A 72,089-nucleotide genomic window follows, 5' to 3' on the forward strand; every position below is an offset into this window, starting at 1 on the left:
GAACATGTTATTGGTAAACGAGACAATGTTAGCGTACGGGAGGACTTGCGGGTCTCACAGGACGTATGCGTCAAGCTTGGCCACCACGAGAGGAGGGTGGGCACATTCTGCACCATGGATTATATCAAAGAAAGAGGAGAAGCAGGTAAAGCAGGCCATCACCACTTTGCGTACTCCCACTGGATGCATGAGATCATTGAAGGGAGCCTTTACAACCACTAAGAAAAGAGGCGTTGAGTAACTATATGGGTTGAAGTCCCACGATTGGCATAAGATGCTCCAAGTAAGTGTTTTCCAAGTCTTGTACATTGAAATTAAATTTTGTAATGCCATAAACCATACATACATGTGCTCTTATGTGCGCAGTTCATACTACCTACTAGCATCGACCATTGTGCAAATAAGAGTTTAAAAAAATATATTTATAAGATGGGCGAGCTTGTGAGGTATGTAAAACCCATGTCAAATCACCCTTCATTATACCTTGCAAAATGAACGTGCATGAGGTATAACGTACTATTCATTTATTTATCACATATGTTAGTTCCAAAGCAATTGATCCAGCCACGTTGGATGATGCGCGTGTTATGGCAGTGGAGATGGTTTGTTTGGTAGAGGTGACTTTTTCGCGAACCATTCTCACAAGTCAACTACATCTCATTGTGCATTTAAGGGACGAAATTGCTTTATGTGGCACTGTGCATGCACGTTGGATGTTCTTCCTAGAGCGCTTCATGAAGACCTTAAAAGACTTTGTGAGGCAAAGTGCAAGGCCCGAAGGAAGCATGGCCAAGGGTTGGTTGATACAAGAGTCTCTTGTATATATTTCAGAATTTCCTGGTCAGGTGGACAGCTCTTTGCCGCGACTATGGAGCAATGACGAGGAATTGAGGATGACCTCTATTGTGCCTGAAGGAAAAGGACAGAGTAAAGTAATTGACAGAACATTGATTGATGATCTCAATTTCACTTGCATCCTTAATAGTGATGTGATGAGCAGATGGGTTACAAGATATGAGGATGCAAAGACAAAAAGGCAAGCTGAAAGAGCTCTCTTTCGGAGGCAACATGGCTCTCGTAAGGCGTACCCTAAGCATCTAGCAACACTTCCGAATGATATCCATGTTGATTGGTTGCATGAGGAAATGGAGAGAGCAGAGAGCGGCGAGGGGCTGCATATCACGGCGGAAGAATGGGAGTATGCACGAGGATGCATGTTAAAGGTACATAGAACTAATGTTTTGCATTAGTTGTAAGTGATTTGCTTTTAATATTTATTCACATTGCTTACACAAATATTGCTTCTATTTTGGTCCAGTGCACTATGTTCAATGCTATATGATGTGAAGGCAAGCATTTTTGAACACAAAGAATTGATGAAAAGAGGAATACACAAGATTGCGGTGTCATTAGTAGCTTTGAGGGAGCCAATGGAAAAATGGATGATTATTGTGGCACAATCCAAGACATATTTAGGCTTGACTTTTGTCGCTTCTTTGTGTATGTTTTGGATGTCAAATGGCAAATGAACGTGGTGGAAAAAGGGCCTATTGCAACGACAAAACGCCATGCAAGTGGCTATGTAACTATTGACTCTACAAAGTTTTGGCAAACAAAGAAAGATAGGCTCGTATTGCCACAACAATGTGAGCAGGTATGCATTTTTTTACTAATGTGTTTCATGTACATATATATCTAAGCTCGCGTACCCCTTGAATTTTGATATGCTAATTAATTACTGTAGTATGTGTATTTGAGTAGGTTATCTATTTGCCAATGGTGCATGACATTAAATGGTGGTACGTCATCCCTATTGCACCACGTTCCAAAGTGATGTATAATACATTCACGGATATGGAGCATATGGAGGATGTAGCAAGCTGCAATGAAGATGATGTCGAACATTGAAGATGTTGTGATCGATGTGATCAAGAAATAAGAGATGATCATGATAATGAGGATGAGCATGCTATTTCTCATGATCATGAGGATGACCATACCATTGAGGATGATGGTGATGTTGATGAGGATGATCAGGGCATCGGTACCATTATCAATGGACAGAATATCGATAGTGGAATAAATTTAATCGTAGCCTTACAAATTGATCAAATGAATATTGATGTTGATCGTTTGGCAAGGATGGATCTTATTGAAGATGAGATCGAACCCTAACCAATCCATCACTGTATCGTTCTAAATTGATGACATTTCTATTGTGTATGTTATCTTTTAATTATCATCTCATGATTTATTTTTGAATATATTACATTGTTGTAAATGTATGTAGTGGGATTGTGTAACGATATATACTATAATGTACTATGAGATGGTTTAAAGAAAATGGTTTTTAATTTTGTAAAGGAATGGAGTTTTTCTTGATAAAGTTCTCTGTTATCGCGTGTAATTACGCGTCTATAATTGCATCTATAAAACAGTTTTTACGCGTATGTACACGCTCTTTTACACGTGTTTCTGAACTCAATATACACGCGTGTATAATTATGCGTATATACACACACTGGCACACGCTTTTCTGAAACCAGTATACACACAAATGTAGATGCCAATATACACGCGCCCGATACTACTCATATACATGCGCGACCATACACGCGCCCGTAACTTATCGCGTGTATCGAACACGTGTATGGCAGTAGTGTCTTGTAGTGTATGGAGCATTCTTATATACCATCTAGAATGCTGCTTATGTCAAGTTAGGAGTGGTTGTCTGTGATGAGTAGATGGTTATAGTGGAGGGAGATGCCTCAATCTTCTCACTATCCTTCTCTTGTAAAAGAGGAGTTTCCTTTGGCTTTGATAGTAGGGAGCGTGTGGAAAGTCCTCAAAAACTATTATCCGAAAGGGGCACTATCCACCCTACTTGTCGAAGCAGTATTGTAGGAGGTCTTAATAATGTTCTAATATCACATGTTGTATTTTTTGTCTAAGCTTTAAGCATGGATTTTGTTAGAGAAATTGTGTTTTGTTCCCTCATGCATGTATGTATAGGCAATGTCTATCGACCCCTCTCACACAAGACCTTGATGTGGCAAATTTGCTATCTATTGTAAATGAACAATATGGGTAGCAAGCTTGTTACTCAGAAACATGTATGGCTCCACCAAACCTTCTCACATACACAAAGTTAATCTTTTATGCATTCTATAAGTCTTATATGCAAGAGGGCTTACAATTGGGCCAGTCGACACCATGGGGGCAATCTACCCCACTTGGCTATTCGGGGCCGACCACGCCTTTGATAGGCATGGGGCCGAGTGGTACAGGCCTATCACGATAAGGTTGTGATGAGACTACACCACATTCCTTGACTAGACCCACCTTGGTCCCTCACATCTATCTTCACAAAATGACGACAACATAGTAGGGAGTCTGAGGGCATAGTAGACATGCTAGCGGGGCGGTGCAGGGTGCTTTTACTTTGGCAAAAAGCAGTAGAAGGTCTCCCGATGTGTCTCCCCAATAGGGAGGCTCTTCATCTATGCATTATGAGCCAGCCCCCAAGAGACCCATTCCACCATTCAATCCACGCACCCTACCATACAACGTGGATGCGGATGGTGCCCTCTTAAATGGAGTTGCTGAGTGGAAAAATAAGAACATTGCAGAGATAGCACAAGCATTGATGGTGGCAGAGAAGAATATGCCACATAGCTATTGGGTTGAGGCTATGTCTATAGTAGTTTATATCATGAACATGACTCTTGATGCAGCCATACATGATGTAATACCAGAGGAGAAGTTTACTGGCAAGAAACTTGATTTGTCTCACTTGAAAGCTTTTGGATGTATTGCATATATGCATGTGCCAGATGAGTTGCATAATAAGATAGATCCAAAAGTAGAAAAATGTGTGTTTATTGGATATTCCCTTGACCAAAAGGAATATAGATATTATAATCCTACTACACATGAATTGAGGGTAAGCAAGGATGATGTATTTGATGAGATCAGTAGCTGGGATGCTGCTAGAAAAGATGTTGTTGGGGTTGATGTAAGTGGAAATGTGGTTGCACAGAATGTGAGTCAGCAATCACAGTCATTGAGTGGACTAGGAGAGTCCTCATGTAGCGGTTCCGTTGATAGAACATGGAGTGCTTATAATACTGTCAGGTGAAAATCTGAAAGGTGTTTTGGGTGTGTGTACATATGGGATGCATGGTTTGTGAATAAGCCTTGCCCTTAATGCCCTGGCAAATGTACAGAGCGGGTGGTTTTGCAGTGAGCTGGTATATGCACGTTTTTTTTTTTTGGGAGTAGATGCTGGAGATTTGGAAGTTTTTTATTGTAGTAGTGTGGTGTGCGGGTGGTTGCCAAATGCAGGGCACCGACTGATTGAGAAAAAGTGGCAACTGGTGTGAAGGTGACCGCCTCTGAGAAAGAATGGATGCTTCTTTTGTTAGCGGCGCCGGATAGCTGAAAAGTTGCTTTGGGGGTCTCTGTTTAAGTGACCATCTTCTAGGCTTTAAAGGAAAAAAATAAAAAAATTAATATAAGTGTGGCCAGCTTGGGAATAGCCATGTGGAAGCCTTTGTTTGCTGCCAGCACATCGTCTAGAAGGTGGTGGCGAAGACGCAAAAGCGAGTGCCTTGTAGAAATGGGCCTCCTGGTAAGAGATCGCCTTGCTGAGGGCTGCAGCGACAGAGGCGAGTTGAGGTCGCAGGAAAAGGAGCCGCCTTTGTGCTAAGAGCTGCAGGCCTGTGGGTGCGCAGGTGTGGCTAGCGAGAGAGAAGAAGGCCTCGTTGATAGGCTGCTGGCACCTGCTTTATGTGACAGGTGAGAAGTGGCCGGTTTTTGTGTCGAGGGCTGATGGCAGTGAAGCAGAGAAGAGGGGACAAGTTGGAAGTGAAGGAGGGTTGCTAGTGGGGCGCCCTCTGAAGAGAAGTAGAGACCGGGAGACAGAGGCTTGGTTGTCAGACGCAAGGGTGAATTCCCTTGGTAGTAAATCCTGGCCAGAGTCCTGGTTTTTGGTGTAATTACTGAGTTTGTTTGAAGTGTGATGAAGATGGGACTGGATTTCCCAAAGTGTTGTGTGGATGGTGCTGTGTATGTTTTTGCTAAATGATCAATTTTCTATCGTGGTTTTGAGCTGTCTTTCTGGTGTGGGTGGGTGGTGAATTGTGAGAAGTGTTCCAGCTGGTGGTGAATTGTGAGAAGTGTTCCAGCTGGTGGTTGGTGGTGCCCCCGTTCGTGGTGTTTTATCAAAGTTTGGGAGGTGAAGGGCTATAGAGGTGTGGTCTTTTTTTCTTTTTTTCACCTCACAAATACCAATCCTAAAAATGTAGTTGGTACATCACATAAAGGCAAAGAGAAAGTGGTTGAGTCCTGAAAGATCCCTGCCCCCTCCGCACGCAATGAATTCCAGGGTGCTAGCAGCGGAAGTAGCACTTCTTGCGTAGAATAGAGCCTCTCACTCGGGGCCTCACCCATGGATATCCAGACAAGAGACTAATCCCTCGATTTTTCCAAAACCGAACCCGAAAAAACTTCCCTCATCCAGCAGACAGGCGATTCCTCCAAGATATTTTATTTTAACATAGTCAAGGTCTTAACTAACCAAACTAATCCAACGATCAAACCCGTAAGTCACGTGGTCAGATCAAGAAAGAGACTCGCACTTGGATCATAGAGACCAACATGTTTTTCCTCATCAAGAGGTATATCCGTTGATTCTTTTCCATAGAACAAGGGTTATCCGGGATTTACTTCATTTATTGTAACTTAACAGAATTGAGTCTCATTTTTGGGATCCATGAGTCCAGCCTAACCCTATCCAATCCCATGGGTTAGCCGACTGCCCAATCACTGTAGTGATAGGATCCATTTGAAATTTGGTTATTTTTGGCCCTGGGTACAAGGGAAAAGAGCTCCCAGCCCCCTAGCCAGCACTTCAAGCAAACTTCAAGATAGTCACACCACTTACAGACCCAATATGAAATTGCCTGTTTCACAGATTCAGTTGTCTTTAAAACAATCTTCTAAATGAAACAATAGTATCACTGATCATAATCCTCCAAAATATCTAGCTTGAATTCTAATTTCCAATCATTCCTTCATCAGCGTACTTATGGCATCATTGGCAACCAGAACGCTCACCACCTGTTCACTCAAGGGACTTTTCAATAGTTCTTAGCTCATAATACCCGAAAATAAAATCACATAAGAAAAATCTAGATGGACTCTCCGTTGAAGATCAGCAAGATCAACCAACAGATCCATATAAAGAGTCATGGACTCAGCCGTTGAGGACCAGCAAGGCCAATCAACTAGATCCATACCTGAGTTCAGAAAACAACTCTAACTCCTTATTCCATTTTCTTCCTCGACACACGCGTGGGTATCTTTGACAACCCAAAGCCCAAGCACCGTATGGTCACCACCCTCTAGGTTGGCAGGTCACCTAGCACTTCACTTATAGGCCGCTTCCTTGGTCTCTCATCCACCGTACCGGAAGCTCACCATTTAAATTGAACCGAGGCTGGTCAAGACCTCGACCGACCTTGCTATACGCGAGATGTCCTCCATTGACTCTCCATCAGCTATTGCAACTTTATCACTTAGGTCTCCACGATCTCATTCCCAAGATGGTCAAAATGCTTCCCCAGCATTCTTGACATAAAACAATAATTTAAAAACAGGGTACATAAATACAGTTTCTAACGAACTCTCATCTTTCCACATTGTTCCACATCATTTCTTATTATTCCACATTATTCTACATCAATTCACATTACTTATTCCACATCCACTCATGTATTCCCATCGTCCTCCTTCATCCATTCTCATCCAATCACATCATATTACATCTCATCACATCACATCACAACATATCCACATCACATCCATATATCATTACATCACGTTCACATCTATTTACATCACTTCACATCCATTCACATCTACCCAAGTCCACATCACATCACATCTCATCTATCCATATCATATCTCACCCATTCAATCCACATTACATCACATCCACATCTATCCATATCACACCACATCCATTCATAGCTCATCACATTCATCCACATCCATTCATTCATTCACATTCACATCTATCCACATCCATTCATTCATTCACATGCATATCTATCACAACACATCTCATCCTCATCCATTTACATAACATCACATCCTTTCACATATCATCACATCTCATTCTCATCCATTTCTATCACATCACATCCTTTCACATCTCATTCTCATCCATTTACATCACATCACTTCCTTTGACATATCATCACATATCATTCTCATCCATTTACATCACATCACATCCTTGAACATATCATCACATCTCATCACATTCACATCCAGGACCTAATGAGGGAAATGGAAGCTTTTCAAGTCTTCCATAGTCTTTACACCTAGAGGGAACTATGTAAGAGTGTATGAAAAAGAATATTCTACTGCCAAGAAGTGTCCTAGGGTTCTTCTTGGGAAATAAAACCTCACTAGATGGTGGAATGGAAAGCATTGAAGGTCCCTGTTATGCTCTTCAATGGTTGTTCCTCTATGTAACTTGATGGGAATATGTTTACATACACAAAACCACAAAAAAGTGAACAACGGTATAGCAAAATGTTTTTAATAGAACCACATTAGTAACAAAATACTTACAAGTACAAGGAAACTCGGTTTTTTCCATTTGAGGAGGAAGATAAATGCCTGAAGCCATGTAGACATGTTGAACCATTTCTACCATGCCATCATTTTGAGTTTTCTTGAAAGCTAGCAATCTTCCCTTCCAATGATGTTCCAAAACACCACAAGCTCTGGCGCTCTTGAGCTTGGCTATAAGTAAACCCAATCATTAACCCTGAATCTCTCTGCAACCCACATACTTTCCTCATTCCTAGAGTTGTTAATAACATACTCAGAGATGGAATCACTAGGTCTCCTATTCGATGTTTCCATGGCTGAGAACTTACTTACAAGAGGATAAAGTGACTTAAGTGATATTAGAGGAGGAATAGTGAGATTAGAAGGCTACTAGAGGATTAGACAAGAGCTTACAGAGCCATTAAACCTTCCAGCTAGATTTACAAGTAGTTAGAGAGGGATTAAAGAGGTTATAGCAAGATTAGTAGAGATATGGAAGCTTGCAAGAGGGTTAGAAACTTGCTGTAAGATTAGAGAGAGATTAAAGACACACAAGAGGATTAGAGAGAGATTACAAGCTCACAACAAATATTAGAAAGAGATTAGAAGGTTAGAGGCAAGATTAGAGAGGGATTAGAGAGGTTATAGCAAGATTAGTAGATATATGGAAGCTTTCAAGAGGGTTTGAAACTTGTTGCAAGACACACAAGAGGATTGAAGAGAGATTACAAGCTTACAACAATGATTAGAAGGTTTGAGGCAAGTTCGAGAGGGATTAGAGAGCTCTAGGACTAATGGTTTACAAGTGTATTTAGTTAAAGAGCATAGAAATGGGCTAGGAATCTTAGAGAATCCTTTTTTCACTATAGAATAATATGGAATAACTTTTTTGGGGATAAATTCACATTTTTAGAGGGAAAAAAATAAAATTTAGGGTTACTTTTTGGCTGTGCAGATCTAGTGGGGTCCAAGGGAGGTGAAGTGATACTAGTGGGGCTACTAGATGAAAAAGGTGATGTGATTGGGGGTACTAGGGAGAAAAGCCTGAAGTATATCAATAAATACTCCTACTTTAGGTCCTAAAGCTGGCTGGATCACAAGGCCGTACCAATGCCTAGCGCCATAGAAGATGGTGAAAACATAAGAGGTATATTACTCGATGAAATGCCCTCTTACAAAGTAAACCCACGGATGCCCAATGGTGGCTAAGATACCTCGAATCCACTAAGGTGTACGAAGAGTTTTCTAAGAATTGTCGTTAAGAGTTAAGTAAGATATCCCTGGAAGGAAAATATAAGGAGGAGGTCATCCCTCCAGAGCTGAAAATGTAAAGCTCACAAAGGTAGGGTGCCGAAAACAAAACAACGGTATAGCAAAATGTTTTTAATAGAACCACATTAGTAACAAAATACTTACAAGTACAAGGAAACTCGGTTTTTTCCATTTGAGGAGGAAGATAAATGCCTGAAGCCATGTAGACATGTTGAACCATTTCTACCATGCCTTCATTTTGAGTTTTCTTGAAAGCTAGCAATCTTCCCTTCCGATGATGTTCCAAAACACTACAAGCTCTGGCGCTCTTGAGCTTGGCTATAAGTAAACCCAATCATTAACCCTGAATCTCTCTGCAACCCACATACTTTCCTCATTCCTAGAGTTGTTAATAACATACTCAGAGATGGAATCACTAGGTCTCCTATTCGATGTTTCCATGGCTGAGAACTTACTTACAAGAGGATAAAGTGACTTAAGTGATATTAGAGGAGGAATAGTGAGATTAGAAGGCTACTAGAGGATTAGACAAGAGCTTACAGAGCCATTAAACCTTCCAGCTAGATTTACAAGTAGTTAGAGAGGGATTAAAGAGGTTATAGCAAGATTAGTAGAGATATGGAAGCTTGCAAGAGGGTTAGAAACTTGCTGTAAGATTAGAGAGAGATTAAAGACACACAAGAGGATTAGAGAGAGATTACAAGCTCACAACAAATATTAGAAAGAGATTAGAAGGTTAGAGGCAAGATTAGAGAGGGATTAGAGAGGTTATAGCAAGATTAGTAGATATATGGAAGCTTTCAAGAGGGTTTGAAACTTGTTGCAAGACACACAAGAGGATTGAAGAGAGATTACAAGCTTACAACAATGATTAGAAGGTTTGAGGCAAGTTAGAGAGCGATTAGAGAGCTCTAGGACTAATGGTTTACAAGTGTATTTAGTTAAAGAGCATAGAAATGGGCTAGGAATCTTAGAGAATCCTTTTTTCACTATAGAATAATATGGAATAACTTTTTTGGGGATAAATTCACATTTTTAGAGGGAAAAAAATAAAATTTAGGGTTACTTTTTGGCTGTGCCGATCTGGTGGGGTCCAAGGGAGGTGAAGTGATACTAGTGGGGCTACTAGATGAAAAAGGTGATGTGATTGGGGGTACTAGGGAGAAAAGCCTGAAGTATATCAATAAATACTCCTACTTTAGGTCCTAAAGCTGACTGGATCACAAGGCCGTACCAATGCCTAGCGCCATAGAAGATGGTGAAAACATTAGAGGTATATTACTCGATGAAATGCCCTCTTACAAAGTAAACCCACGGACGCCCAATGGTGGCTAAGATACCTCGAATCCACTAAGGTGTACGAAGAGTTTTCTAAGAATTGTCGTTAAGAGTTAAGTAAGATATCCCTGGAAGGAAAACATAAGGAGGAGGTCATCCCTCCAGAGCTGAAAATGTAAAGCTCACAAAGGTAGGGTGCCGAAAACAAAACAAGGCTCTGGGTAAAGCTAAGTGCGAAGCCAAGAGGTTGATGGCTCAAACAAAAAGAGAGGTTGAAGATAAACAAGACCTACTCTCACTACCGGACCATTTCAAGACATACACAATTGACAAACAAAAGGTGGTGCAATTGACAACCAAAAGAGTAAAGGAAGATGGTCTGTCCACATCATACGATGGTCCACCTGAGGTCAAAGAAATTGATATAGCAAAGCCAAGGGAGGAAACCAAACCTGTCTATATCATTAAGGACTTGACTCCGACTGAGGAAAAGGAACTCATCACTCTCCTTAAAGAATTTAGGGATTTCTTTGTTGTTCATGTGATTGATGCATCAAACTTTGCAATAGGATGTGTATTCGCACAACTTGGTGAGTTCAAATTGGATTACCCAGTCTGCTTTGCTAGTCGTCTCGACAGTTGAATGATGCAAACAAAAATTACACCACTACGGAATGAGAAGGGTTGTCCATGGTTTATGCTATCAAGAAGTATTGACATTATCTATTGGCCAACACATTTGTATTTTTTGTGGACCATCAGGCATTCTTATACTTGGTGAATAAATCAGAGATGCTACAAATCCTAGAATTGCAGATTTTGGTATACAGCTAGCATGGCGGAGGGAGTACTTGATCATACCCGAATATAGTCAATAGTACAGGTTTGCATAGCCCACACAAAGAGTGGATCTGCTGTTTATGCCACTCAAGCAGAGGATGACGCCACTTGAGTTCCATGATGCAAAGTAACGGGATTCACATGTGTGCTACAACTTTACATTATTTGTCCCAGGAACTTTTTCAGATATAGCACAACAAAGACAACAAATGGTGACCTGGGTACGTGAGTGGCACCGTATTCCAAATCCAGCTATGGTGGCTAGTGTTCAGATTCTTGAAGCTGATCGTTGTGCTTATTGAACAACCAAAAGAAAGATACGATGGCTTTGACGCAGATCACCTCCTCTTCAACATGAACCAAGGCCCAAGTGAGCGAGGCATGATGTTGTACTACCATTGCCTCAGGTGTCTACCAGCTTATATGCATGTTACATTTCAAGACATGGTAGACATCAGGTTCTGGACTTCCCACTCTCTGCATTCCGAAGAACCCTAAGACAGCTTCAATCCTATCGAAACTTTTATCAACATGAGTTCAGCGGGACCTTGGTAATAGGTTCTGAGCACATAACCTACATCAGTAGGGGGGATGTTAATCCCATTTTGAATTAACAATTATGCTCCTCCATTTGAGGACATTAATAAGTTTCATGATGCAACGGCACTAAAAAGGTTGTAACATTATGAGATACTGGGCACCCAAGGCCTTAGTTTGTAAGTTTTGGCCAAGATCTTGAATAGAAAATCACATGTTGCTTTACAATATGAAGACGTGAAAAAATATTTATAAAAAATAGTTAAATAGCCAAAAAATTGCATGCAATGTGTTACATTCATGTACAAATTGGGATGATCATTGGACTTGGGATGCAGAAGTACTAAGCATTGTATGTGTGACATAAAGAAAGCTGGAAAATGCAAGTGCCAAAACTTTCGTGCAATGAAACAATCTCTAAAATAAGTACTAGGCATTGTATGTGTGACATATACTATAATAAAGAAAGTTGGAAAATGCAAATGCCAAAACTTCTAAGTTCTGTGCAATGAAACAATCACTAAAATAAATTGGATTTTCAATCAGGGGGTGCCATTTGAACACCCATTATATGTATAATGTGCCCCAAACACCATGCAACTAAATTCCATACATAACTACGAGAGATTGGAACTTTAAGTTGTGAAGATGCCTATTTTCAGGCGACTTTCAGGGCGCCCAATTGTCAAAAGCTTAGCCCCTTATCTTGCAACCACCCAGCTATGGTACCTATAGAGCTAGGTTGGCTTCCTACGCAATAGAGTGAAGGTGTACGATGTATCTCTAATGTATCCTGACTACAATGAGGCAAAACAAGGCTGCTAAGATAGAGCCGTGAGAGGCAATGGAGTGCGGTGACGTTTGAAAGTACTTTTTTGCATGTTTGGTGAGTTTACACCTAAATATGATTGTGTTATTTCCCCATCCTTTCAACCATGCAATTGAAACTTGGAGTTCCTTCCTTCCTTTTACAACTAATTCACTTGAAGTAAATCTTTTCCCTCCACAAGAAGTCCACCCACAAAAACCACATGAGAAAACCCAAAAAATGGAGAATAGTGGTACCACCAATCCATGCTTTCACTTGGTGATGATGGCATTCATTTATATGCTTTTGCATCAAAGAAAGATCACATGCATGATAATGCATGGAGTAAGGCACCTAAAGGTACAGTATGTAATGAATCTATATGCATGAAAAATGATAGTGTATGGCATGGCGAGTAAATTTATGATGATGGTCGCTATGACGACCCAGTTTGGCTTGATGATGATCCAAGTAATAATGGTGATACACATGGATATTTGGCATGGGATGATGCACCCACATTGACCAAGGAACAAGCTTTGGAGATTCCCCTTCGACTGCTCAAAAAGTTGAAGGAAAATGGCATGCAAATTGATTGGGAGATCACCGAGGATGGTGAAATAAAAATCATTAAGGGCTTTGAAATTTTATATGATACAAATGTGATGCAAGATGGTGCATGTGATATTATGGTTTGCAATGATGTATGATGTATGTGTTGTGATTCTTTGGATAAGCAAGAGAGTTTGATGTATGATGTATGTGATGATAATGGATCGTGGATGGCAAGAAGCATTGCATATATAGCATTCATAAGATGGAGTATGAACTTATCTTGAAGCTCATTGATTGGATCGAGCACAAGCATGTGTACTCAGTAGGCTCTAGGTTTGACACCCCAGTAGCATTTCATGGTGGAGGCAGAATGGTATGTTAATGGTGTACCTTAATTACAGGATGTCTCGGGGCAACAGCAGCTGGTGAAGTTGCACAAGATGAGATTGATCTATTTCTCGCTCGATGATGATGAAGGCAATTTAAAGCTGCAATTTCAATTGTGGCTCTGAATCCCGATCCCGACGAAAATAAAAATTTCTGGAGTGGCTTATGCAGGAGCTTACAAAAAATTTACATAAAAAGATGGGTGGGAGCATACAACTAAGACCTACTGATCGAGAGGGCTTTGTAAATTTTAAAGAGGATTATATATCACTAATCATATTTTGTTTGAAGGCATCTACACTCCATTTGTCTAGGATTGGCCACTCTCAATATGGCCTAATGAGGGAAATGGAAGCTTTTCAAGTCTTCCATAGTCTTTACGCCTAGAGGGAACTATGTAAGAGTGTATGAAAAAGAATATTCTACTGCCAAGAAGTGTCCTAGGGTTCTTGTTGGGAAATAAAACCTCACTAGATGGTGGAATGGAAAGCATTGAAGGTCCCTCTTATGCTCTTCAATGGTTGTTCCTCTATGTAACTTGATGGGAATATGTTTACATACACAAAACCACAAAAAAAGTGAACAACAAGGGTATAGCAAAATGTTTTTAATAGAACCACATTAGTAACAAAATACTTACCAGTACAAGGAAACTTGGTTTTTTCCATTTGAGGAGGAAGATGAATGCCTTAAGCCATGTAGACATGTTGAACCATTTCTACCATGATTCGACCGCTCAAAAAGTTGAAGGAAAATAGCATGCAAATTGATTGGGAGATCACCGAGGATGGTGAAATAAAAATCATTAAGGGCTTTGAAATTTTATATGATACAAATGTGATGCAAGATGGTGCATGTGATAGTATGGTTTGCAATGATGTATGATGTATGTGTTGTGATTCTTTGGATAAGCAAGAGAGTTTGATGTCTGATGTATGTGATGATAATGGATCATGTGATGGCAAGAAGCATTGCATATATAGCATTCATAAGATGGAGTATGAACTTATCTTGAAGCTCATTGATTGGATCGAGCACAAGCATGTGTACTCAGTAGGTTCTAGGTTTGACACCCCAGTAGCATTTCATGGTGGAGGCAGAATAACACCCTATTAGTGAATTTGGGAATTTCCCAGTTCCCATTTTTGAATACTTAAAAAAGGGGACATGGATAACATGTTTGTAAGTTTCTCAAAACCCTATCATATGACCTATCATTGGAAAGCGCTTGAAAAATGGAATCTAAAGAGCTATAAAGCGCTCATTTTGGATTAGTGGTGTTCAAGTTATGGTTAATCCAAACTTTTGACCACGTGTCCCAAACTTGTGGGAAATTCCCATATTCCCCAATATGGTGTTGAATGGTATGTTAATGATGTACCTTAATTACTGGATGTCTCGGGGCAACAGCAGCTGGTGAAGTTGCACAAGATGAGATTGATCTATTTCTGGCTCGATGATGATGATGATGATGAAGGCAATTTATAGCTGCAATTTCAATTGTGATCCCGACGAAAATATTAGTGCGATCCGAGTTGGTGGTACAATTTGAATATAAACTGCCTATACTAACTTTATAAAGTAGCCTCGAGTAACAAACTCGTTTTAAACAATGCCTCCTAAGTGCGTTGAATGATGGTAGAAGGTCCACTTATTAGAGAAGAATTGGAATCCTCAACGCTCAAGCTATAATAAATAGGTTAGGGTCCAAGGACAAAAGTTAAAATTACTTCAGGTGGTCAGGTGAATTTATAGTCCAGACGACCTAAAAGGTGGTCAGGTAGCTCAAGGTTGATTTGCGACGCGCAGGTGGTGCCAGGGTCCTTTTTAAAATAGCCTGATTGCACAAAACTTCTAAAACGTTTTTTGTGGGTTTAAATGTGATGTTTGATGACCCAACAATCCATCCATCGTGTACTACTTAATTACCTTAGTTTTGGTACTTTTACCTTGAGATTTTTTTTTTAAGTTAAAACGGTGGAATATATTAAAAAAATATGGTTACAAGATCCCATGTGGAAGGTCCATGGGGAGACACTACGACCTGATGAAACCTTCAGCAAAAGAGGGTAAAAACCCTGAAACAAAATCAGAAACTGTACTAAATCATATCATGAACTGTTCGGCCAGCCAGCAGTAGTAAAGGTAAAGATCTTCAGAAAAGGAACAACAGAGACACTGCACAGCAGAAAATCCTGATGTACCAGTTCTCGGCGGCCAGCCCCTCTTCTAATCCGTGAGAGAGGATGATGAAACATAATGAGCATAACAATTCTGATGCACCAGTTTGACAGACCAATCCTGAAGCACAGACTGAGGCACTAGGCAGTGGCCAGCCAGCCCCAGTGGAGCTTGACTGAGAGGTTGGTAGAATATCATGAGCAAAAAATTGAGGCCATGAGGGCTTAAAGAACCCCACAGAAGCTCTCTGAAGCCTGGACGTAGAACTCAGAATTCTGCAGCCTTCTTTGACATTCCAGATGGAGCCCTTGTAACATAACTTCCTTTGTTTGGCAATGAGAGGAGACATGGAATCTCTTCCATTTCCTCCAAGGTAGGTCTTGCCACCGGCCCACCTCCATGGAAACACCACTCGGCTGGAGTTGAGATGGATAAGCTTGAGTACACTGTCAAGAAAAAGATAAAAGTGGTGATTAGTTGTAATTTCATATAGCGCTTCATTACGTTGCTTCCATACATGCCAAAGAAACAGAATTCTGACGAACTGCCACGTTAAGGGGTCCATAGAGTGGCATTCTCCTAGGAGGATTTCTTTCCAACTCAAAGGGATTTTCCTAATTTTCTTAAAGGCCTTGTTCAGAACATCCAAGAATTGTCTAGTGTCTGGGCAAGAGAAGAAGAGATGGGGGACAGTTTCTAGCTTGGTATTACAGCGGGGACAAAGGCCGTTCCCATGTCCAAACTTTAGGGCCTTCTCAAGGGTCCAGGTCGCTTTGTGCATGACCAGCCAGGCCAAAATGAGTGTTTCCTTTCATGAGTGAAGGCCCAAATAAGCTTAAATCGGAAGGCCCATTGATGTTTGTTCCAGGCCAAGGACCATCTCTTATTGATCTTAAGAATCAGATTCTTTGCATGAAAAGTGTTAGGTAACTTGACAAGATTACTGGAGTCGCCCCACCGGATGGCTTTAGAAAAGGTAATCACAAATCAGCCCCGGGGGAATGGAGACCTTAAGAGCATTACACCTCTGAATGACCAACTCAACTCCACCACGGGATAAGATGAATTTAGCCTGCCCTACTATGCTAGTTATTTTGCTAATGTAGACTATTAACTCGAGGATTCATTCTATAGAAGAGTTGAATATATAAAGTGTGTTTAAGGGTTATATTGAAAATCCCTTAAAATGATTCCTTTTTCTATCCAAAATTACACCATTTTTTTTCTATACGAACATAACTTTTTAAAATACATTAAAAAAGCCCTAACATAAGTACACTATTTTTTCTATACAAACATAATTTTTAAAAATACATTAAAACACCCTTATGTAAGTACATTAAAATACACCATTTTCTAAAAAAATCCATTTAAAAATCCCTTATGTAAGTACAATTTTATAAATTTATCTCCAAAATGTGAATTTAAAAAATACTTGCAGTAAACTCACGTGATACATTAAAATATTTTTTAGTGAAACCCTTGAGATTGTGAGAGTGGATGGCAGCAAACTACTCTAACCTTTGTTGGAAAAAATCCAATTGGCAGCAAACTACTCTAACCTTTGTTGGAAAAAATCCAATTGTATTTGCACATATGTGTGAAATTGAGAAATGATGTGGATGCAACAACTCAATGTTGAACATAGGTACAACAAAAAGAGATAATGCCATGTCCTTGTTTTAAGGTCTCTACACTTGCTACCCAATGAGAGCTCTATTCAATCTTTAGCATCTACACACATAGCTTACTACTTTGCTAGTTTTGCTCACAAAGTTCATTGAGATGAAACTCCCCCCTTCCTTTGTCTCTATGTGTGTGTGTGTGTTGTGTATTTAAAAATATGCCGAGATAAAGTGTACTGAACGATGCTCAAAACTCCTCCTTTTATTACAAGAGTACTAAGGGGATGATGATGCTTCTCTCTCTCTCTCTCTCTCTCTCTCTCTCTCTCTCTCTCTCTTCTCACAAAATAAATATTCTCTCCATTTCTATAAGAAGAAAAGCATTATTCCCTAATTAGGCATGTGGAAGACAAAAAAAAGATGGAGGAAATATAAGGAATTCTATTTAAAGCCTTGTCATTAACTCTTAACTTCTAATTCGGAGCCTTTCTGTGACATCGAGACATATTTTGGATCTAAGGAGAATGATAATTATGCAAGGAACTAAACAAGAACTAAAATTATTACAATTAACCCTCCACTTTAGTTACCTCAAGCTCATACATTTGAAAGCTTATCTATCCTAGTCACCACCTACACAAGTGGCCTACCCGTTTGGTTCATGAGCTCCCCTACAACACCTCATCCACAACATAATTTGGGATTTACACTTTCAACTACTCCATTTACAATTAACACGAAATGTAACCTTGGAATAATACAACTTAAAATGCAACTTGGCATTACACCCATGGTCCTAAAAATCAATATAGGGGCAGTATAACTCAAAATGCAATGCAACTTGCCATTTCAACCATGCTCCTAAAAATAAGTAGGTTGATGCTAGAAGATCATTCTCTAATAGTGTTGTTTTATGGTTGTGTATGAACCTTTGATACATTCTTGAGATGTAAAGACCCTTGGCACCCAGCAAGATAGAGTAGGTTGAGGTCAACATAGAACTATATACAAATTAGAGTTTGAACACTAGAAACTGATTGGTCACAAAGGAAATAACATTGCCTTGTTAAAATAGTATGTGAGTTCCTACTCATGGAATTATATTATGGCATTGTCATATGCAAGAATCTTCTTGAAAGAATCATTTGCAAGTGAGGAAAGTTCAAAGCGCCTTTGTGTCACAAAGATTGGGTTAGTTGTTTGGAAGTTGTTGGAATAGCCTTAGAGTTGTTGACTAACCAACCGCCCTAGGAATGAAAGGATGTAGATCTGTTTCAACGGAGGATGCTTAAGGATGTAGATCTGTTTCAACGGAGGATGATTAGTTATAAATCCATTGGCTTTTTGTTGGAGTCACTTTTGTGTAAATCCATTGTTGGAGTCACTGTTGTGTAAAAGGGGATCTGGGACGTTCCAATGAACTAAAAGTTGCGGCTAGTCTTGGCTCTCCTTGTTGGGGGCATGGGCGTCAACGGCTCATGATTACTACACGCAGAGTCTGGTAGAAAGCCTAATTTGAATAAAGTAGTTACGCGTGTTTGAGGAGTTTCAAGCCGAGACAAACCGCACTCGCCGACCCCCCTTCGATCACAAACACGTGCGCATGTGACAGCCACCATTGCCATTGCCTACTATGACCATAAATATTGAGCCATTGCCATGGCCGTGAACTGAGCTCACTGGGCCTGCTATTCTCTCTCACAAATTTGTGTAGATTGAAGTGATAAACTAGGGCTCATAGTCTGTCTGTCTCTCTCTCTCTCTCTCTCTCTCTCTCTCTCACACACACACACACACAGAGTGTCAATCGCAGCCCACAATGAAGCGCGCCGTTCTAATCGCAGCTTTTCTAGTAGTTATGTACTGCAACTTGCTCCCTGCTGCTACAAGTGCAACCAACACTTCTGTTGTGTCAGCAGCTTGCGACAAGCTTGGCATCCCGCAGGGCAGTGCCTTCTGGAGCCACCTGGGCTTTCTATTTACCCGGCTGGTGGAGAACACCCCCTACACGGAGGGCTACTCCTTCAAGACCCGCACGGGCGGTGGCGACGATCCCGCCTTCGGCGAGGCCTGCTGCAAAGCTTCCTGCTCGCCTTCGCAATGCGACGAATGCCTTCGGCAGCTCTCTAGCGACATATGGCGAATCTGCAACAGTGCTCTCGGAGCCCGCGTTGAGTACCCTGATTGCTGGATCCACTATGAATGCTACAACTTCTAAGGGACCCTTAGAGATCAGGTCGCTGCTCTATAGTATTAGAAAGTTCGCCATGATATTCTCTCTCGCACACACATTTATTATCGTCATAATCCACCACTGTTGGTGTTCTAGCTTAATGCATACGAGATATTGTTGTTCTATAGATATGTCACCTTGGGTCTTGAACCTCAAGGTCCTATACTTTATGGAATAAACACTTGGAATTGAACACACAAAATGTGATGGCATGGGAAAATGTTTATTTCCTACTTGGCTTTGTTCTTTTGGTAATTCGAAAGCTTGAAACTAGTGCATTAAGAGAATTGTTTGTTGTCCTCACAAGAAAGGAGCAACACCCTCGGAAAAGCAGAAACTCAGCATGCAAAATGATAGCCTACCAAATTACTTTAATTCGCAAACTTGGCAAGGTCATCTCTAGATGCGAATAATGTTTTGTTCTTTTCATTGAATTGCCTTATAATACTTGATTTAAACCGAAAGGATTTCTAATGATGTGTTTAAGAAGCTCCATAGCATTAAACATTCCAAAATCGTGCGTGGGGCACAAAATGCATGAAGTTTTATAGATAAATATTACGATGCTTTTGAGTAATATCGAGTCAATGAACATATCAAAAGCATACAAAGGATGAAAGCTTAATGAAAACGAGAATGACCTCATTTTTCCACGTCTATAGTCGATTAAATGACAAATATGAAAAGTTTTTATGGGAGCTTAATTCTTCTTCTAATATCATAACACGAGAGAGAGAGAGAGAGAGAGAGAGAGAGAGAGAGAGAGAGAGAGAGAGAGAACACAAAATGAGTAATGCATGTACCTTCACAAATAAAGACTTATCTGGCACTTGCACATAGTGCTTCACAACATTGAACCTTACATGTGTATGTTTTACACCTACTAAAGTTACTTCTTGAAATGCCATTGAAGAGTTTGATATTTATACTCTTAATGGCATACATATGTACAGTGGTCCTAGATATCCAAGAAAACAATATACAAAAGTTTTAAATGTGTGAGTCCATACTTTTAGTGTTTCATGCATGGCAATACCACATAAGTGTTTTTTTAATGAATACATCAAATGAATGATATCGTCTATTAATGAAAAACATATGGCATTTTTTTGAGAATATATATTGCAAATTTTAGAGCATTTTTTTCTAAGGAAATCTTTTAGGAAATGCCAAATTAAAATATTCGGTATTTCCAAAAGTTTTTTTTTCTAGTAGGGATATTTAAAGAGAATTTGGAAAACTCTTTACTCAAGAGGAAAGGTTTTTCCAAAATGACAGAAAAATGTGGCTTTAAAAAAAAGAGAACATTAACAGCCTAAGAGGTGGGATATGAATACTCATAGTCTTCTCATAAAACAAAATAAAATGCATACTTTCAGAATTCTAAATACGATCAGAGATTCAAATTGTCAAATGATCATGTTTATAAAATAAAAAAATCTATGCTAGAGAAAAAGGTCTATAGCTAAGTCATGGATAAAAATTGTACTATCATAATTGAATTTAAGTACTCTACATCCATGTTTACACCATCACTATCTTGAACATGATGCATCACTTGCATCCTAGGATGATTTAGATCTATAAAGCATATTTCTTTGATCTATCCATAAGATCACATTGAGTCTATCACATTGTATGTACTTTTGGTTACACCACCAGAAAATTATATTTTAAACTATAACACATCGAGGGAATAACAACGTTTATTTTGTCAGGATGTCGGGGATTCTATTCGTTGCACCGCAGCAAAATTTCACTGCTCAGGAGTGCTTCTAGCAACAAAATTTCGCTGCTCCACAATGCTTATAGTAGCAAAATTTCACTACTATGGGCCGCGCCTATATCAGTGAAATTTCACTGTTGTATAGTGAAATTACGCTGCTATTTTTTCACTGCATGAAATTCTAAAGAGTTGTTGGATGCTGAATTTTAGAAACACGTTACATTTAAAAAATATCCATTAGAACCCTTGGCGCCACGTTTCGAGCAAAAATAAAAGATAATTGAAAACTTTTGAGAAGCGAAACAATGTCAAGATCATGAATCTATCCCATCTTGTAATAAATCCATATGTGTTGCTTCATCAATGTCTATATCTAATGGAAGCTCAATAAATCCATATGTGTTGCTTCATCAATGTCTATATCTAATGGAAGCTCAATGAAAAGATGGGGTTCCATATCAATATCAATATCACTATCATGATCCAATGAAGCACTATCAACGATTGATAGGTGACTCATCATCTTCATCGGATTGATGTTCCTCATGCTCTTGATCGGCTCCCTCCAAAATGTTTTCTTCATTGTCTTCTTCCAATGAGCCGATTTGAGGTAGTACTTGCACCTCATCCAGAGATTCGGCGTCCATATCTTAATCTTGAAAGATATGTTTTGATCAAGGGGAAACTTGTATAACATATCACCACTTTGGATCGATTCGATCCGCGTGAAACACAACCTAATATCACAAAGCAAAGGGGTTACACTTTTATTATACTACATCAAGATTTAATTTGGGATTGGTTGGATTACTAACTCGTTGACATTCAGTGAAGTAGTACGAAAGTATCTTTCTCATCATTCCAAAACTTGGTGGAATCAATTTGAAAGAACCAATTGGATCGGCGTGAAACACAACCTAATATCACAAAGCAAAGGGGTTACACTTTTATTATACTACATCAAGATTTAATTTGGGATTGGTTGGGTTACTAGCATGTTGACAGTCAGTAAGGTAGTACGAAAGTATCTTTCTCATCATTCCAAAACTTGGTGAAATCAGTTTGAAAGAACCGATTTGGATGTTTCTTCACGATTGCTTGAGCACCTCTATATATCACCTTGAACCATTTGACATCAAAGATGAATAGAACAAATGCTCTAAATCCAACCTCAAGAATATCGTGAATAGTTCCACAATACTTAAGATTGTCCTCTATAACATTGGTATCATGTCTACTAGCTCGACTGTCTTGCTCATCAAAAGTTGCCACATCACACTACATCAAATGTGTTTCTTTTAAAATCCGCACACTCCGTGCGAAAGTGCCTTCCCTCTGACCATATTGCATTATATAGTTTGTACTAATATTGAACAAAACATGACATTTAGTATAGTGCATTAAACAAGGCATATACGTGAGAATTTGATAGAGATGAAGAATGTACTTACTTGAGGTTCACATCCTCTTGGATACTCATGCTCTTCTCTTTTGATCATCTCTCCATTTTTCCATGCCATCGTTATTGCCATACAAAGCCATTCTATATTGATCACATTTGGTAGAGGTTCCAAGTTAGGCGGGAATGGCAAGCATCTATTTGCTCTTCTAAAAGCTATTCTCTCGTCCATTCATCTATTGATTGCATCGTTATATCTCCCAATCCACTTCTCCATGATGGGGCTGTTTAGAATGTAGAATGTATTCACCTTGTGGCATAATGCTTCATCGAGTTTTCCTTGCTTCACAATCGTGGAAGGATCTATACGAGGTAGATGTTTTGAGATTTACACAAGAGACTCTTTAAGTCCTTTAAGGTTTTCATGAACCTTTCAAGGAAAAAGATCCATCGAACATGAACAACACCACACAATGCCACTTCATTAACCAAATGGACCACAAGATGCAATTGGCTAGTGAGAATTGTTCTACTGAGAAAAGTTATCCTCAATCATACACACTCCCTCAATAGCATTGAGATGATCCATATCAATGGATGTAGGATCCATCTCCTTTAAGGATATGTACCTACATACATAGCAATCGTGTGTGCTATTTACCAATACATAACTTGTGAGTGAATGAGAATACCAAATAAGCAATATAACTTAGGGAATTGAAGAGAATCATTTTGTGTAATCCATACCTAGCATAGAGAGCGCATAGAAATAATATGTCAAAATATTAGTAAGGAGAGTATATAGAACATGAAACATTTTCTATTTGAGAGAATAGAATGAGGTAGTCTTACCAAAGAAGATTTGTGACACTTGCATCACTCCATCCATAAGCTGTTTGCAAGTTCAATAGCTCCAAGTTTGCTCGCAATGTGGAGTATGAACATCCCTCATACAAAGGGGTGCTTATGCATAGCCTATACATACCCTATGCATAGTTGTTATGCATAGGGTATGCATACCCTATGTATAGTTCTTATGCATAGTCTATGCATAGTGCTAATGAACTAATATTTTAATTTATTATGATCATTTTTTGTAGGTATATTCAAGAAAACGTGCCAAGGGTTCCGCTACGCAATGGTTCATACGGATTCGGCTAGAAGAGGTAAGCCCTCTTTTTCCATTCTTTATTTATGCTTCTTCTCTTTTGTGTTTTTGTACCCTTGGCTACCAAGGATTAGGTTTAGGTCAAAAGCCTATGGCCCCTATGCATAGGCTATGCATGGACTATGCATAAGCTATGCATAGGCTATGCATAAGGGTATGCATAAGCTATGTATAAGGGTGTGCATGGGCTATGCATAAGCTATGCATAGGGTATCCATAGACTATGCACATGCTTATGCATAGAGATATGGGGCATTGTTATATGCCATCTAGAATGCGACATTTTAAGTTAGGAGTGGTTATCCGCGAGTAGGTAGTTATAGTGGAGGGGGAGACAATCTTCTCACTATCCTTCTCTTGTAAAAGAGGAGTTTCCTTTGGCTTTAATAGTGGGGAGCATGTAGAAATCCCTCAGAAGCTATCATCCGAAAGTGGCACTTCCACCCTACTTGTCTGAGTAGTATTGTAGGAGGTCTTAACAATTTTCTAATATTACATGTTGCCTTTATTGTCTAAGCTTTGTGTTTTTGTTTTTTCTTGGTTGGCTTGACATTGTTGAGGTAAGCTCTCTTATTCATTCAACCTCATGTTTATTTCACCCTTGGGTGCCGGGTTTAGGGTTTAGACTTATGCATAGAGATATCACTACAAGGGATCGGGCTCATACCTGCGCTCCTAGTCACGAAAAATGACTTGTGGAAAAAAAGTAGTGGGCCCGTGTATCATCGCGGCCAGAGACATGCGTGTAAAAGCGCATGTATAGACGCAGTCAGACGCGCTGATACGAGGGCTTATACACGCATTTTGTCAGTTTAGCTGCGATTATACACGCGCATGTCACAGAGTATCCGCGTATATACACGCGACTTTTACAAAGTTGATGCGTCTATACACGCGAACAAAGAGCAAAAAAAAAATCCAGAGAGTGCGATTTGGTACCTAAATGCTGTTCCAGCATTCCAGCACCTAATAGCACTCTCTGGATTTTTTTTTGGTGCATTGCACCATCCACGAGGAAGATTTAGTGCATTGTCAATACACGATTCAAGAACGACATGAATGCATACATTGTCAATACACGATTCAAGACAGACATGAATGCAATACTATCAATTCACGATTCAATATTACTATCAAAATTTTATGTGTACACATATATACAAGGGATCCACATATCGAAGTAGCCCATGGCTTTAATTATAAACAAATATATACAAAATCAAATTGGTTTGTCTAAAAAAGCCCATGGCTTCAGTTACAAAAATATATATACAACCAAATCCTCAATATGGAATGTGATACTATAAGTCCGAGTACTACTCAGACCCAGATGATGACCCGCTGCTCCCTCCATGATTAGATGAGCTCACATCGGTATACATGTCTGATGAGTAGTGCTCATGTCTAGCAGGAGCAGTGGAGGTGAGTGGATCATCAGTGCAGGAGCATCAGTAGGCAGGTGCAGTAACAGCTTGTGCCTGTTCAAGTAATATATCGTATATAAGTATATATATATATAATTCAAAAAACCAAAATCATTCGTTTAGAGTTTTCAAGTATCTGTCGATCGTATGGTCTCATGGCCATCTCAAACTGCACGTCCATAATACGTCCCTCGGTTCTGAAGAGGGCCCACATGTCACGTCTGCTATGCCAGCGAGCATACCCAGTATTGTGGGCTATGGGCTTCCTCCCCATAACCCGTCTCGCTGTAACATAATCAACACAATTTGTAAGATTAAAACAATCATAGAATCAATGAATTAAGTAAACAATCAAATAAAGTGGCAAGATACTTACGAACTCTACCTCCCATGACTTGATGCCGCCAAATCCGAAATGCGAAGATCCAATGGTCTCCATATAGATCCATCGTGCCTCCACATGCTGCCTGCTCTTCACACCACCCTCTACTCGTTTCTTTGCCTCCTTCCACTCACATTTGTGCGCAGTGCTAGGTTTCTCGGTAGGATAGCCACCCGCAGCTACATTTAGCCCATCATCGTATGCGAGTTTCTTTAGGTGAGATCTTTTATTACTTAAGATCTCCCTTATTCGTGTCCTTCCCCATACATCCGAGAATGTCTCATGTGGGGGATTAGGGTACCAACTATGTACAGCATCTATCACCTCCCTAACTAATCGGCTATTTTGATCTTTAAGTTTAATAAAACAATTTCTGTACAAGTTTGAAACTACCCCATGCATGTACTCCATTACCTCTTTCCCCCTCGCATCCATCACTACCCCGCCCCTATCCATCACATCATAGTAAATCACTCCCTCCACCTCTCTGACCTCCTCATCATCCTCACTGTCTCCTCTAACTCTTCTCCCTCTATCTCCTCTCTCACCGCGTGCCCTACTACCTCCCCCACCAAAGCACCCGCCGCATCCTCCACTCCCACTCTTTTTACTATGGCGTTTGCTCTACTCTGTACTGTGGGTGGAGTCACGACTGGGGGATTGTGTACGTGACTGTGTACGTGACTATGGCTGTGAGGGAGTACGTGATGGTAGTTGTGAGCCTTGATGTGACGGTGCTTGGGAGGGTGTGCGTGAGTGTGTCTGGGACGGGGTATGTCTCCTCGGTGGGCGTGGAAGAGGAGAAGTTGCATGCCGTCTCGCCGAACTCGCAGGCATAGACGGCAGTGGAGTGACATGGATACTCGGGGGCGGGGTGACCATACCAGGGAATCCAGGAGGGGGATGGGCATACATGTACTCTGTAAGCTCAATTGGACCAGGATGGCGCCTAAAATGATTTAGCATCTCCATCATCCAAGTGCCGTACGCAAATGGATCAGATGAAGAACCTGGATCCATGAAGAATTTGCAAAAATAAAAGTATATACATGAAGAATCTGCTTTGGATGACCAAACATGCAAGCTGGACAAGAGGACAAGCAAGACACGCAAGCATGGGTGAACTTTAAGGACTGTTGAAGCTGTGGCTTCAACAAGATTTCCACAAACACACACAAGAGACTCTCATTGGAGCATTCCTCAGAGAGACGAGAAAGAGAGAGAGAGACAAAATTGAAAACTGAAACTGATAACTGATTCTTGATTTCTCACACCCACACTTGCTTGCTTGCTTCCAGGATTACAATTAGGCTATGCCTTTTAAAAAGACTCCTAGGTGACTCTTCATATTCAAAATGACTCTTGACCTTTCGATTCCTAAGTAACTATTCAAATCCTAACAGACTCTTCAAATCCCAACCTAAATGACACTTCTGATGATAACTTGAATGACACTTTTGATGACAACTCAAATGACAATTCTGATGACAGTTTTATGACACTTTTCTACACCCTTATACACTGGCACGCACGAGGGAATATTTGCGTGGCACGCACGAGGGAACATTTGCGTAGCAATTGAGAACCCACAAATTCCCTTAAGAGAGGTCAAATGCCTTTTCCCAGGGTTTACATTGAATTTTGAGACAATAATTGAAAATCTCTCTTGGCATTGATTCACCAAAAGACTCCTCCATCAGCTTTTCGAAGATTCGTGCTTCTTGCCGGCTTCGCGTTGCTAGGTAGTACATCCAATCTTCTCTTTATCGGTATGCCTCCTTTGGAACACTCCATCCTTGCAAAAAGTCATCTTCTTGAATCCGCTTCAAAAAGCTTCTCTTGATGTCAACACTTTGAAAGACTCCATCTTCATCAACTCCTCACACTGATTTTCTTTGCACGACTCCCTTGAATGCATTAAAACTCTCCTTAACCGATTGCAATAGGTCCTCATCTGTAACTTCACCATTACCGCACATGAACAGCCTCCTGAATTGCTACCATAAAAACAGCCATACGAAATTAGAAAAGAAAACGCGCCTCTGATGATTCACCCTTCTGCAACATCTGTATCTCCTCCATTTTGAAATCTAGCAACGTGAACCCGCTCCGGTGTAACCATAGCATATGGCATGAAAAGAAATGAAGCTTCTGCTGCATATACAGTCGAACCATTGACAAAAAATAATGTGCATATGAAATTATCGATGGTGGCCTTTATTAAGACAAAAAATATTGATTACTTCTGGCATCCGCCCTTTTGCAAAATATTCTCACATTCGGCTGCACCAGTGCTCCTCTCTTGACGCCTGATGCAACCCCTTTGAGCCGTGTATTCTGAACCGCCGCCATGAGCGCCAAACTGCCCACCTTGAATGAACTTTGAACAGCAAAAGAAATCGCTTCCTCCTTGGAATTAGCCAAATTGCTCACAGAAAATAGTACGATGATTGAGCCTTGCAATTGCCATCTCCACACAGCAACGCTATCTGCATAGGTGCTGAAATCAGCTAGCCAAACTGCTTCCCTGGTTAATGGATTCGCCCTGGTGTCGCTGAATAAAGAATTCCTGATTGAATTGCAGCATTCAAGAACCTCCTGACTACTATGATTTGCGCCTTTGGCTTGGCGCCATCCACACCAACCTTCCTGACGCCTTCTGCAATCAGCCATGTGTATGCTTCACTGCTTCTGCTTGCTAACCTCCGCCAGCAAGAGACAGGATACCCACCGTGTTGATCGCCAACTGTTGAAGCTGTGGCTTCAACAAGATTTCCACAAACACACACAAGAGACTCTCATTGGAGCATTCCTCAGAGAGATGAGAAAGAGAGAGAGACGAAATTGAAAACTGAAACTGATAAACTGATTCTTGATTTCTCACACCCACACTTACTTGCTTGCTTCCACGTGCTTTCTTCCACGATTACAAGAAGGCTATGTCTTTTAAAAAGACTCCTAGGTGACTCTTCATATTCAAAATGACTCTTTACCTTTCGATTCCTAAGTAACTATTCAAATCCTAACCGACTCTTCAAATCCCAACCTAAATGACACTTCTGATGACAACTTGAATGACACTTTTGATGACAACTCAGATGACAATTCTGATGACAATTTTATGACTCTATAAATGACACTTTTCTACACCCTTATACAAGGACAAACACAGTCGCGTGTAAAAACCTGTCCAAAAATGCGTGTATCTGCACGTGAACAATCTGTGCAAACAGGGTACACATAGACATACACGAGCTCGTACACGCGGCCTGCGCAAAAACGTTTTCAAACACGACAGACCACCAACAAGTCTTTCTTAAAAAGAAAGCCCAGACTATCACTATCGTTCACAAAAATACTGAAGCAGGCACGACGAGAGAAGGACGGAGACAATCGCATAAGGAAAAGAGACAATCCCATAAACAAATGGAAGGAAAGAAAGGACAAACTGACTCACCTCTGGAAAAGTGAGTCTTCTTTTTGGCTGGTTTCCTTCACCCGTGTCTGCTCCTTGCACTTGGCTTTAGTTCTCTGTGTTGCAGAGGGAAGATTTGGCGATGACGAAGGAGAGGAAAGATGGAGTTTGAAAATTGTTTTTGGAGAAGGCGGCAGGTTATGTGTTAGGTATAGACAGGTGGTCGCGTGTAGGAGCACGTGTATATGCGCATGTATAATAAACAGCCGCGTTCATACATGCAATTTTACACAGCTAGACGCGCTGTTACACGCGATTTAAAACAGTGAGACGCGCTATTACACGCGATCAACACAGGATATAGAGACTTTTTATACTTTCATTAAAAACTAATTATGATTATGTGTTTGCTCTTTTGTACATGGATGTCATCAACCTCTTCAAGCAATTCTGGTGAGGATGAGACAATGCATCATCGTAATCGCTTTGTGTGGTTGGGACAAAGTATCAAGTGTATGTGTAATCGATGTCAAGGATGCATTGTACGAGTGCGTCGAATTACCTTGAATCACATCTCCATGTATGGAGAATGGAATCAAACAGGTTTAGAGGTGAGTAGATATAAATTGATAGTATTCAAATGACTCATGGTGTCCAAGTTAATGGAGTTGTAATATATATGCTCTAATTGAAGCAGGATGCAGTACCACACCCTAACATGGTGCCCTACGCACGGCGAGAGCACGTAAAGCGTCGACGAGATGATGCTGGAGCTTCGGGATCTATTATCACAGATGAGTGGGAAAGGGATGACAATAGCCCTGCACCCCACAAAGTTGTGGAAGAGGGAGTGTTTGATGATATGGTGTGGTATCTTTTTAGGGATGATCCCAAAGGTATGGATGACGATGATATGGAACAAGAGCATCTTTACAAGGCTTCATCGACACCGATTTTTGAAGGGTGCACATTCTCTATTTTACGTGCTTCACTTGAACTACTCAATATACAAACAGTTTATGGATGGAGCAATGCAAGTCTTGACGCATTATTGAAGTAAGCATTCTAACTTGTAAATTTGAATTAGTGGTTAAGGGTTAAGGGTTTAGGATTTAGGGTTTAGGGCTAATTGATGATATTGGATGCAAGCTATTATCAAACATACTTCCAAAGGGGAATAGACTACCCACCTCAAGAGACATAGCGAGGCGTTATGTGACATCTCTTGGAGGATTGGATTATTCAACCTTCCACCATCAATGGTGGCGATCAAGAAGGGACATCTTATGTTATCCCTTCTAATTCCAGGGAAACATAAAGTCAAGCATATGGATGTTTATCTCGAACCGTTGATTGATGAGTTGGAGGAACTATGGAGAGGTGTTCTGGTGGTGGACATTAGTAGGCCTCCCTCCTCTCGACACTTCGACTTAAAAGCAGTGTTGATGTGGACAATGCGTGACTTTGTAGGACACAACGATTGTTCTGGTAAGAATTCTAATTACCTCCCTACTCTAATACTATTGGCTATATTAATTATAACTATTGACTTTATTATTCTAACTTTTATTTATATTTTAACAGGTTTGAAAACATCGGGTAAACATGCATGTCCTGTTTGTGGCCCTTCGTTTTTAGTACATGAGTATGCTGACGGTTTGTGTAAGACCATATTCGATAATCATCATCGTTTTATTCCGTCAGATCATCGTAAATATATTGCTAGTAAGACTAACATTCAATCAAAAAAATTCGTGCAAAAGATTAGAAGCGTATTTCGGAGTCTACAAATGTTCTTCCTCCAAATGGCATGAACAGGTATAGTAATGTTTTTTAATCTTGTTTTGTGTAGTCTCTAATTGGATTAAAGATCACATAGAGCAATCCCTTGTGTCGGCTACCATATTGGATCCATCTTAAGATCAACCATCTTCTTGATCCCATGCACATCTTCAAGAATGTGGGATCTGGTATGGAACATGTTATTGGTAAACGAGACAATGTTAGCATACGGGAGGACTTGCGGGTCGCAGGACGTATGCGTCAAGCTTGGCCCCACGAGAGGAGGGTGGGCACGTTCGTCTTCTGCTTGCACCATGGATTATATCAAAGAAAGAGGAGAAGCAAGTAAAGCAGGTCATCACCATTTTGCGTACTCCCACTGGATGCATGAGATCATTGAAGGGAGCCTTTACAACCACTAAGAAAAGAGGCGTTGAGCAACTATATGGGTTAAAGTCCCACGATTGGCACAAGATTCTCCAAGTAAGTGTTTTCCAAGTCTTGTACATTGAAATTAAATTTTGTAATGCCCTAAACCATATATACATGTGCTCTTATGTGCGCAATTCATACTACCTACTAGCATCGACCATTGTGCAAACAAGAGTTTGAAAAAATGTATTTATAAGATGGGCGAGCTTGTGAGGTATGTAAAACCCATGTCAGATGGGCAAGCTTGTGAGGTATGTAAAACCCTTGTCAGATCACCCTTCATTATACCTTGCAAAATGAACGTGCATGAGATCTAACGTACTATTCATTTATTTTTCAGATATGTTAATTCCAAAGCAATTGATCCAGCCACATTGGATGATGCGCGTGTTATGGCAGTGGAGGTGGTTTGTTTGGTAGAGGAGACTTTTTCGCGAACCATTCTCACAAGTCAACTATATCTCATTGTGCATTTAGTGGACGAAATTGCTTTATGTGGCACTGTGCATGCACGTTGGATGTTCTTCCTAGAGCGCTTCATGAAGACCTTAAAAGACTTTGTGAGGCAAAGTGCAAGGCCCGAAGGAAGCATGGCCGAGGGTTGGTTGATACAAGAGTCTCTTGTATATATTTTAGAATTTCTTGGTCAGGTAGACAACTCTTTGCCGCGACTATGGAGCAATGAAGAGGACTTGAGGATGACCTCTATTGTGCCTCAAGGAAAAGGACAGAGTAAAGTAATTGACAGAACATTGATTGATGATCTCAATTTCACGTGCATCCTTAATAGTGATGTGATGAGCAGATGGGTTACAAGATATGAGGATGCAAAGACAAAAAGGCAAGGAGAAAGAGCTCTCTTTTGAAGGCAACATGGCTCTCGTAAGGCATACCCTAAGCATCTAGCAACACTTCCGAATGATATCCATGTTGATTGGTTGCATGAGGAAATGGAGAGAGCAGAGAGAGGCGAGGGGCTGCATATGACAGTGGAAGAATGGGAGTTTGCACGAGGATGCATGTTAAAGGTACATAGAACTAATGTTAAAGGTACATAGAACTAATGTTTTGCATTAGTTGTAAGTGATTTGCTTTTAATATTTATTCACATTGCTTACACAAATATTGCTTCTATTTTGGTCCAGTGCACTATGTTCAATGCTATATGGTGTGAAAGCAAGCATTTTTGAACACAAAGAACTGATGAAAAGAGGAATACACAAGATTGCAGTGTCATTAGTAGCTTTGAGGGAGCCAATGGAAAAATGGATGATTATTGTGGCACAATCCAAGACATATTTAGGCTTGGCTTTCGTCGCTTCTTTGTGTATGTTTTGGATGTCAAATGGCAAATGAACATGGTGGAAAAAGGGCCTAATGCAACGATAAAACGCCATGCAAGTGGCTATCTAACTATTGACTCTACAAAGTTTTGGCAAACAAAGAAAGATAGGCTCGTATTGTCACAACAATGTGAGCAGGTATGCATTTTTTTACTAATGTGTTTCATGTACATATATATCTAAGCTCGTGCACCCCTTGACTTTTGATATGCTAATTAATTACTGTAGTATGTGTATTTGAGTAGGTTATCTATCTGCCAATGGTGCATGACATTGAATGGTGGTACGTCATCCCTATTGCACCACGTTCCAAAGTGATGTATAATACATTCACTGATATGGAGCATATGGAGGATGTAGCAAGCCGCAATGAAGATGATGTCGAACATGCTAATGAAGATGTTGTGATCGATGATCAAGAAATAAGAGATGATCATGATAATGAGGATGAGCGTGCCATTTCTCATGATCATGAGGATGACCCTACCATTGAGGATGATGGTGATGTTGATGAGGATGATCAGGGCATCAGTACCATTATCAATGGACAGAATATTGATAGTGGAATAAATTTAATCGTAGCCTTACAAATTGATCAAATGGATATTGATGTTGATCGTTTAGCAAGGATGGATCTTATTGAAGATGAGATCGAACCCTAACCAATCCATCACTGTATCATTCTAAATTGATGACATTTCTATTATATACGTTGTCTTTTAATTATCATCTCATGATTTATTTTTGAATATATTACATTGTTGTAAATGCATGTAGTGGGATTGTGTAATGATATATACTGTAATGTACTATGAGATGGTTTAAAGAAAATGGTTTTTAATTTTTTAAAGGAATGGAGTTTTTCTTAATAAAGTTCTCTGTTATCGCGTGTAATTACGTGTCTATAATTGCGTCTATAAAATAGTTTTTATATGTATATACATGCTCTTTTACACGCATTTCTGAACTCAATATACACGCGTGTATAATTGCGCATATATACACGCGCTGGTACACGCGTTTCTGAAACCAGTATACACGCGAATGTAGATGCCAATATACGCGCGTCCGATACTACTCATATACATGCGCGACCATACACGCGCTCATAACTTACGTGTATCGAACACGTGTATGGCAGCAGTGTCTTGTAGTGTATGGGGCATTTTTATATGCCATCTAGAATGCTGTTTATGTCAAGTTAGGAGTGGTTGTCTGTGAGTAGGTGGTTATAGTGGAGGGGGATGCCTCAATCTTCTCACTATCTTTCTCTTGTAAAAGAGGAGTTTCCTTTGGTTTTAATAGTAGGGAGCGTGTGGAAAGTCCTCAAAAACTATTATCCAAAAGGGACACTATCCACCCTATTTGTCTAAGCAGTATTGTAGGAGGTCTTAATAATGTTCTAATATCACATGTATTTTTTGTCTAAGCTTTAAGCATGGATTTTGTTAGAGCAATTGTGTTTTGTTCCCTCATGCATGTATGTATAGGCAATGTCTATCGACCCCTCTCACAAGACCTTGATGTGGCAAATTTTCTATCTATTGTAAATGAACGATATGGGTAGCAAGCTTGTTACTCAGAAACGTGTAAGGTTCCACCAAACCTTCTCACATACACAAAGTTAATCTTTTATACATTCTATAAGTCTTATTTTTTAGTCTTATATGCAAGAGGGCTTACAATTGGGCCAGTCGACACCATGGGTGCAATCTACCCCACTTGGCCAGTTGGGGCCTCGACCACGCCTTTGATAGGCATGGGGCCGAGTGGTACAGGCCTATCACCATATGGTTGTGATGAGACTACACCACATTCCTCGACTAGACCCACCTTGGTCCCTCTCACATCTGTCTTCACAAAATGATGACGACATAGTAGGGAGTCTGAGGGCATAGTAGACGTGCTAGCGGGGCGGTGTAGGCTGCTTTTACTTTGGCAAGAAGCAGCAGAAGGTCTCCCGATGTGTCTCCCCAATAGGGGGCCTCTTCATCTATACATTCCCCAGGAGACCCATTCCACCATTCAATCCACGCACCCTACCATACAACGTGGATGTGGATGGTGCCCTCTTAAATGGAGTTGCTGAGTGGAAAAATAAGAACATTGCAGAGATAGCACAAGCATTGATGGTGGCAAAGAAGAATATGCCACATAGCTATTGGGTTGAGGCTATGTCTACAGTAGTTTATATCATGAACATGACTCTTGATGCAGCCATACATGATGTAATGCCAAAGGAGAAGTTTATTGGCAAGAAACTTGATTTGTCTCACTTGAAAGCTTTTGGATGTATTGCATATATGCATGTGCCAGATGAGTTGCATAATAAGCTAGATCCAAAAGTAGAAAAATATGTGTTTATTGGGTATTCCCTTGACCAACAGGGATATAGATATTATAATCCTACTACACATGAATTGAGGGTAAGCAAGGATGATGTATTTGATGAGATCAGTAGCTGGGATGCTGCTAAAAAAGATGCTGTTGGGGTTGATGTAAGTGAATATGTGGTTCCACAGAATGCAACTCAGCAATCACAGTCATTGAGTGGACTAGGAGAGTCCTCATCTAGCGGTTCCGTTGATAGAACATGGAGTGCTTATAATACCAATCATAAAAATGTAGTTGGTACATCACATAAAGGCAAAGAGAAAGTGGTTGAGCCTTGAAAGATCCCTGCCCCCTTCGCGCGCAATGAATTCCAAGGTGCTAGCAGCGGAAGTAGCACTTCTTGCGTAGAATAGAGCCTCTCACTCGGGGCCTCACCCATGGATATCCAGACAAGAGACTAATCCCTCGATTTTTCCAAAACCCAACTATTGGGAGATATAACGATGCAATCAATAGATGAATGGATGAGAGAAGAGCTTTTAGAAGAGCAAATAGACGCTTGCCATTCCCGCCTAACTTGAAACCTCTACCAAATGTGATCAATATAGAATGGCTTTGTATGGCAATAACGATGGCATGGCGAAATGGAGAGATGATCAAAAGAGAAGAGCATGAGTATCCAAGAGGATGTGAATCCCACGTAAGTACATTCTTCATCTCTATCAAATTCTCACGTATATGCCTTGTTTAATGCACTATACTAAATGTCATGCTTTTGTTCAATATTAGTACAAACTATATAATGCAATATGGTCAAAGGGAAGGCACTTTTGCACGGAGTGTGTGGATTCTAAAAGAAACACATTTGATGTAGTGTGATGGCAACTTTTGATGAGCAAGACAGTCGAGCTAGTAGACATGATACCAATGTTATAGAGGACAATCTTGAGTATTGTGGAACTATTCACGATATTCTTGAGGTTGGATTTAGAGCATTTGTTCTATTCATCTTTGATGTCAAATGGTTCAAGGTGATATATAGAGGTGCTCAAGCAACCGTGAAGAAACATCCAAATCGGTTCTTTCAAACTGATTTCACCAAGTTTCAGAATGATGAGAAAGATACTATTGTACTACCTTACTCACTGTCAACATGCTAGTAACCCAACCAATCCCAAATTAAATCTTGATATAGTATAATAAAAGTGTAACCCCTTTGCTTTGTGATATTAGGTTGTGTTTCACGCCGATCGAATTGGTTCTTTCAAATTGATTCCACCAAGTTTTGGAATGATCATTGAGAAAGATACTTTTGTACTACTTCACTGAATGTCAATAAGTTAGTAATCCAATCAATCCCAAATTAAATCTTGATGTAGTATAATAAAAGTGTAACCCCTTTGCTTTGTGATATTAGGTTGTGTTTCACGCGGATCGAATTGATCCAAAGTGGTGGTATGTTATACAAGTTTTTCCTTGATCAAAACATATCTTTCAAGATCAAGATATGGAGGCCGAATCTCTGGATGAGGTGCAAGTACTACCTCAAATCGGCTCATTGGAAGAAGACAATGAAGAAAACATTTTGGAGGGAGCTGATCAAGACCATGAGGAACATCAATCCGATGAAGATGATGAGTCACCTATCAATCATTGACAGTGCTTCATTGGATCATGATAGTGATATTGATATTGATATGGAACCCCATCTTTTCATTGAGCTTCCATTAGATATAGACATTGATGAAGCAACACATATGGATTTATTGATGAAGCAACACATTGGATTTATTGAGCTTCCATTAGATATAGACATTGATGAAGCAACACATATGGATTTATTACAAGATGGGATAGATTCATGATCTTGACATTGTTTCGCTTCTCAAAAATGTTCAATTATCTTTTATTTTTGCTCGAAACATGGCTCCAAGGGTTCTAATGGATATTTTTTAAATGTAACGTGTTTCTAAAATTCAGCATCCAACAACTCTTTGGAATTTCATGCAGTGAAAAAATAGCAGCGTAGTTTCACTGTACAACAGTGAAATTTCAGTGATATAGGCACTGCCCACAGTAGCAAAATTTTGCTGCTATAAGCATTGTGGAGCAACAAAATTTTGTTGCTAGAAGCGTTGTTGAGCAGTGAAATTTTGCTGCGGAGCAACGAATAGAATCCCCGACATCCTGACAAAATAAACGCTGTTATGCCCCCCATGTGTTATAGTGTAAAATATAGTTTTCTGGTGGTGTAACCAAAAGTACATACAATGTGATAGACTCAATGTGATGAAGACAGTGATCTTATGGATAGATCAAAGAAATATGCTTTATAGATCTAAATCATCATAGGATATGCAAGTGATGCATCATGTTCAAGATAGTGATGGTGTAAACATGGATGTAGAGTACTTAAATTCAATTGTGATAGTATAATTTTTGTCCATGACTTAGCTATGGACCTTGTTCTCTAGCATAGATTTTTTTATTTTATAAACATGATCATTTGACAATTTGAATCTCTGATCATATTTAGAATTCTGAAAGTATGCATTTTATTTTGTTTTATGAGAAGACTATGAGTATTCATATCCCACCTCTTAGGCTGTTAATGTTAGCCACATTTTTGTGTCATTTTGGAAAAACCTTTCCTCTTGAGTAAAGAGTTTTCCAAATTCTCTTTAAATATCCCTTCTAGAAAAAAAAACCTTTTGGAAGTACCGAATATTTTAATTTGGCATTTCCTAAAAGATTTCCTTAGAAAAAAATGCTCTAAAATTTGCAATATATATTCTCAAAAAAATGCCATATGTTTTTCATTAATAGACGATATCATTCATTTGCTGTATTCATTAAAAAAACACTTATGTGGTATTGCCATGCATGAAACACTAAAAGTATGGACTCACACATTTAAAACTTTTGTATATTGTTTTCTTGGATATCTAGGACCACTGTACATATGTATGCCATTAAGAGTATAAATATCAAACTCTTCAATGGCATTTCAAGAAGTAACTTTAGTAGGTGTAAAACATACACATGTAAGGTTCAATGTTGTGAAGCACTATGTGCAAGTGCCAGATAAGTCTTTATTTGTGAAGGTACATGCATTACTCATTTTGTGTTCTCTCTCTCTCTCTCTCTCTCTCTCTCTCTCTCTCGTGTTATGATATTAGAAGAAGAATTAAGCTCCCATAAAAACTTTTCATATTTGTCATTTAATCGACTATAGACGTGGAAAAATGAGGTCATTCTCGTTTTCATTAAGCTTTCATCCTTTGTATGCTTTTGATATGTTCATTGACTCGATATTACTCAAAAGCATCGTAATATTTATCTATAAAACTTCATGCATTTTGTGCCCCACGCACGATTTTGGAATGTTTAATGCTATGGAGCTTCTTAAACACATCATTAGAAATCCTTTCGGTTTAAATCAAGTATTATAAGGCAATTCAATGAAAAGAACAAAACATTATTCGCATCTAGAGATGACCTTGCCAAGTTTGCGAATTAAAGTAATTTGGTAGGCTATCATTTTGCATGCTGAGTTTCTGCTTTTCCGAGGGTGTTGCTCCTTTCTTGTGAGGACAACAAACAATTCTCTTAATGCACTAGTTTCAAGCTTTCGAATTACCAAAAGAACAAAGCCAAGTAGGAAATAAACATTTTCCCATGCCATCGCATTTTGTGTGTTCAATTCCAAGTGTTTATTCCATAAAGTATAGGACCTTGAGGTTCAAGACCCAAGGTGACATATCTATAGAACAACAATATCTCGTATGCATTAAGCTAGAACACCAACAGTGGTGGATTATGACGATAATAAATGTGTGTGCGAGAGAGAATATCATGGCGAACTTTCTAATACTATAGAGCAGCGACCTGATCTCTAAGGGTCCCTTAGAAGTTGTAGCATTCATAGTGGATCCAGCAATCAGGGTACTCAACGCGGGCTCCGAGAGCACTGTTGCAGATTCGCCATATGTCGCTAGAGAGCTGCCGAAGGCATTCGTCGCATTGCGAAGGCGAGCAGGAAGCTTTGCAGCAGGCCTCGCCGAAGGCGGGATCGTCGCCACCGCCCGTGCGGGTCTTGAAGGAGTAGCCCTCCGTGTAGGGGGTGTTCTCCACCAGCCGGGTAAATAGAAAGCCCAGGTGGCTCCAGAAGGCACTGCCCTGCGGGATGCCAAGCTTGTCGCAAGCTGCTGACACAACAGAAGTGTTGGTTGCACTTGTAGCAGCAGGGAGCAAGTTGCAGTACATAACTACTAGAAAAGCTGCGATTAGAACGGCGCGCTTCATTGTGGGCTGCGATTGACACTCTGTGTGTGTGTGTGTGTGAGAGAGAGAGAGAGAGAGAGAGAGAGAGACAGACAGACAGACTATGAGCCCTAGTTTATCACTTCAATCTACACAAATTTGTGAGAGAGAATAGCAGGCCCAGTGAGCTCAGTTCACGGCCATGGCAATGGCTCAATATTTATGGTCATAGTAGGCAATGGCAATGGTGGCTGTCACATGCGCACGTGTTTGTGATCGAAGGGGGGTCGGCGAGTGCGGTTTGTCTCGGCTTGAAACTCCTCAAACACGCGTAACTACTTTATTCAAATTAGGCTTTCTACCAGACTCTGCGTGTAGTAATCATGAGCCGTTGACGCCCATGCCCCCAACAAGGAGAGCCAAGACTAGCCGCAACTTTTAGTTCATTGGAACGTCCCAGATCCCCTTTTACACAACAGTGACTCCAACAATGGATTTACACAAAAGTGACTCCAACAAAAAGCCAATGGATTTATAACTAATCATCCTCCGTTGAAACAGATCTACATCCTTAAGCATCCTCCGTTGAAACAGATCTACATCCTTTCATTCCTAGGGCGGTTGGTTAGTCAACAACTCTAAGGCTATTCCAACAACTTCCAAACAACTAACCCAATCTTTGTGACACAAAGGCGCTTTGAACTTTCCTCACTTGCAAATGATTCTTTCAAGAAGATTCTTGCATATGACAATGCCATAATATAATTCCATGAGTAGGAACTCACATACTATTTTAACAAGGCAATGTTATTTCCTTTGTGACCAATCAGTTTCTAGTGTTCAAACTCTAATTTGTATATAGTTCTATGTTGACCTCAACCTACTCTATCTTGCTGGGTGCCAAGGGTCTTTACATCTCAAGAATGTATCAAAGGTTCATACACAACCATAAAACAACACTATTAGAGAATGATCTTCTAGCATCAACCTACTTATTTTTAGGAGCATGGTTGAAATGGCAAGTTGCATTGCATTTTGAGTTATACTGCCCCTATATTGATTTTTAGGACCATGGGTGTAATGCCAAGTTGCATTTTAAGTTGTATTATTCCAAGGTTAGATTTCGTGTTAATTGTAAATGGAGTAGTTGAAAGTGTAAATCCCAAATTATGTTGTGGATGAGGTGTTGTAGGGGAGCTCATGAACCAAATGGGTAGGCCACTTGTGTAGGTGGTGACTAGGATAGATAAGCTTTCAAATGTATGAGCTTGAGGTAACTAAAGTGGAGGGTTAATTGTAATAATTTTAGTTCTTGTTTAGTTCCTTGCATAATTATCATTCTCCTTAGATCCAAAATATGTCTCGATGTCACAGAAAGGCTCCGAATTAGAAGTTAAGAGTTAATGACAAGGCTTTAAATAGAATTCCTTATATTTCCTCCATCTTTTTTTTGTCTTCCACATGCCTAATTAGGGAATAATGCTTTTCTTCTTATAGAAATGGAGAGAATATTTATTTTGTGAGAAGAGAGAGAGAGAGAGAGAGAGAGAGAGAGAGAGAGAGAAGCATCATCATCCCCTTAGTACTCTTGTAATAAAAGGAGGAGTTTTGAGCATCGTTCAGTACACTTTATCTCGGCATATTTTTAAATACACAACACACACACACACATAGAGACAGAGGAAGGGGGGAGTTTCATCTCAATGAACTTTGTGAGCAAAACTAGCAAAGTAGTAAGCTATGTGTGTAGATGCTAAAGATTGAATAGAGCTCTCATTGGGTAGCAAGTGTAGAGACCTTAAAACAAGGACATGGCATTATCTCTTTTTGTTGTACCTATGTTCAACATTGAGTTGTTGCATCCACATCATTTCTCAATTTCACACATATGTGCAAATACAATTGGATTTTTTCCAACAAAGGTTAGAGTAGTTTGCTGCCAATTGGATTTTTTCCAACAAAGGTTAGAGTAGTTTGCTGCCATCCACTCTCACAATCTCAAGGGTTTCACTAAAAATATTTTAATGTATCACATGAGTTTACTGCAAGTATTTTTTAAATTCACATGTTGGAGATAAATTTATAAAATTGTACTTACATAAGGGATTTTTAAATGGATTTTTTTAGAAAATGGTGTATTTTAATGTACTTACATAAGGGTGTTTTAATGTATTTTTAAAAATTATGTTTGTATAGAAAAAATAGTGTACTTATGTTAGGGCTTTTTTAATGTATTTTAAAAAGTTATGTTCGTATAGAAAAAAAATGGTGTAATTTTGGATAGAAAAAGGAATCATTTTAAGGGATTTTCAATATAACCCTTAAACACACTTTATATATTCAACTCTTCTATAGAATGAATCCTCGAGTTAATAGTCTACATTAGCAAAATAACTAGCATAGTAGGGCAGGCTCCAAAAGGCAAAATTGTCAACACCTAAAGCAAAACAACAACAAGCGCAATCAATCTCATCACACACACACACATGCACATACACACATAGATACATAGGAAGGGGGAAGGTTCATCTCAATGAACTTTCTCAGCAAAACTAGCAAAGCAGGAAGTTGTGTGTGTGCATGCTAAAGAGTGAATAGAGCTCTTATTGGGTAGCAAGTGCGGAGACCTTAAAACAAGGACATGGCATTATCTCTCTTTGTTGTACCTATGTTCAACATTGAGTGGTTGCATCCACATCATTTCTTAATTTCGCACATATGCAAATCCAACTGGATTTTTTCCAACAAAGGTTCGAGTACTTTGGTGCCATCCACTCTCACAATCTGAAGGGGTTCACTAAAAAATATGTTAATGTATCCCGTGAGTCTACTAGAAGTATTTTTAAATTCACATTTTGGAGATAAATTTCAAAATCAAGTACTTACATAAGGACTTCTTTAATGGATTTTTTTAATGGTGTATTTTAATGTACTTACATAAGGGCTTTTTTAATGTATTTTAAAAAATTATGTTTGTATAGAAAAAAAAACGGCAATGGCTCAATATTTATAGTCATAGTAGGCAATGGCAATGCTAGCTGTCACATGCGCACGTGTTTGTGATCGAAGGGTTGGCCTCAGCTTGAAACTCCTCAAACATGCGTAACCACTTTATTCAAATCGGGCTTTGTACTACAAGATTGTACTTACATAAGCGCTTTTTTAATGGAATTTTCAAAAAATGGTGTATTTTAATGCACTTACATAAGGGTTTTTTAAATGTATTTTAAAAAATTGTGTTTGTATAGAAAAAATGATGTAATTTTGGATAGAAAAAGGAATCATTTTAAGGGATTTTTAATATAACCCTTAAACACACTTTATATTGAAGTCTTCTCTAGAATGAGCTCCTCATGTTAATAGTCAACTTTAGCAAAATAACTAGCATAGTGGAGTGCGCTGCAAAAGGAAAAATTGTCAACACTTGAAGCAAAACAACGACAAGCAAAATCAATCCCAATCAACCCCAACAAAACTAGTCTCTTCCAACATTGAGAAAGTTTAGTGTTTTTATGTTGGAATGGAGCAAAATGAGATCCTCATTTTGTGACCTCCATAAACAACATCTTACAATCAATCATGGACAAGCCACATTTTGTGATGGAATGGAGCAAAATGACATCCTTCATTTTGTGACCTCCATAAACAACATCTTACAATCAATCATGGACAAGCCACATCTATCCTTTTGGTGCCCCATTTTTTTGGTGAACCAAACAAGTTATCACTTCAATCTATGGTAAATTTGTGTGAATAGATGGCAAATGGGCATGTTTCACTACAAGAGGTTCATCCACTTTTGATAGTATTTGAAAGATAGTTTAATATTTTTATAATAGTCTCTACATCATAGATGAAAAAAATATATTGTAAATATAAAGATATAAAGATATATTGTATAAAGATATATTGCAAATATAAAGATATATTGTATAAAGATATATTGTAAATATATTGTAAATATAAAGATATATTGTATATATTGTAAATATAAAGATATATTTATAATTTTTCATCTTTATGGCTCTAAAGAGATCAATTTGTAATGCTATTTCCATTCTCCTGTATCTTCCAAGATGTCATTAAAATTTAGCTCATTGGAATTTATTGAAGTATTTGAGGAGATAATGCCAATGGATTCATTAGATGATGATAAGATTTCAAATATATGAGTTTGAGGTGATTAAAGTGGAGGGTTAATTGTAGTAATTTGAGCTCTTGTTTAAATCCGCGTAATTACCATTCTCTTTCGATCCAAAATATGCCTTGGTATCATAGCAATTGGTTTAGGGATTAGATCCAAATTAGATCCTCCTTAAACCCAAATATGTCTTGATATGACAGAAAGGTTAGGAATTAGAAGTTAAGAGTTTACGACAAGGCTTTGAATATAATTCCTTGTATGTTCTCCATCTTTCTTTGTCTTGGACATGCTTGATTAGCAAATAATGTTTTTCTTTCTTATAGAAATGGAGACAATATTTATTTTGTGAGTAGAGAGCGAGGGAGAGAGAGAGAGAGAGAGAGAGAGAAAATCTCAAGGTAAAAGTACCAAAACTAAGGTAATGAAGTAGTACACGATGGATGGATTGTTGGGTCATCAAACATCACATTTAAACCCACAAAAAACGTTTTAGAAGTTTTGTGCAATCAGGCTATTTTAAAAAGGACCTTGGCACCACCTGCGCGTCGCAAATCAACCTTGAGCTACCTGACCACCTTTTAGGTCGTCTGGACTATAAATTCACCTGACCACCTGAAGTAATTTTAACTTTTGTCCTTGGACCCTAACCTATTTATTATAGCCTGAGCGTTGAGGATTCCAATTCTTCTCTAATAAGTGGACCTTCTACCATCATTCAACGCACTTAGGAGGCATTGTTTAAAACGAGTTTGTTACTCGAGGCTACTTTATAAAGTTAGTATAGGCAGTTTATATTCAAATTGTACCACCAACTCGGATCGCACTAATATTTTCGTCGGGATCACAATTGAAATTGCAGCTATAAATTGCCTTCATCATCATCATCATCATCGAGCCAGAAATAGATCAATCTCATCTTGTGCAACTTCACCAGCTGCTGTTGCCCCGAGACATCCAGTAATTAAGGTACATCATTAACATACCATTCTGCCTCCACCATGAAATGCTACTGGGGTGTCAAACCTAGAACCTACTGAGTACACATGCTTGTGCTCGATCCAATCAATGAGCTTCAAGATAAGTTTATACTCCATCTTATGAATGCTATATATGCAATGCTTCTTGCCATCACATGATCCATTATCATCACATACATCAGACATCAAACTCTCTTGCTTATCCAAAGAATCACAACACATACATCATACATCATTGCAAACCATACTATCACATGCACCATCTTGCATCACATTTGTATCATATAAAATTTCAAAGCCCTTAATGATTTTTATTTCACCATCCTCGGTGATCTCCCAATCAATTTGCATGCTATTTTCCTTCAACTTTTTGAGCGGTCGAGGCATGGTAGAAATGGTTCAACATGTCTACATGGCGTAAGGCATTCATCTTCCTCCTCAGTAAGTATTTTGTTACTAATGTGGTTCTATTAAAAACATTTTGCTATACCCTTGTTGTTCACTTTTTTTGTGGTTTTGTGTATGTAAACATATTCCCATCAAGTTACATAGAGGAACAACCATTGAAGAGCATAAGAGGGACCTTCAATGCTTTCCATTTCACCATCTAGTGAGGTTTTATTTCCCAACAAGAACCCTAGGACACTTCTTGGCAGTAGAATATTCTTTTTCATACACTCTTACATAGTTCCCTCTAGGCGTAAAGACTATGGAAGACTTGAAAAGCTTCCATTTCCCTGATTAGGCCATATTGAGTGGCCAATCCTAGACAAATGGAGTGTAGATGCCTTCAAACAAAATATGATTAGTGATATATAATCCTCTTTAAAATTTACAAAGCCCTCTCGATCAGTAGGTCTTAGTTGTATGCTCCCACCCATCTTTTTATGTAAATTTTTTGTAAGCTCCTGCATAAGCCACTCCAGAAATGTTCATTTGCAAGAAATTGCAATCTCAGAAAATGAATGGTTTACTTGGAAATGCATGGGATATAGTGAGATGTATATTATTATAGAGTTGTGATTTCAAGTATCACACTTTGATACTTGAGAGCATGCTCAAATTTATACATCTGATTATTTTACGAGCGAGGGATGAAGAAAAATGGGGGGTGGATACCATTGCAATCATGTGAGGGTGTTAATTCACCCATAGAACTATTGGTCAAACTACCCCATAGCACCATTGACCTTTTGTCAATGCTAGAAAAGAATGGAGCTTACAGCAGACATTCGAAAACACCTACTAATCATGGGATTTTAAGAAGTACAAGATGCAAGCTTCAAGATAGAACATTGAAAGGTATTAGTTTTTTCCTCATTGATTTTTCAGTTGATTTATCTTCACCATCCATTCTCTGGTGATATTTGTTCATGTGTGTTTGTGTAGATTGGGAGACGTATGGAGAAGTCTTTCATGGTTCATGATTCTTGGAGGGACGGGGGTGTGGAATTGCAATTAGGAGTGTAATTGAGTTTGTTTGCTATAATCGAACTTTTCCCTTTTTGTCGATAATGTAATGAATGGTATAGACTATTTGGATCAAGCTTGAATGATCAAAATAGGTTCAATTTGGATAAGTTTGTAGAAAATTATTATGTGGATATTTTTTATTAAATATATTACTTGGATTAAGTATTTTAAATATATTACTTGGATTAAGTCATCTTGGTGAATTTGCCTCCTGAACAATTAGAGGAGCACAAGTAGTTAATTAACATTCAACAAGCCAGATGTGATAGCATCTTATGAACTACACTCAGTAAGTTAATAATCCGTAGCTTTTTACTCTTATTCATGGCATAATTGATTACTAAAATGTGGTTTGTATGGAGCATGTCATCGAGTTGGATGCTTGAGCACATTGTAAGGGTGGCATAATGGATCCCTTTGGAACTAATTCAACATTGGCCCGTTACATGGGCTGTATTCGAACTAAAGACATTGCGGTTATCCACAATGCTTTTAGCCCTATAGAAGGATTCCAACTTTTTTCTCTCAAATGTCTAGTATCTTGAAGAGAGCAGAGAAAATAATCCTCATCAACAAATCGGCCATTTTTCAACCTTTCAAGGAGGATGTGCTACTAAGGTCCTTGTTACTACAACCATCGCCAAAAGTGTAGGAGAGAGAGATGTTGAGTGTATTGTAGATTCCATCATGTCGAGCACTCTTCCCCTCCACAAGAGAAGGTGCAAGGAAAAAATTGGGATGTAAATTGTAATGCTTATCATGTAATCCCCTTTTTTGGTAATAAAAATACACTTTTTTGAAGTATCTATGCTAGGGCCAATTTTAATTTTTATAGTTGAATTTCACATGAAGTGAATTTTTTAAGTGTGTAATTAAGTATGAATTTACAATTGAGGATAAATTTGCAGTTGAATGGAGTGAGTTCAATTTTGTAGTTGAGTTTGTATTAATTAGCTGAAATTTTGTAATTATTTTTGAAATCAATTCCAAAAAATTTAAACAATCGAAAACATTTTTTTAACCCTGTGTAGGCCTTCCAAGCCCTCCCCTAGGCCTTGAGGGGCCTGGCTCTAGGTCGCCCCATGCTGGCCTGGGGCCTTCTGGGCCCATGCAGCCCCTCGAGGCCTAGGGGAGAACTTGGAAGGCCTGCACAAGGTCAAAAACAATGTTTTTGATTCTTTCAAAAAAAATTCTCATTTTTTCTCAAAAGTTTTGTTATAAATTTAGAATTTAATTTTGCAATTCAAGTGAACAAAAAAATAACTTGTTGTGAGAATCATGTGTAATCTAGTTCAATTTTGCACATGGTGCATTAATAAAATATATTTCAAACTTACATATTTCAAAATGTGTCCTAAAACGAAAATCCATGACTATACAAGCTTAAAATGAGATAAGACAAAAAAACTTGAGCTTTTTAAAGATAAATTCTTACATAGAAACACGACTGATTACAAGTCTACGATGCAAAAGTCTAGCTAATTTAAGATCCTTTGTCATTATAGTAGCCCTCTTGGCATGCATAGCACAGAGGTTTGCATCCTCAAAAAAGGTCACCAAAAAATCTTTTGCATCTTCTTATAAATCTCCTAATGCAAGGCTTTGCACACGATAGTCTTGAGAGTATCTATATAGGATTTCTTTTACAAGACATGTGAAAGGTGCCTTGGGAATAAGGAGATCTACATTTTTTTGAAATCTTTGTATCTCTTGGAGTGCCCTGACTCCATATTTCATCCTCCTCCTTGGTGCACATGGAGGTACATTCGGGTTCTGAGGCCTTGGAGGATAAGAAACCTTCTTCTAGTCATAGGTCCCTTGGGGCAGCACGACGAGTTTCTGGTGGAGGTTCTACTACCTCCTACTGTGGTGGTGCTTGCAAATATAAAATACCAGGCGTGCTACCCTCACTTGTAGAGCCTCCTTGTCCTTTGCCTTCTTGTTGTTGGACTTCCTCTCATGTTGGAAGGTGACCCTTATTGGTAAGCAGGGTCTTCCTAGAATATTGCCCTTATGAAGGTGGAATATTTTATCCTTCCCATGGTGGAGGACCCTGCTCCTACTCCTGCTCGTCACTGTCAGTTGACGATTTTGTGCTATTGGGATTGTGAAGGATGCTTTCTAGTACTAGTAGTGAAAAGATGTAGGGGAGGAGAGAGCTTGAGCTCTTGCAGCACACACACACACTTACACAAACCCTAGAAGAGAACACACAAGGTGAGAGGCTAAAAATTCTTCTTCTTCTTCACACACAAAAAGAGGTCTACAAAGAAGATAAAGTGACTAACACACATAATAGAGTATATACAAGTGGTCCATAATGTAAACACACTAAGAGGAGTGGGTAGATGTGGACTTGTTGGTGTAGTCCAGTTGTAACATCTCTGGCAAAGATATGTCGGTGGTGCCAGCTACCGTACCAAACCCGCCAGTATGTAAATGTGAAACGGTCATACAGGCGCCTCGTGAGTGTCAGCTCATGTTGAGGTTGACATCTCAACACTCCCCCTCAAGCTCAACTCCACCTCATGAACTCCAAGCATATCTCGAAATCTACAGAGCTTCTCAGCTCCCAAGGCCTTTGTGAAGATGTTAGCAACCTAATCCTGTGTGTTGACCTAGGTCAAGTCAATATTGCCTCTATTAAGACTCTCTCCCTGATAAAGTGGTAATGTATTTCAATGTGTTTCATCCGCGCATGGAAAATTGGGTTCTTGGCCAATTGTATAATGCTAATATTGTCACAATATATGACAACCTTTCTCCCCACATACAACCCCAAATGAGCAAGTAGCTTGTGTAACCAAGCTACCTCACATGCTGCCACCGTAACTCCTTTGTACTCCTCCTTTGTACTTGATAAAGCAACTGTGGGCTTCTTCTTGCTGCTCCATGTCACAACAGCACTCCCCAATGAAAACATAAATCCACTGGTAGATCTCATGTCTAAGATGCTACCTGCCCAATCTGCATCTGTGTACCCGTATAGATCCAATGGTACACCTGTTGCATAAAATAATGCATCAATAGTGTCCCTTAAATGCTGAAGCATGAGTTGCACACTGTCAACATGTGGTTTGCACAAAACTTGTATAAACTAGCTCTTTAAGCCAACAGTGTAACTTTAATCTGGCCTGTTGTTCATGACATAGATCAAACTCCCCACAATCTTCTTGTACATAGTGGGATCCTCCAACACATAACCTATATCCACACTAAGCTTGCCATTTTGATCTAATGGCACCGAGATTGGCTTACAATCAGCCGTCCCATACTTGGACAACATGTCTAATGCATACTGTCCTTGTGACATTCAAATACCCTCAAGTGTGCGAATGACCTCAATTCCCAAAAAGTAACATAGATCTCAAAAATCCTTCATCTCAAACTTCCTTTTGAGAAGACTTTTCACATACTCAATATCATCCAAGTTTTCACCCCCACCAACAATAAGATCATCTACATAAATGGTGATGATCACAATACCCTTATCACTCTTCCGCACATACAAAGAGTGATCTGCATCTGCCATATGAAAACCAATAGTGACAAGATACTCATCAATCTTGTCATGCCATACTCGTGGAGCTTGCTTCAGCCCATACAAGGCCTTATGCAGCTTACATACATACTCTGGGTGACGTGTATCCTCAAAACCTGGTGGTTGATCCATATACACCTCTTCTTGCAAGTCACCATGTAAGAACACATTTTTTATATCCATCTGATGTAAGAACCAGCCTTTAGCTGTGCAGCCACCCCGCAGTCACAACTCTCACAGTTGCCATCTTTGCAACTGGGAAAAATGTCTCCTCATAGTCAATCCCATGTGTCTACACATATCCTTCGGCTACCAATCTAGCCTTGTACCTGCTTATGATACAATCACTGTTATGTTTCACCTTATACACCCACTTACAGCCAATAGCTTTCTTGCCTTCAGGCAATGGCAATGGCACCAAATCCCAAGTCTTATTTCCATACAATGCAAATATCTCCTCATCCATAGCTTTCTCCCAACACACATTTCGAATAGCTTCATCAAAACATGTGGGTTCTACAACCTGCACAACCTTTGCCATATAAGCATAGTGATGTGCCACACATAACGATCATAAGTCAACCTCTACATAGGGTTTTTAAATCTTTCAGATCTTTGTAACTTTTCATTCATGGCTTCCATACCCTTCTTCACACCAAGTGTCCTCATTGCTGGAATCCCAAGCTCCTCATCAAGGCTCATCTCCAAGCTACTAGAATCTCCATCAACAAGAGAATGCCTTGCAAAAATATTAAGCATACCAAGGGGCTTGTAAGATTCCTCCCGAGGTGTAAAGGTGTAAGAACCTTCCCTTCTGTTCTTGTTATTATTCCCCTCTCTGAAATAGAAGAAAGATCTTGTTTTACCCTGTTTTGGCCTAGAGAGACCCAAAACTGAGATATCTTTGGATATTAAAATCCTCCTAGTGTCTGAAATGGACTCCCTTGAAACAGAAGTTCAAAATGAACTTTTCAATGTGCGTTAGGAATAAATTGAAAATGGTATAAGGGACCTTAGCCTAAGGGTCTACATTTTCAGAAATTTTTAGATTATGGTCCAATTAAGGTTCCAATGGGCCAATTGGATTAATCCAAGTGTTGTGATGAGATAAATTCAAAGAATAAAAGAAAATACCCAAAAATGAGTAAATGCTCACATAAGATGAAGAGTTGATTGAGTACAAGGTTTATTAGTTAAAAATTAAGAGATATTACTAAAAAAATGAGATATTTTGGAATAATGATGCATTTTTGACACCTTGGTAAGGAAAGGGGGACTCTTGAGGTAGGCGCCTCTTTCATATGTGTGGAAGATTCAAAAAAATTGTGATATTTTTATCTCTCTTCAAACTTGGATCAAACCAAATAAAAAAGAGAGCCAAACTGGTCCAAATCTTGTCCAAATTGAGTCAAACTGAACCTGGAAAATTCTAGAACCCAGTTAGACTTGGTAAGTAGCCTCCCTCACCTATAAATAGACCCTCAGTCATTTGTAATTAGATATTGGAGCTATACCATGCAAGTATTATATTAAAATAATAATTTATTTCTATTATCCCTTAAATTTTCCTCTCTCTTGGGAGCTTGGAGCTCTCTCTCTCTACAACAACTCTTCAATGGAGAGTCCATCTAGATTTTTCTTATGTGATTATATTTTTGGGTACTATGAGCTAGGAACTATTGAAAAGGTCTTGAGTGAGAGGCTCTTCCCTATGCAAGAAGTGCTACTTCTGCTGCTAGCACCCCAGAATTTGTTGCACGGAGGGGACAGGGATCTTTCAGTTGGTATTAGAGCGAATTGGCTAAAGTGGATCAATCGAGAAGAAAGAAATGTCAAAATTTTATGAAGTACTAGTAAAAGATTGTAATTGTGTGATGAAATTCATACAAATTGATATTCAAAATGAAGATTCATAAATTGGAGATTGGGTCCTCAGATGGAAGTACTACAATTGTATGGAATCCCTAACTTTCTTGAGGCCTAGATATGATGGTATTTACCTTATAGTTCTAAGGATCGTGATTACCTGTATATACCATGGGTATAATTGCAGCTCTTTACTAGCAATATATACGAGTAAATCTAAGACCTTGGAATTATAAATGCTATCCAGATGATGAATTTGAATACTGGTTGATATGATTTTAGAATTCTGGTTGAGAATTGATGAGTTGATTTGGATTTTGATTGAAAGATGATGATTTCTGAATTCTAGTAAGAAGAAGATAAGTTGAACAAAGCCACAATGAGGATGAATGGGACGAATCCCAGTGATGATGTTAGTAACTGGAATGACGATATAACTTCAGCAAATCACTATGAGATTAGTGGATTGTGCTGACAGATCGTTGCTGTTTGACCTTTGACCCAGTGGATCTAATTAAGAAATGACAAATTGAGAACCTGCATAACTAAAAATCCCATGGAGAGATGTTCAGATGGAGTTTTCGGTTTGATGGACCATTATTGTGATAAGAATATGAATGAATTATTTGCTAGTAATGAGCTCTGTATGTTCTTCTTGTAGAAGGGATCTTTATCCCAAGATTTAGTGGGGAGCTGACCAAACTATAACGAACCTCAAAATCAGTTGGATTTAAAGTCGGATTTGAATTATATATAAAGTGGACTTTTCCCCTCAGCAGCTTGGTTAATATGGTTAAAAAGGGACTTAACAAGAATTTCGTATTGATAGGATCATGGATCGAGGTCGTCGGTAGGAATGTTAACCCCAAACTGGATGAGGAAGAGCTCGACCCGGATGTTCATAAAACTCTTCATAGATCGCAACCTTGACCTTTCAAGGGGGAAGGGGAAAACTTGGGTGAGGCTGTGGAGGAGAAGTGGATCGAAGCAATGGAAGAATACTTCGATGTCACTGGGTACAATGAGAAGAGTAAAATGGCTCTTGCAAAGCTGAAGATAGTTGAAACAACTAGAGTGGCATGGAGAAACCACTGCAAGACAAGCCATCTAGATCAGAACACCCAAACATGGAATGATCTCAAGATTTACCTAAGGAAGAGATTCTGACCTCCCAGCTTTTTGGAAACCAATATGAACGAATTCTTAGAGTTAAGCTAGGGGAGTAGAACCATTGAAGAATATCATCAAGCGTTTGCTCTCCTCCTCAAGTACTCGCCACCACTAGAGATGAAGAACAACTAATGGCCAGGTTCATTAGGCGACTAAACAAACCTTTGAATATCCTAGTAAAGAATTCAAGGCCAGTTTCCATGGCTGAAGCAGTGCGGATAGCAAGCTTTCACCAAGGCCTTTGATGTCAAGGTCCCGCCAAAGCACAACACCATCATCTTTCAAAAGATTTCTAGCTCCGGAAGGTGATTCCAACTTTCCATTGCCTAAGAGACAACAAGGTCGATCTCAGGAGATGGGAAGTTCCAGAATGGAAGAAGGGTCCTTTTCCCGGAACTCAATCCCCCTGGAATTCAACTTCAAAAGTTCCACCCTTGAACAAAGAAGTGAAATGCTATAGCTGTCAAGGATTTGGATATCACAGTATGGATTGCCCAACTCCTTTTGGATCAAGGCTTTCGAGGCAAGGAGGTCAGGGACCAAGATTCCAGACTCCATCTCCTTCCTTCTAGAGTAATCAGGTTCCTTTCCATCTCAAAATCAGGGAAATCCCAAAGGTAGACCCTCTAACCAACCCTCAGTTTTAATCCAAAGTAATATAAGACCTCCGCCTCTCAGAAAAGGGAAAGTCAAACAGAGATGTTTGCAAATCGGCCATCCACTTCCAAGGCACTAAGGCTGGAAGTGATTGAAGAGGAAGAAGATGAAAGAGATTATACTCCACCTGCGAGATGAGGACATCTCGCGTTTTTTAAGTGGGGTAGGATGTAAGATTCCTCCCTCCATCCTTTGAGGTGTAAAGGTCTAAGAACCTCCCCTTCTATTATTGTAATTATTTCCCTCTCTAAAATAGAAGAAAGATCTTGTTTTACCCTGTTTTGACCTAGAGAGAGAAAATATCTAGAGAGAGATAATATAAAATTGAGATATCTTTGGATATAAAAATCCTCCTAGTGTCTAAAATGGATTCCCCTGAAATAGAAGTTCAAAATGAACTTTTCAATGTGCATTAGGAATAAATTGAAAATGGTATAAGGGACCTTAGCCTAAGGGTCTACATTTTCAGAAATATTTAAACTATGGTCCAATTAAGGTTCCAATGGGCCAATTGAATTTAATCCAAGTGTTGGGATGAGATAAATCCAAAGAATAAAAGAAAATACCCAAAAATGAGTAAATGCTCACATAAGATGAAGAGTTGACAGAGTAAGTTTTATTAGTTAAAAATTAAGAGATATTACTAAAAAAATGAAATATTTTGGAATAATTATGCATTCTTGACACCTTGGTAAGGAAAGGGGGACTCTTGAGGTAGGCGCCTCTTTCACATGTGGAAGGGTTTTTAAATCAAAAATTTTGTGATATTCTTATCTCCCCTCTCTCCTGGATCAAACCAAATAAAAAAAGAAGCCAAACTAGTCTAAATCTTGTCCAAATTGAATCCAACTGAACCTAGAAAATTCTAGAACCCAGTTGGACTTGGTTAGTGGTTTTCCTCATCTATAAATAGACCCTCACTCATTTGTAATTGGATATTGGAGCTATACCATGCTAGTATTATATTAAAATAATCATATTTTCTATCATCCCTTAAAATTTTCTCTCTCTTGGGAGCTTGGAGCTCTCTCTCTCTACAACAACTCTTGGAGTTGCTCTTCTCTTCTTGGTGGACCAATTGATTGTTCGGGGGCTTCACTGTGCAATTAGAGAATTAAGCCAAACTTGGAGGTAAAATCAAATTTTATGGTTTTTTCTAATTTTCTCAATAACTTTCTTCATCTCAACCCCTCTCAAGCTTGAGAGCTTTAAAAATGATTGTTTTAATTCAAATCAAGTTTTCCCTAAGTTTCTTAATGTTAAATTAGCATTAAGCTAACTTTTATGCTTAAATTATAATACTTTCTTTAAGTAAATCTCTGTCTCTAAAAGAATATGCATCCTTATGGCTAAATCCCTTGGAAAAGGATGCTTCTCAATGATAGTGTCTTAATTCAAAGCTAAACTCTAGGCTTAATAAGCTAGAGATTGAAAAAATAACATTTTCATGATTTTGTGCTATTAAAATATGGTAAATTCTTCTAGATTGTTTATGAGGAGTTGAAAACTACTCTAATTCATTCTAAATGAGAAATGGATTATCATAACAATTTGGCAAAAGAGGAATGTATAAATTAGCTTAATCTAGTGAGATAATCATAGTTATATTTAATTTTATGGTTAAAAAGCTATGACAAAATTTTCAGAAAATAATATATATCTTATTTTTATGCATAATGCTAAAAGAGGATTCCTACTATATTCTAGGATTGGACATCCTATGCAAAAAGAATGATTTTCATCTTATTCATGTGAAATAAAGTTTTTTGTAATTATGCATAATTAATTGATTATGAGAAAAGAGTAATTTTTGGTAAATTTATTTTTATGCAAAAAGAGGAATTCCCATGATATTTGAGATCCAAGTAATGAAATGGTAAAAGAGAAATTTGTGGCAAATTTATTTTTATGCAAAAAGAGGAATTCCCATGATAATTGAGATCCAAGTAATTAAATGGTAAAAGAGGAATTTTTGGCATAATCCAAATTATGAGTATTTATCAAAAGTGAAATTTCGAGTATTATTAATTTTACTGGGAAATATGGGTAGAATTGATTTTTGTAAATCCCATGAATCTTTTACTCAAAAAGAAGAATATTGAATATATTTCACTTGAGAAATTTGAGAAAGAATATGAAAATATCCATCGAGAAAACTTGGATAATTCTTATTCACAAAAGAGAATCTGGATTCCCTGGAAGGATCGAGGATCCAATTGAGTAAACGGAAGTTTAGAATTAGTTCTCAAATTAATGAAGCTTAAGGAATGAAAATACAATACGTAAATGCTCTTTTTGAGTTTTTACTATTTAATTTTGATAAGGTTTATTTTTCTTTTTTAAACCTTCAACAACACTCTGATACGTGGATTCCATGGGATCGAGAAAAAGTACCTTTAAACTAGGCTAAGCAATTGGTAGCAAGTTAGAAAAGTCCTATCAGTATCGAAAGTAGAAAACGGTACTAAAAGTGAAATGTGATAAGATGTGAATGTGATGTGATGAGATGTGATGTGATGTAAATGGATGTGGATATGAATGTGATGAGATGTGATATGATGTAAATGGATGAGGATGTGAATGTGATGAGATATGATATGATGTAAATGGATGAGGATGTGAATGTGATGAGATGTGGATGAGATGCGATGTGATGTAAATGGATGTGGATGTGAATGTGATGATATGTTCAAGGATGTGATGTGATTTAAATGGATGAGAATGAGATGTGATGATATGTCAAAGGAAGTGAGGTGATGTAATTGGATGAGAATGAGATGTGAAAGGATGTGATGTGATAGAAATGGATGAGAATGAGATGTGATGATATGTGAAAGGATGTGATGTGATGTAAATGGATGAGGATGAGATGTGATGTGATAGATATGCATGTGAATGAATGAATGGATGTGGATAGATGTGAATGTGAATGAATGAATGGATGTGGATGAATGTGATGAGCTATGAATGGATGTGGTGTGATATGGATAGATGTGGATGTGGTGTGATATGAATGGATGTGGATAGATGTGAATGTGAATGAATGAATGGATGTGGATGAATGTGATGAGCTATGAATGGATGTGGTGTGATATGGATAGATGTGGATGTGATGTAATGTGGATTGAATGGATGAGATATGATGTTGATAGATGAGATGTGATGTGATGTGGACTAGGGTAGATGTGAATGGATGTGAAGTGATGTAAATAGATGTGAACGTGATGTAATGATATATGGATGTGATGTGGATCTGAATGAATGTAGATGGATGTGATGTGATATAAATGGATGAGATGTGATGTGGATATGTTGTGATGTGATGTGATGAGATGTAATATGATGTGATTGGATGAGAATGGATGAAGGAGGACGAAGGGAATACATAACTGGATGTGGAATAAGTAATGTGAATTGATGTAAAATAATGTGGAATAAGTAATGTAAATTGATGTAGAATAATGTGGAATAACAAGAAATGATGTGGAACAATGTGGAAAGATGAGATTTTGTTAGAAACTGTATTTATGTACCCTATTTTTAAATTATTGTTGTATGTCAAGAATGCTGGGGAAGCATTTTGACCATCTTGGGAATGAGATCGTGGAGACCTAAGTGATAAAGTTGCAACAGCCTTGCTGGTCCTCAATGGATGAGTCCATGACTCTTTATATGGATCTGTTGGTTGATCTTGCTGATCTTCAACGGAGAGTCCATCTGGATTTTTCTTATGTGATTATATTTTTGGATATTATGAGCTAAGAACTATTGACAAGTCCCCTGAGTGAACAGGTGGTGAGCGTTCTAGTTGCCAATGATGCCATAAGTACACCGATGAAGGAATGATTGGAAATTAGAATTCAAGCTAGATATTTTGGAGGATTATGATCAGTGATACTATTGTTTCATTTAGAAGATTGTTTTAAAGACAACTGAATCTGTGAAACAGGCAATTTCATATTGGGTCTGTAAGTGGTGTGACTATCTTGAAGTTTGCTTAAAGTGCTGGCTAGGGGGCCTTGGAACTCTTTTCCCTTGTACCCAGGGTAAAAAATAACCAAATTTTAAATGGATCCTATCACTATAGTGGTTGGGCAGTTGGCTAACCCATGGGATTGGATGGGGCTAGGCTGGACTAATGGATCCCAAAAATGAGACTCAATTCTGTTAAGTTACAATAGTTAAAGTAAATCCTGGATAACCCTTGCTCTATGGAAAAGAATCAACGGATATGCCTCTTGATGAGGAAAAACGTGTTGGTCTCTATGATCCAAGTGCAAGTCTCTTCCTTGATCTGACTACGTGACTTACGGGTTCGGTCGTTGGATTAGTTTGGTTAGTTAAGACCTTGACTATGTTAAAATAAAATATCTTGGAGGAATCGCCTGTCTGCTGGGTGAGGGAAGTTTTTTCGAGTTGGGTTTTGGAAAAATCGAGGGATTAGTCTCTTGTTTGGATATCCATGGGCGAGGCCCCGAGTGAGAGGCTCTATTCTACGCAAGAAGTGCTACTTCCGCTGCTAGCACCTTGGAATTCATTGCGCGCGGAGGGGGCAGGGATCTTTCAAGGCTCAACCACTTTCTCTTTGCCTTTATGTGATGTACCAACTACATTTTTAGGATTGGTATTATAAGCACTCCATGTTCTATCAACGGAACTGCTAGATGAGGACTCTCCTAGTCCACTCAATGACTGTGATTGCTGAGTTGCATTCTGTGCAACCACATTTTCACTTACATCAACCCCAACAACATCTTTTTTAGCAGCATTCCAGCTACTGATCTCATCAAATACATCATCCTTGCTTACCCTCAATTCATGTGTAGTAGGATTATAATATCTATATCCCTATTGGTCAAGGGAATACCCAATAAACACATATTTTTCTACTTTTGGATCTAGCTTATTATGCAACTTATCTGGCACATGCATATATGCAATACATCCAAAAGCTTTCAAGTGAGACAAATCAAGTTTCTTGCCAATAAACTTCTCCTTTGGCATTACATCATGTATGGCTGCATCAAGAGTCATGTTCATGATATAAACTACTGTAGACATAGCCTCAACCCAATAGCTATGTGGCATATTCTTCTTTGCCACCATCAATGTTTGTGCTATCTCTGCAATGTTCTTATTTTTCCACTCAGCAACTCCATTTAAGAGCGCACCATCCGCATCCACGTTGTATGGTAGGGTGCATGGATTGAATGGTGGAATGGGTCTCCTGGGGGCTGGCACATAATGTATAGATGAAGAGGCCCCCTATTGGGGAGACACATCGGGAGAACTTCTGCTGCTTCTTGCCAAAGTAAAAGCAGCCTGCACCGCCCCGCTAGCACGTCTACTATGCCCTCAGACTCCCTACTATGTCGTCATCATTTTGTGAAGACAGATGTGAGAGGGACCAAGGTGGGTCTAGTCGAGAAATGTGGTGTAGTCTCATCACAACCATATCGTGATAGGCCTGTACCACTCGGCCCCATGCCTATCAAAGGCGTGGTCGAGGCCCCAACTGGCCAAGTGGGGTAGATTGCCCCCATGGTGTCGACTGGCCCAATTGTAAGCCCTCTTGCATATAAGACTTATAGAATGTATAAAAGATTAACTTTGTGTATGTGAGAAGGTTTGGTGGAACCTTACATGTTTCTGAGTAACAAGCTTGCTACCCATATCGTTCATTTACAATAGATAGCAAATTTGCCACATCAAGGTCTTGTGAGAGGGGTCGATAGACATTGCCTATACATACATGCATGAGGGAACAAAACACAATTGCTCTAACAAAATCCATGCTTAAAGCTTAGACAAAAAAATACATGTGATATTAGAACAATTTTTTCCAAATTACCTAATATTGACTTTTAGGGTTCGATCTCATCTTCAATAAGATCCATCCTTGCCAAACGATCAACATCAATATCCATTTGATCAATTTGTAAGGCTACGATTAAATTTATTCCACTATCAATATTTTGTCCATTGATAATGGTACCGATGCCCTGATCATCCTCATCAACATCACCATCCTCCTCAATGGTAGGGTCATCCTCATGATCATGAGAAATGGCACGCTCATCCTCATTATCATGATCATCTCTTATTTCTTGATCATCGATCACAACATCTTCATTGGCATGTTCGACATCATCTTCATTGCGGCTTGCTACATCCTCCATATGCTCCATATCAGTGAATGTATTATACATCACTTTGGAACGTGGTGCAATAGGGATGACGTACCACCATTCAATGTCATGCACCATTGGCAGATAGATAACCTACTCAAATACACATACTACAGTAATTAATTAGCATATCAAAAGTCAAGGGGCACGCGAGCTTAGATATATATGTACATGAAACACATTAGTAAAAAATGCATACCTGCTCACATTGTTGTGACAATACGAGCCTATCTTTCTTTGTTTGCCAAAACTTTGTAGAGTCAATAGTTACATAGCCACTTGCATGGCGTTTTATCGTTGCATTAGGCCCTTTTTCCACCACGTTCATTTGCCATTTGACATCCAAAACATACACAAAGAAGCGACGAAATTCAAGCCTGAATATGTCTTGGATTGTGCCACAATAATCATCCATTTTTCCATTGGCTCCCTCAAAGCTACTAATGACACTGCAATCTTGTGTATTCCTCTTTTCATCAATTCTTTGTGTTCGAAAATGCTTGCTTTCACACCATATAGCATTGAACATAGTGCACTGGACCAAAATAGAAGCAATATTTGTGTAAGCAATGTGAATAAATATTAAAAGCAAATCACTTACAACTAATGCAAATCACTTACAACTAATGCAAAACATTAGTTCTATGTACCTTTAACATTAGTTCTATGTGCCTTTAACATGCATCCTCGTGCATACTCCCATTCTTCCATCGTCATATGCAGCCCCTCGCCTCTCTCTGCTCTCTCCATTTCCTCATGCAACCAATCAACATGGATATCATTCGGAAGTGTTGCTAGATGCTTAGGGTATGCCTTACGAGAGCCATGTTGCCTTCAAAAGAGAGCTCTTTTTGCTTGCCTTTTTGTCTTTGCATCCTCATATCTTGTAACCCATCTTCTCATCACATCACTATTAAGGATGCAAGTGAAATTGAGATCATCAATCAATGTTCTGTCAATTACTTTACTCTGTCCTTTTCTTTGAGGCACAATAGAGGTCATCCTCAAGTCCTCTTCATTGCTCCATAGTCGCGGCAAAGAGTTGTCCACCTGACCAAGAAATTTGAAATATATACAAGAGACTCTTGTATCAACCAACCCTCGGCCATGCTTCCTTCGGGCCTTGCACTTTGCCTCACAAAGTCTTTTAAGGTCTTCATGAAGCGCTCTAGGAAGAACATCCAACGTGCATGCACAGTGCCACATAAAGCAATTTCGTCCACTAAATGCACAATGAGATATAGTTGACTTGTGAGAATGGTTCGCGGAAAAGTCTCCTCTACCAAACAAACCACCTCCACTGCCATAACACGCGCATCATCCAACGTGGCTGAATCAATTGCCTTGGAACTAGCATATCTGAAAAATAAATGAATAGTACGTTAGACCTCATGCACGTTCATTTTGCAAGGTATAATGAAGGGTGATCTGACATGGGTTTTACATACCTCACAAGCTCGCCCATCTCACATGGGTTTTACATACCTCACAAGCTCGCCCATCTTATAAATACATTTTTTCAAACTCTTGTTTGCACAATGGTCGATGCTAGTAGGTAGTATGAATTGCACACATAAGACCACATGTATATATGGTTTAGGGCATTACAAAATTTAATTTCAACGTACAAGACTTGGAAAACACTTACTTGGAGCATCTTGTGCCAATCGTGGGACTTCAACCCATATAGTTGCTCAACGCCTCTTTTCTTAGTGGTTGTAAAGGCTCCCTTCAATGATCTCATGCATCCAGTGGGAGTACGCAAAATGGTGATGACCTGCTTTACCTTCTTCTCCTCTTTCTTTGATATAATCCATGGTGCAAGCAGAAGACGAACGTGCCCACCCTCCTCTCGTGGGGCCAAGCTTGACGCATACGTCCTGCGACCCGCAAGTCCTCCCATATGCTAACATTGTCTCGTTTACCAATAACATGTTCCATACCAGATCCCACATTCTTGAAGATGTGCATGGGATCAAGAAGATGGTTGATCTTAAGATGGGTCCAATATGGTAGCCGAAAAAAAATGGAGTACCTACACAAGGGATTGCTCTATGTGATCTTTAATCCAATTAGAGACTACACAAAACAAGATTGAAAAACATTACTATACCTGTTCATGCCATCTAGAGGAAGAACATTTGTAGACTCCTAAATACGCTTCTAATCTTTTACACGAAGTGTTTGTGGAGGAATGTTAGTCTTACTAGTAACATATTTAGGATGATCTGACGGAATAAAACGATGATGATTATCGAATATGGTCTTACACAAACCGTCAGCATACTCATGTACTAAAAACGAAGGGCCACAAACAGGACATGCATGTTTACCCGATGTTTTCAAACCTGTTAAAATATAAATAAAAGTTAGAATAATAAAGTCAATAGTTATAATTAATATAGCCAATAGTATTAGAGTAGGGAGGTAATTAGAATTCTTACCAGAACAATCGTTGTGTCCTACAAAGTCATGCATTGTCCACATCAACACTGCTTTTAAGTCGAAGTGTCGAGAGGAGGGAGGCCTACTAATGTCCACCACCAGAACACCTCTCCATAGTTCCTCCAACTCATCAATCAACGGTTCGAGATAAACATCCATATGCTTGACTTTATGTTTTCGTGGAATTAGAAGGGATAACATAAGATGTCCCTTCTTGATCGCCATTGATGGTGGAAGGTTGAATAATCCAATCCTCCAAGAGATGTCACATAGCGCCTCGCTATGTCTCTTGAGGTGGGTAGTCTATTCCCCTTTGGAAGTATGTTTGATAATAGCCTGCATCCAATATCATCAATTAGCCCTAAACCCTAAACCCTAAACCCTAAACCCTTAACCACTAATTCAAATTTGCAAGTTAGAATGCTTACTTCAATAATCCGTCAAGACTTGCATTGCTCCATCCATAAACTGTTTGTATATTGAGTAGTTCAAGTGAAGCACGTAAAATAGAGAATGTGCATCCTTCAAAAATCGGTGTCGATGAAGCCTTGTAAAGATGCTCTTGTTCCATATCATCGTCATCCATACCTTTGGGATCATCCCTAAAAAGATACCACACCATATCATCAAACACTTCCTCTTCCACAACTTTGTGGGGTGCAGGGCTATTGTCATCCCTTTCCCACTCATCTTTGATAATAGATCCCGAAGCTCCAGCATCATCTCGTCGCTCGATGCTTTACGTGCTCTCGCCGCGCGTAGGGCACCATGTTAGGGTGTGGTACTGCATCCTACCTTCAGTTAGAGCATATATATTACAACTCCATTAATTTGGACACCATGAGTCATTTGAATACTATCAATTTACATCTACTCACCTCTAAACCTGTTTGATTCCATTCTCCATACATGGAGATGTGATTCAAGGTAATTCGACGCGCTCGTACAATGCATCCTTGACATCGATTACACATACACTTGATACTTTGTCCCAACCACACAAAGCGATTACGATGATGCATTGTCTCATCCTCACCAGAATTGCTTGAGGAGGTTCATGACATCCATGTACAAAAGAGCAAACCCATAATCATAATCAGTTTTTAATGAAAGTATAAAAAGTCTCTATATCCTGTGTTGATCGCGTGTAATAGCGCGTCTCACTGTTTTAAATCGCGTGTAACAGCACATCTAGCTGTGTAAAATTGCGTGTATGAACGCAGCTGTTTATTATACATGCGCATATACACGCGCTCCTACACGCGACCACCTGTCTATACCTAACACATAACCCGCCGCCTTCTCCAAAAATAATTTTCAAACTCCATCTTTCCTCTTCTTCGCCGTCGCCAAATCTTCCCTCAATTTAAAGGCAGAGGTTTAATAGAGGCCACCCCCACAACCCACACACCGTGTTCACCCGAATCTCAAAACGCATGTTCACTTGATCTCAACACGTGTGTTCACTTGATCTTAACATGGTGTGTCCACCTAAATCTTGACACATGTTCACTTTTGATGTCAACACACGTGTTCACTTGATCTCAACATGGTGTGTCCACCTGAATCTCGACATGCATGTTCACTTGCTTAATCTCAACATGTTGTGTCCACTTAAATCTCAACATTCTTGTTCACCTGAAAAAACCTCAACATATCGTGTTCATCCTCGGGGTCGACACACGTGTTGAGCCACTTAGTCTCAACATGCATGTTGTGGTTGACATGACCAAAACTATCCAGAGAGCAAAAACCTATCATTTTTTAAACTTCATGTACAAAGGAGAGCTCTTCACTAACTTCCTCACCGACTTGCTTGTGCACCCCCGAATGCAACAAAACACTGCCAAAATTCTCTATGCTTCCATTTGCTCAATCATATGCTAGCATTAAAGACTTCATTTTATCACGGGTAAGAGAATGAACATGCATTGAGTTTCTGGTCTTTGAGCATTGCAATCTTTTGTTTGGGGCTTGCAAGGCCTAGGGCAAGGTTTCCTAGTTGCATGCAAATAGTTTGCAAGTTCCAGCAAGCAAATACAAATTTTTCCATTGGCAAGCACAGTACCTAGGTGTTGCCCAATTTTTCCTAGAGTTAGGGTTTGCAAGCAAGCCTAGTGTAGTCATTACATTGCCCTCGTGATTAGAATAAGAATGAAGCAGGTTGTTGTAGGGTTGTGCATGTCCAAGCACCATCATATTACCTTACAGCAATGATACAATGTATTTGTAGGACAAGTATAGTTTGCCTTGAGAGATTGATTGTGGTGCAATGGCTAGCACAAGTATGTCAAAGAAGCAAAAAGACAAAGGGGTAGACACCACAGGTGGCTCAACACAGGAGACAATCACCCCTAACACCCCATACAGGTTAGTGTCAAACACAAAGTCTGCCTACTTCACTACAGAGGATCTAGAGAGTGTTGGAGCCTTCATGCTCTTGTTCAATATCTACGATGCCATCAATGACAAAGAATATGCATCAATCATGCCCAACAAGGAGTGTAGAGAGTTAGTATTGTAGGATGTCAATGCATGTGTAATTTTGGGCAAAGATGGTGCACTTACATTGCTCACAACAAGGCCATGGGGGGTAGACTACTCATTATCAGAGAACAATTCATTCAGAACATATCATTCATATCCTTAACACAATAATGGTCCATCAGACTAAAAATTCTATCTAAACATTCCCCATGAAAATTTCAGTTATGGAAGTTCTCAATTTGTCATACCTAACTTAGATCCACTGGGTCAAAGGTCAAACAGCAATAATCTATCAACACAATCCACTAATCTCATAGTGATCTATTGAAGGTCATAATCGTCTTCCAGTTACTAACATCATCACTGGGGTTCTCCCCATTCATCCTCATTGTGGCTTTGTTCAACTTATCTTCTTTCAACCATAATTCAAAAATCATCATCTCAGAATCCAAATCAATTTATCAATTCTCAACCAGAATTCAAAAATCATATCAACTAGCATAATTTCAAGGTCTTAGATTTACTCGTATATATTGTCAATAAAGAGCTGTAGATATATCCATGGTATATACGGGTAGTCACGGTCCTTGGAGTTATAAGGTAAATACCATCATATCTAGGCCTCAAGCAAGTTAGGGATTCCATACAATTGCGGTACTTCCATCTAAAGTCCCAAATTCCAATTTATAAATCTTTATTATGAATATCAATTTGTATGAATTTCATCACAATTACAATTTTTCATAAAATTTTGGCATTTCTTGCTTCTCGATTGATCCACTTTAGCCAATTCGCTCTGATACCAGCAGCTGAAAGATCCCTGCCTCCTCCACGCAATGAATTCTGGGGTGCTAGCAGCGGAAGTAGCACTTCTTGCGAGGGCAGAGCCTCTCACTCGAGGCATCGCCCACGGATATCTAGACAAGAGACTAATCCCTCGCTTCTTCCAAAACCAAACCCGAAAAAACTTCCCTCGCCCAGCAGACATAGGCGATTCCTCCAGGATATATATTCTAACGTAGTCAAGGTCATCACTAACCAGACTCATCTGACCGAACCTGTAAGTCTCATGGTGGTCAGATCACGGAAGAGACTTGCACTTGGATCATAGAGTCCAACGCTTTTTTCCTCATCACAAGAGGCACAGCCGTTGATTCTTTTCCATAGAACAAGGGTTATCCAGGATTTACTTCAACTATCGTAACTGAACAGAATTGAGTCTTATTTTAGGGATCCATTAGTCCAACCTAACCCCATCCAATTCCATGGGTTAGCCAACCGCCCAACTACTGTAGTGATAGGATCCATTTAGAAATTTGGTTATGTTTTGCCCCAGGTACCAGGGAAAAGAGTTCCCAGGCCCCCTAGCCGGCCCTTCAAGCAAACTTCAACATAGTCACACCACTTACACACCCAATATGAAATTGCCTGTTTCACTTCAGCTGTCTTTAAAACAATCTTTTAATGAAACCATAGTATCACTCATCATAATCCTCCAAAATATCCAGCTTGAATTCTAACTTCCATCTATCCACATCATCACATCTATTCCACATCCAGTCATATGTATTCCCATCGTCTTCATCCATTTCATCCAATTACATCCTACTACATCTCATCACATCTATCCACATCTATCCTCATCACATCTCATCCATTCACATCTACCCATATCCACATCTCATCCATTCACATCTACCCATATCCACATCACATCCATTCACATCACATCTCATCCATTCACATCTACCCCGCTCCACATCGCATCACATCACATCGATTCACATCACATCTCATCCATTCACATCTACCTAGATCCACATCACATTCATCCACCTTACCAATCATCCATCCATTCACATTACATCACATCCATTCACATCTACCCAGATCCACATCATATCACATCCATTCACATCTACCCAAATCCACATCACATCCATTCACATCACATCACATCCATTTAGATATCATCACATCACATTCACATCTCATCGCATCAATTCACATCTCATCACATCCACTCACATCTCATCACACCTATTCACATCCATCACACCCATTCACATCTCATCACACCCATTCACATCTATCACATTCATTGCATCCACATCACATCACATACATTCCATCCACATCTATCCTTATCACATCACATTCATTCCATCCATATCACATCACATTCATTCCATCCACATTACATCACGTTCATTCCATCCACATTACATCACATCCATATCTATCCATATCTCATCACATCTCATTACATTCATCCACATCCATCCATTCATTCACATTCACATCTATCCACATCCATCCATTCATTCACATTCACATCTATCCACATCCATCCATTCATTCACATGCACATCTATCACTTCACATCTATCACTTCACATCTCATTCTCATCCATTTACGTCACATCACACCCATTCACATCCATCACACCCATTCACATCTCCTCACATCACATTCACATCTCACCTAATCACATTGCATCCATTTACATCCCATCACATCCACTCACATCTTCTCACATCACATTCACATCTTATCACATTCACATCCACATCCATTTACATCACATCACATCACATCTAATTTACATATTGTCTTTTCATTCCTAAGGCTTCATTAATAAGAACTAATTCTAAACCTCGATTTACTCGTTGGATCCTCGATCCTCCCAAGGATTCTAGATTCCCTTTTCTGAATCAGAATTATCCAAGTTTTCTTGATGGAAATTTTCATATTTTTTCTCAAATTTCTCAAGTAAAATGTATTCAATATTCTTCTTTTCGAGTAAAAGATTCATGGGATTTACAAAAATCAATTCTACTCATATTTCGCAATAAAATTAATAATACTCAAAATTTCACTTTTGATAAATACTCATAAATTGAATTATGCCAAAAATTCCTCTTTTACCATTTAATTACTTGGATCTCAAATATCATGGGAATTCCTCTTTTTGCATAAAAATACATTTACCAAAAATTTCTCTTTTACCATTTAATTACTTGGATCTCAAATATCATGGAAATTCCTCTTTTTGTATAAAAATAAATTTACTAAAATTTACTCTTTTCTCATATTCAATTAATTATGCATAATTATAAAAAAAGTAATTCTCATGAATATGATGAAAATCATTCTTTTTGCATAGGATGTCCAATCCTAGAATATGGTAGGAAGTCCTCTTTTAGCATTATGCATAAAAATAAGATATGTATTGTTTTCTAAAAATTTTACCATAGCTTCGCTGCTATTACTAATAATTCTTAATTTTTTTCTAAAGAATAAAAGCTTGTAAATGAAAATATGATAGTAGTTCCTCTTTTATGCTTAAAATCAAACTATGAATTTAAATCATAATTTTAACCATAACCATCAACTTAATTATGATTATCCCATTAGATTAAGCTAATTCCATTATTTCTCTTTTCCCAAATTGATAAGATAATCTATTTCTCATTTAGAATCAATCAAAGTAGTTTTTAACTACTTATAAATAATCTAAAAGAATTAACCAAAATTTTGTTAATATAAAATCATAAAAATACCATTTTCTTAATCTCTAGCTTATCAAGACTAGAGTTTAGCTTTGAACTAAGAGACTATCATTGAGAAGCATCCTTTTTCAAGGGATTTAGCCATAAAGATGGCTATTCTTTTAGAGAGAGAGATTTACTTAAAGAAAGCATTAAAAAAAGCATAATGATTAACTTTCTCTTAATTAAGCATTAAGACTTTAAGGGAAAGCTTGATTTGAATTAAAAAAATCATTTAGAAAGCTTCTCAAGCTTGAGAGGGGTTGAGAATAAGAAATTTATTGAGAAAATTAGAAAAAAATCATAAAATTTAATTTTACCTCCAAGTTTGGCTTGATTCTCTAATTGCAGAGTGAAGCCCCGACCAATCAATTGGTCCATCAAGAGGAGAAGAGCAACTCTAAGAGTTGTTGTAGAGAGAGAGAGCTCCAAGCTCCCAAGAGAGAGAAAAATTTAAGGGATAAAAGGGGGGTGATATAAAGTATTGACACCCAGTTTAGAGTAAGAGGGGGGTGACGAGTGATGGTTCTCACTGCCGGTCGCAAGCTGACTGAGTAGTCACTGACACACGGGAGGTGTTGGCCAGTTGGACTGGCTCTCTTTGTAGTATTGCGGTGGTGGAGGGGGGATCGGTTTACTCCTTGCATATTGGGTCTAACACTCTTTGCTCTGAGGGGGGATGTTGGAGAAATCAGAGTCAAAGTGTGTATTCTAGTGTGTACTAGGAACTAGTTTATGAGTCTTTGTGTGAGAGAGTGTCACGTGTCAGTTTGGGAGTTATCCCATAAGCATATGGTACTTGAGTGTGTGTGTTCACTCTATAAGAGTGATGTACTTTCTTGTGTGTCACATCAATCAAATCAAGCTATCTTGGTCTACATGTAAGTACTTGTTCATTGCTTTGATTTCCTTCATTTCCATTTCATTATGTTTGCCATCTTTCCTTTTTGCACCTAGAGTTAGCTTGCTCTCCTGTTCCAATAGGCCAAAGAATCTAGCATTTTGACAGATGGAGGACTAGCAGCCATGGCAGCAAAAGACCAGATGCAAGAGGCCATCAAGGTTATGAAGCTACTAGGAGTGATAGTGGCGTGGAGGAGCAACCAGACACTTGGGCTCATATTCAAGGAACATGGGCAACTCCCTTGCCTCCTTTGTTAGTGTTGTTACCTAATATAGTGGGTATATCACTAGAAGAGGCAAAGCCATCCTCACCTCAGCCCAAAGAAAGCATCAATTCGACCTCTAAAGTAAGTGGTGAAGCTAAGAAATCAGGAGAAACGATAATGCCTATAGCATCAAGGTTTGTTTTGAACTAAGCACCAAAAGCCTATCTGAAACCTGACCGAATCACAATAGAAGGCAAAAGTCAACATGGAAATCGTGTGACTACTAGCTCTGCTGAAGGAGTATGCCACAACTCTCCAGAACAACTATGACCAGCTACATGACTGGTTAATCACCATGATGATTACCTACAATGAGCAACAGCAGAGCGACAGTCAGACAGCAATGAGACCCTCGCTCACATGAAGGAATTCAAGGCAAACTCGCTGGGAAGACGTCAGTACTACCCTGGAATTTTTCTTTCGAAAGTTTGCTTCTGAAAATCTATCCTCGAAATTCACCTTTGCGGAAGACATGCTTCATCTTCTGCCTTTTGGATCTGTTCTTCTACCTCAAGGACCTGGATGCTCCTACCAGGGATCATCAGTAAAGCCTTTGCTAGAGGCCATCGGCGCGAAACCTCTGCTAGCTATGATCAGAACTCCCCCATAGTGCTAAGGAACATCTAGCATTCGAGAAAACTATAAAATAATTTTGGATTCGAGTCGTCGGATTGGGAATTCGACCCACCAGGTGTGCCAAGTGTTGGCCATTGGCCAGCAGCCTGTGCCATGGCCTAGAGCCGTAATAGCCGCCGAGCAGCCACCCTACATGTCAACACTGCTAAACGACGCTTCCTTAACACCAGTCGCGATGCACCTTAATACCAAGGGAATCATAGTACCAACAGATACTTCAAGCAGGCAGTATAATATGATGGATCCATAGCTTTACAACGCTAGCCTGCCAATTGTATCATATCTCATGTCTGGAATAAAACAAGATTGTTCTTCTATTTTCTCTATCTTGTATATGTGTTTCTTTCCTAATTGTGTCTCTGTATATTCATCTCCATCCATATATTGTTGAGTAAGGTTGTCTATTAAGTTATCATTTCTATGTACTTCGTTTCTATCGTTTCTTTCCTAATTGCGATCACCGTAGCCTGAAGGCAGTGTCTGTTGTCGTGTTGTGTTTGTATCCACATGGTATATGCTGTGCGCATAGCCAGAGAATCTCAGCCACCACTGCTCGGGGGAATAAGTGGTCAATTCCCCCACCAATAGAGGTTATGGGAACCCAATAGTCACATGGATATCCCAAGAGTCACGTGGTTGGATGGCTATATAAAGCCCCTCTTGTATGTAAATTGGATATGTGATAGATGATGTATATGGCATACACTATGATGTTTTGATTGTATCTTTATCTTGTGTCTTTTATCTTGTTCTTGATCCATGTCTCGTACTCCATGTTCATGTGTACATGTGTACTCCATGTCTATGTATGTAGGAGCATGTGATTTCTCCCATGTTATCAAGGCTATGCTAACACTTGGCCATCACAAACGGGACAAGAAGCTTCAATCTTCTCTTTGCCCACAAGCTCTTGATTAGAAGTTAAATACCTAATCCATACAAATTTCTTGCAAAAAGAAAGATTAGTAGCATCATGCATGATTCTTTCTTGATTCTAGATTAACCATGATGTCTGTTCCTTTTCTCAACACCCCATGACAAAGGAGAATAGAGTGCTTCTTGGTATTCTTGATATTTTTATCATGTTTCTTGATGTTCTTAATATTTTTTTTATTATGCATCATTAAGTGCTTCTTGCATCTTGGGTGGCCCCATGCTGTTAAAAGCATGCCAAATCTCTCTCTCTCTCTAACAACTCTTGAAGTTGCTCTTCTCCTCTTGGTGGACCAATTGATTAGTTGGGGGCTTCACTCACTGTTAATAAAGAATCAAGCCAAACTTGGAGGTAAATTTGATATATATGGTTTTTTTCAAATTATCTCAGTGACTTTCTTTTTCTCAACCCCTCTCAAGCTTGAGAAGCTTTCAAAATGCTAGTTTTTATTCAAATCAAGCTTTCCCTAAGTTTCTTAATGGTTAATTAGCATTAAGTTAATCTTTATGCTTAATTGTAATGCTTTCTTTAAGTAAATCTCTCTCTCTAAAAGAGTAGCCATCTTTATGGCTAAATCTCTTGAAAAAGGATGCTTCTCAATGATAGTCTCTTAATTCAAATCTAAACTCTAGGCTCGATGAGCTAGAGGATAAGAATGGATATTTTCATGATTTTGGATTAGTGAAAATAATGGTTAATCCTTTTTAGATTATTTATGAGTAAATAAAGATTAATTCATTCTAAATGAGAAAAAAATTATCCTAGTAAATTGGAAAAAGAGGAATGTCTAAATTAACTTAATCTAGTGGAATAAGCATAATTATGGTTTAAATTATGATTTGAATACATAGATTGATTTTAAGCATAAAAGAAGAACTTCTATCATATTTTCATTACAAGCTTTAATTCTTTTAGGAAAATTTGAGAATGATCAGTAATAGCAGCGAAGCTATGGTAAATTTTTTAAAAAATAATACATATCTTATTTTTATGCATAATGCTAAAAGAGGACGTCCTACCATATTCTAGGATTAGACATCCTATGCAAAAAGAATGATTTTTATCATATTCATGGAAAATATTTTTTTATATTTATGCATAAATATTTAATTAAGAGAAAAGAGAAATTTTTAGTAAATTTATTTTTATGCAAAAAGAGGAATTCCCATGATATTCGAGATCCAAACAATTAAATGTTAAAAGAGAAATTTTTGGCATAATTCAAATTATGAGTATTTATCAAAAGTGAAATTTTGAGTATTATTATTTTTATTGAGAAATATGGGTAGAATTGATTTTTGTAAGTCCCATGAATCTTTTATTCAAAAAGAAGAATATTGAATATATCTTAATTGTGAAATTTGAGAAAGAATGTGAAAATATCCATCGAGAAAACTTGGATAATTCTTATTCAGAAAAGGGAATCTGGAATCCCTGGGAGGATCGAGGATCCAATGAGTAAACAAAAGTTTAGAATTAGTTCTCATTAATGAAGCTTAAGGAATGAAAATACAATACGTAAATGCTCTTTCTGAGTTTTTACTATTCAATTCTGATAAGGTTTATTTTCTCTTTTAAACCTTCAACAACACTCTGATACTTAGATTTAATGGGATCGAGAAAAAGTACCTTTAACTAGGTCAAGCAATTGGCAAAAACTTAGAAAAGTCCTATCAGTATCGAAAGTAGAAAAACTGTACTAAAAGTGGATGTGATAAGATGTGATGTGGATCTGAATAGATGTAGATGGATGTGATGAGATGAGATGTGATGTGGATCTGAATGAATGTAAATGGATGTGATGGGATGTAAATGGATGTGATGTGATGTAAATGGATGCGAT

General features: G+C 38.8%; 2 pseudogenes; one reads left to right on the top strand and one right to left on the bottom strand.

Moving 5' to 3' along the window:
- The first annotated feature begins 18,925 nt into the window (after positions 1 to 18,925).
- LOC147633010 (antifungal protein ginkbilobin-like protein pseudogene) lies at positions 18,926 to 19,324 on the top strand (annotated as a pseudogene).
- Positions 19,325 to 38,650: 19,326 nt separating this feature from the next.
- On the bottom strand, positions 38,651 to 39,049 carry LOC147633011 (antifungal protein ginkbilobin-like protein pseudogene; annotated as a pseudogene).
- Between the last annotated feature and the right edge of the window lie 33,040 nt (positions 39,050 to 72,089).

This window comes from Cibotium barometz, chromosome 12, assembly GCF_041138505.1.
Source record: "Cibotium barometz isolate CiBa-2024 chromosome 12, ASM4113850v1, whole genome shotgun sequence".
Taxonomy (NCBI): domain Eukaryota; kingdom Viridiplantae; phylum Streptophyta; class Polypodiopsida; order Cyatheales; family Cibotiaceae; genus Cibotium; species Cibotium barometz.